The sequence below is a fragment of the Hibiscus syriacus genome, unplaced genomic scaffold (assembly GCF_006381635.1).
Source record: "Hibiscus syriacus cultivar Baekdansim isolate YM2019G1 unplaced genomic scaffold, ASM638163v2 tig00110882_pilon, whole genome shotgun sequence".
Taxonomy (NCBI): domain Eukaryota; kingdom Viridiplantae; phylum Streptophyta; class Magnoliopsida; order Malvales; family Malvaceae; genus Hibiscus; species Hibiscus syriacus.
The window spans coordinates 920,083-981,030 of record NW_024062896.1 but is presented as its reverse complement, the minus strand read 5'-3'; the positions used below and the strand labels follow the sequence as shown (position 1 = coordinate 981,030).

Sequence of the window (60,948 nt, the reverse complement as noted above, 5' to 3'; positions counted from 1 at the left end):
AAACCGGTCATTTGGACCATCCCCACACGCAGTGGCGGCGCGTGGGGCCCCTTTCGGCTGCCTAAAAATCACGAAAAAATTCTTAAAAATTATTTTGAGCGATTCTGAGATACTTACAAAGTTCGGTTCACAATTTTGAACGGCGGAGAGCTCGATTTCAACAAATCGGAAACTTTGACTGCTTCACCTCCTCACGCGTCACCGTCGACGGAGTCCAAGGATGACACCGACAAACTCGGAACGATGCAAGGAACACGATGGTGCGGGAGGTGTCGTAAACGGATCATCGGATCGTCGTGAATCGACGAAAAACCAATTGAAATCGAGTTATTACCGACGATACTTACGACTGAAATTAACGACGAACGACGACGATTCACGACGAAAGGTTGGAGGGGTTTTGTTCCTCGCTCGACAACGAACACGATGGTGGTTTCGGCTCGTCGATCGGTGGTCAAACGGCGAGTAGATCGGAGTTGAAAGTTGTTGACCCGGGAGAGGAATTATGAGTGTATTTCTGAAGAAATACACAGGGAAATAGAGGTTTATATTAACTCCTAAAGAAAAATAATAAAATTATGTGTTTAGCCATTGAATTTCCTGCACTTCTTAAAATGGTCTACCAACTTTGAAATTTTACAATTTAATCCACTCTTAAAATGGTCTGCCAACTTTGAAATTTTACAATTTAATCCACCGTTTCTTTCAAAATACCAATAAAATCCAATACTTTATAATTTCTTAAAATTTAGCCCCTAAATTGGGGTGTTACAAGATCAACTAATTGTTGGTGTTATTTTGTTTTATTTATTACAAGATTGTCGTTTCTTTAGTTCAAAAAATATTAACGATAAGTAACTAAAATAAAAATATAACATACCATCGAGTATAATTTTGATCAATTATTCTATACAAATATCATCTTATACTATTTTAAAAAAAATTATTTTGATCAAATATTTTCTTAAGTATAAGTATTATCATGATCTAGTTTCTCTAAATAGTTTATTACACATATTTTCTTTTTATATTTTCATAATGTGATATAGTAATAAATAATTATGTTTTTTAATTAAGAGTAAACTACATATGTTCACTGAAGTTTGGGTAAAATTTTGTTTTTCCTACTGAACTTTCAAAAGTTACGAACTTGTGATAATATTATCGATTTGTAACAAAATGATCACTCGACGTTAACATATATTATTAAGATAAGGTAATGTTGATGTGGAGGTTTAAATTAGTTGACTTGGCTGTCCAACTATCAAAATAACCGGTCAAACTCATCATCATTTTCTTCTTCTTCTTCTTCTTAACCGATTCACTCATAATGGTCAAAATAGTTTATTTCACCATAATGTCAAAGGATCGTTTTGTTACAAATCATAATATTAGTGACTAATATGAAACTGTTTAAAGTTTAGTAGGGAAAATGAAAACTTACTTAAACTTTAGTGAGCATTCGTGTAGTTTAACCTTTAATTAATCATCATATAATATTATTTTTGATTTCAACGACTGGCAGCGACGCCGTTTCTTTCGCTCATTTATCCTCTCAGACATTTTCCATTGGATTTTCCCCCTCGACTCTCCTTCAGCCAAACCCCTCTTTTCTCTCTGCCTCACCACTGCAGCATTTCCTCTCATTTTGATCTTTCCTTTCCCCCCTTCTCTTACTCTTCGTTATCCATTTTACTCTTGGTATTATTATATATATTTATACTTTCCTTTCAACTCCAGCAAATCCACACCTCTTAGTCCAATCGGTAAGTTTTTTCTCTTCAATTTCCAAGTTAATTTTCAATGACCCAGATTTTATTACTTCCGATATTTCTTAATTGATAGCTTATTGGAATTTATGATCATATAAGGCATATCTTGGAATTATTGAGTGAATATTTTGAGTCCATTGAAGATCATTTTTAATGTTGCTTATCGTTATTTGTTTGTTTGTTTGTTTTTTTTTGCACATATTTTTCATTGTTTAAATTGATTAAATCTTTTATGAATTATGAATTGATCGTGTAAATGGGTCATCAATATCAAGAAGATGGAATTTTAGAGAGGGATGGTTCGATAAGGTCAGTGCTGCTAGACTCTCCTGAATATTCTATTTTGTGTAATGTGAAGTGTTAGTGCTTGCGTCTGTAGATTGGGTATTAAGTGGTTGAGTTCATGCTTGAATTGGGATTTTAATGAAGTTAAATTGTGATTCTTTTTTATATCAATTGACATTTTTCAATAATTTCAATTTCTTTATATCAGGATAACTTTGATGTATTATTTAATTATATATACAGATCTTAGCTTGAAGTATATTGTGTTGGTCAGAAGCAAATGATGTCTGAAGATGCTGGACAGATGTTGGTCATTTATGACGATCCTTCAGATCAACAGTCTTTGTCTTTAGATGAAACAAGTAGCACAGAGGATTCACCTGAAGAAACCCGGCTTTCTCTAGAAACCACTAACAATGCCGTTCCGTATATTGGGCAAAGATTTGCAACTCATGATGCGGCATATGAATTTTATAGTGAATATGCAAAGCAATGTGGCTTTTCGATCCGTCGTCATCGCACAGAAGGAAAGGATGGGGTTGGAAAAGGGCTTACAAGACGTTATTTTGTCTGTCACCGTGCGGGAAATACACCTGTCAAGACCTTAAATGACAGTAAACCACAAAGAAACAGAAAATCATCGCGATGCGGATGTCAAGCTTACTTGCGGATAAGCAAAGTAACAGACTTAGGAGCTGCAGAATGGCGTGTCACAGGTTTTGTGAACTACCACAATCATGAACTTTTGGAACCAAATCAAGTTCGGTTCCTTCCTGCATATCGAACCATATCAGATGCAGATAAGAACCGGATCCTTATGTTTGCCAAAACAGGAATCTCAGTACAGCAAATGTTGAGGCTGATGGAACTTGAGAAGTGTGTGGAGCCAGGATATCTACCCTTCACTGAGAAGGATGTGAGAAATCTGCTTCAGTCATTCAGGAAATCAGATCAAGAAGATGAAAGCATAGATTTATTAAGAATGTGTCGAAAGAATAAGGAAAAGGACCCCAACTTCAAATTTGAGTATACACTTGATTCAAACAACAGGTTAGAAAACATTGCCTGGTCATATGCATCATCAGTCCGGTCATATGATATCTATGGTGATGCTGTGGTGTTTGACACGACTCATCGTTTGACGGTATTTGACATGCCACTTGGGATATGGGTTGGAGTGAATAATTATGGCATGCCTTGCTTTTTTGGGTGTGTGCTTTTACGAGAAGAAAATTTGAGGTCATTTTCATGGGCCTTAAAGGTAATATCATATATTGTTATATAGCTTTTTTCAGTCTATCATATTGCATAGCTTATGGTTGCCAGTTTTCTGCCAGGCAGGAAAAGAGGGAAGGGAAACAATAATTCATTCAAATGAATGATTTAGTGAATGGGATAGATTAACGGAGAGCTGATAGGTTTACACAAGATGAAGACTTTTCATTGTTGTAATTGTAGAGGGTTCCTTGTCAGAAGTGTGGGAAGAAAAAATTTATAGTATAAAAGGATTAGTGAATTCATATGCTTTATCACAAGTGCAAGATGTTAGGCCAATTTGAGCATGAACCTAACTAATTTGTACTTATTCAATTTTCATAAAATTAGGTGTAACCCCCTAGACCCGGCCTATGCGTTTCGACTAAGTCTAGTGGATCACAAAGACATTTTCCAAAACTGGTATCCAATCAATGTAAAACCACATTATACATGACATAAAATTATAATAAATTATACTATTAAAACTCAACTCTTAAATATAAAATCAATCAGTAATAAATTAATTTAAAACATATCTTAAAAATCAAAACCACGATAAACTGAATAATAATTGTAGAAGTGTCACCATTATAATTATCCAATACTTTAAAATAAGGTCCATGTCACCTAAAATAACGTCAACTTGCAAGATAAAAAAACATTACAATCTGATTTACTTCAAGAGATATGTTGATCCTCCAAGTGCTCGAACCGAGGTATCTAACCAACAGTATCTGAAAGGGGAAAACATTTTCGAAAGGTGAGCTAGGCTCAGTGTGTCCCAATATTACCTTAAAATCACAATAGATACATTTAACAAATCATAGTCCAGCAAATCTCATAAATTCATAAAAGAGTTTAACTTTTGAAAGTCATAGTTTAAACCCTTTTCTTATACACCATTAGTAGTTTCCAAAACTATTTTTCCATATAGCTTACTTTAAGCACGCAGCAAAAAGAAAGCCAACCTAAGAATAAGCTTTAGATCTTGTATCCTTAGGCCCACAAGTCCAAGTTCATATAGCTTACCCTAAGCACACAGCAAGGGAAGTCAACCTAATGCATCTTGGGGCCCTCAAGAGTCACATTAGGCCCGTTTATTAGCTTGATCAGAGCTATACTATCGTAATTCAATTCAATCCAAAATCAATAATCATAAACTGGTCATCATAGTCCATAAATCATCACTAGTAAATCGGTGTATCAATAAACAGTAAACCATAGATTTCAATGTACCATATTTCAAAACATATAAAACAATTATGTAGTAAACAGGGAACACACCTCGATAATAGGTTCAGATAGTAGATCTACTGATTGCTGGTTTCACCACGCTCTGTTACAGTTTTCGAACGGGTAAATACTGGCACATGTGGTTTAACTGATCTAGAAGAGTTGAGTCGAGTTGTCGAATGATCCGGAGAGTCTCTTATACCTTCAAATGATAATAATTTATCAGCCACAAATCTTACTTAATTGTTCAAAGCTAGACTTCTTAAGTATATAAGCATTTTTCGGGTTTGACTATCAATTTGGGGTATTTCGAGTCTGAATTTGGCCAAACGGATTGCGGAATCAGAATCAAGACGTCGAAAAACATAAAGTATGACTTTTCGAAAATTCAAATTCTTGGTCAAAGTCAAAGTCAACCACTTTGACCGTCGATTTGGAGGCATTCGGGTTCGAATTTGACGAAACAGACTTCATAAACGGATTCGGGACGTCGAAAACTATCAGAATAAGTATACTCGGAAAAGATTAATGGTCGTTTAATGCTCGATCAAAGCCATTTTAAGTTTTGGTCAAAGGAGGTCAACGGTTACTGTCAACGGTCGGGTCAGGTCGGTCGGGTCGGTCGGGTCAAACCTGTCCAGACCGGTCAATCCGGTTGAAAACCGGTCAAACCGGTTTCCAGCAGTTCACTCTCCCTACGGCGGCGCGTGTGGCCTCCTCCGGGCCTTTAAAAATCCCGGAAAAATTTCAAAAAATTATTTTGAGCAATTTCGAGATACTTACAACGATCGGTTCAAATTTTTGAACGGCGGAGAGCTCGATTTCAACTCGGCCGCGGAGAGCTCGATTTCAACTCGGCCGAATCTTTGACTGCTCCACCTCCTCACGCGCCGCCGTCGACGGCGAACAGGTTGACACGACGACTCGCAACGACAAGGAACACGATGGTGCAGAGGTGTCGTAAACGAGCAACGATCGGCGTGAATTTAAGATTTCCCGGCGATAGAGCTAAAAAAAACGTCGATGCTTTGACTTGAAATTCCAACGTTTGGCAGTGTTTTCGCTTCAATTAGTTTAAGGGATTGTTCCTGACGATAACGAACACGATGGTGGTTTTAAAACGACGATCGGAATGACGGCGTCGGATCGAGGTTGGAAACCGGTAGGGGAAGGGAATTTGGAGCATTTGGGGTGTGGTTTTCTGTTTTGAAACAGAAAACCATGCATATATCATATAACATACCTAATTTTATTGGGTAAATTCAGGGTTTCGTCCCTGAATTTTCTTTAATTCTAAAACAAGCTCAAAGTTTTATTCAGGGTTTCGTCCCTGAATTTTCTTTAATTCTAAAACAACTCAAAGTTTTAAAATCTTTCATTTAGTCCCCATAATTTACCGATTTTCACAATTAAAACCTCCAATTTCAATTTAAAATTTATTTTGTAATATTCGGGTTGTTACATTCTCCCCCTCTACAAGAAATTTTCGTCCTCGAAATTTACCTTATAAGAATAGTTGAGGAAATGAGCCTTCGTGACTCTAATATCTCCCACGTAGCTTCTGAGGGGCCTCGATTACTCCATTGAACTTTGACCATTGGAATACACCTATTCCGAAGAACTCGCTCATCTCTATCTAAGATCTGGATGGGTTCCTCCTCATATGACAAATCAGGTCTCAGTTCTACCTCATCAACTTGAATGATGTGATCTGAATCTGGACGCGCCTTAACATAGACACATGAAAAACATCATGAATACGACTAAGATGGGAAGGCAACTCAAGTTAATAAGCAACAGGTCCAACTTTTTTCAGAATACGTTACGGCCCAATAAATCGCGGACTCAGTTTACCCTTATGTCCAAATCTCAATACTTTCTTCCATGAGATACTTGAGAAAAACCTGATCTTCAATGTCAAACTGTATATCCTTCCTCCTTTGATCTGCATAAGATTTCTGCCTATCAAATGCCTCTTTCAGGATCACGGATCAATCTGACTGTGTCTTCCGTCTCCCGCACTAACTCAGGTCCCAATCTCCTATCACGCAACTCAGTCCAACAAATCGGGGTGCGATACCTACGCCCATAGAGTTTCATAAGGGTGCCATACGAATGCTGGTCTGGTAACTGTTATTATAAGCAATTCAGCCAAAGGCAAAAAGTTTCCCAGCTACCACGAAAATCAATTACACAACCCCGCAACTCCTCCAGAATCTGAATTACTCTCTCAGATTGACCATCATTTGTGGATGAAAGGATGTACTATAATCCAATCTTGTTCCCAAAGTCGTATGTAACGCCTTCCAAAATCTCGAAGTAATCTCGGATCTCGATCAGAATAATAGACAATGGAACACCATGCAATCTGACAATCTCTGAAATATACAATCTTGCTAGCTTGTCCAAGTATAATTTACTCGCACAGAATGAAGTGAGCTGACTTTGTAAGTCTGTCAACAATCACCCAAACTGAATTTTTTTTCGAAGGAGTCATAGGCAAGCCATAACAAAATCCATAGTAATACGCTCCCATTTCCATTCAGGAATCTTGATAGGTTGTAACAAACCTGATGGATGTTGATGTTCTGCCTTAACTTGCTAACAAGTCAAACACCTCGCCACAAAAATTCGAGATGTCCTTCTTCATGCCGACCCCATATCCTCTCTCTCAAATTCCGATACATTTATCTCCACCGGGGTGCATAGCATATGGACTACTATGAGCCTCAGTAAGGATAGTCTGCCTCAGCTCAGCATCATCAGGCACACATACCCTTTGAAGCATAAAACTTCCTCTTGATCAAGGGCGTAATCTGAGCTTGTCCCTTGCTCTACTGCTCAAAGATGGAAACAATGAGCCATCAAGGGCTGCTTAGCTTTGATCTCATCAACCAAGGTCGCTTAACTTGTAATTCCGCTAACAGAGTGCCATCGTCATATAAATTCATCCTGGCCATTAAAGATCTCAACTCTGATACCCGCCTTTCGACTCAAAGCATCCGCTACAATGTTAGCTTTACCAGGTGATAATCAATCACGCAATCATAATTCTTTAAAGCTCTAGCCAGCGTCGCTGTTTCAAATTAAGCTCCTTCTGGGCCAGATACTTTAGCTCTTCTCCGTGAAAATGCAACTTCTTCTCCTAAGTAGGATATTACCTACCTGGTCGCGCTGACGGATGCGTAAGCCCCACCTTACCTTTCTGCATTAGAACACAGCCGAGTCCTGAATGTGAAGCATCACTATACACTGTAAAATCCTTCCCAGACTCTGGTTGAATCAACACTGGTGCTTGAGTCAATACCGCCTTTAATTTCTCAAGCTCTCCTGTTGTGCCTCGCCCAGTCAAACGGCACTTCTTCCTTAACAACTTGTCAAAGGAGAGCAATGATCGAGAAGCCCTCACAAAAACGTCGATAATAACCAGCCAAGCCCAAGAAACGCGGATCTCAGAGATGTTCTTCGTTTCAAAAGTAGCTCTGACTGCTCCCTGTATTAAACTGCAAACTGTCTACTAAAATTCTCATCCAATGCAACTCCAGTAGACTCTGACTCAATATCGGTCGCTCCTATGATCGTGTAGTCATGCCATACCATCGGTAGATGGCATATTCGTTGGGATCGTGGAGCAGGATCACCTATCGGAGGTGGGGGATCTACTCGTATCTCATCAATTGGATCTGCAAATCTAGCCACTCGACCTCGTCCAACGGCTAGTTCGACGACCCGTCTAGCACTCATTTTGGTGGATCTCGAGATTACTACAGAAGATTAACTTAAGGTTAGATAAGCACTTGGAGTCTCGAACATAGTTAAAATCTTAATAACTTTGTGACATAGCCTTAGTAACTCGCTTTGTAAATTATTTCAAAACTGTATTTTCAATGTGGACTCATTCAGTCTGAGGTTTAAAAAAACCAAAAGCTTTGATACCAATAAATGTAACCCCCTAGACCCGCCTATGTGTTTTGACTAAGTCTAGTGGATCACAAAGACATTTTCCAAAACCGTTATCCAATCATGTAAAACACATTATACATGACATGAAATTATAATAAATTATACTATTAAAACTCAACTCTTAAATATAAAACCAATCAGTAATAAATTAATTTAAAACATATCTTAAAAATCAAAACCACGATAACTGAATAATAATTGCAGAAGTGTCACCATTATAATTATCCAACACTTTAAAATAAGGTCCATGTCACCTAAAATAACGTCAACTTGCAAGATAAAAAAACATTAATCTGATTTACTTCAAGAGATATGTTGATCCTCCAAGTGCTCGAACCGAGGTATCTAACCAACAGTATCTGAAAGGGGAAAACATTTTCGAAAGGTGAGCTAGGCTCAGTGTGTCCCAATATTACCTTAAAATCACAATAGGTACATTTAACAAATCATAGTCCAGCAAATCACATAAATTCATAAAAGAGTTTAACTTTTTGAAAGTCATAGTTTAAACCCTTTTCTTGTAACCATTAGTAGTTTCCAAAACTATTTTTCCATATAGCTTACTTTAAGCACACAGCAAAAAGAAAGCCAACCTAAGGATAAGCTTTAGATCTTGTATCCTTAGGCCCACAAGTCCAAGTTCATATAGCTTACCCTAAGCACACAGCAAGGGAAGTCAACCTAATGCATCTTGGGGCCCTCAAGAGTCACATTAGGCCCGTTTATTAGCTTGATCAGAGCTACTATCGTAATTCAATTCATCCAAAATCAATAATCATAAACCGGTCATCATAGTCCATAAATCATCACCAGTAAATCGGTGTATCAATAAACAGTAAATCATAGATTTTCAATGTACCATATTTCAAAACATATAAAACAATTATGTAGTAAACAGGGAACACACCTCGATAATAGGTTCAGATAGTAGATCTACTGATTGCTGGTTTCACCACGCTCTGCTACAGTTTTCGAACGGGTAAATACTGGCACACGTGGTTTAACTGATCTAGAAGAGTTGGGTCGAGTTGTCGAATGATCCGGAGAGTCTCTTATACCTTCAAATAATAATAATTTATCAGCCCCCAAATCTTACTTAATTGTTCAAAGCTAGACTTCTTAAGTATATAAGCATTTTTCGGGTTTGACTATCAATTTGGGGTATTTCGAGTCTGAATTTGGCCAAACGGATTGGGAATCGGATCAGGACGTCGAAAAACATAAAGTATGACTTTTCGAAAATTCAAATTCTTGGTCAAAGTCAAAGTCAACCAGTTTGACCGTCGATTTGGAGGCCTTCAGGTTCGAATTTGACGAAACAGACTTCGTAAACGGATTCGGGACGTCGAAAACTATCAGAATATGTATACTCGGAAAAGATTAATGGTCGTTTAATGCTCGATCAAAGCCATTTTAAGTTTTGGTCAAAGGAGGTCAACGGTCACGGTCACGGTCGGGTCGGGTGGTCGGTCGGGTCGGACCGGTCAAACCTGTCCAGACCGGTCAAACCGGTTTTCCAGCAGTTCACTCTCCCTACGGCGGCGCGTGTGGCCTCCTCCGGGCCTCTAAAAATCCCGGAAAAATTCAAAAAATTTTTTGAGCAATTTCGAGATACTTACAACGATCGGTTCAAATTTTTGAACAGCGGAGAGCTCGATTTCAACTCGGCCGAATCTTTGACTACTCCACCTCATGCGCCGCCGTCGACGGCGAACAAGGTTGACACCGGCGGACTCGCAACGACACAAGGAACACGATGGTGCAGGAGGTCTCGTAAACGGAGCAACGATCGGCGGTGAATTTAAGATTTTCCCGGCGATAGAGCTAAAAAAAAGTCGATGCTTTGACTTGAAATTCCCGACGTTTGGCAGCGTTTCGCTTCAATTAGTTTAAGGGGATTGTTCCTGACTCGATAACGACACGATGGTGGTTTTAAAACGACGATCGAAATTCGGACGACGTCGGGATCGAGGTTGGAAACCGGCATAGGGGAAGAGAATTTGGGAGCATTTGGGGTGTGGTTTTCTGTTTTGAAACAGAAAACCACGCATATATCATATAACATACCTAATTTTTGGGTAAATTCAGGGTTTCGTCCCTGAATTTTCTTTAATTCTAAAACAAACTCCAAGTTTTAAAATCTTTCAATTTAGTCCCCACAATTTACCGATTTTCACAATTAAAACCTCCTATTTCAATTTATATATTATTTTGTAAATATTCGGGTTGTTACAATTCTCCCCCTCTACAAGAAATTTCGTCATCGAAATTTACCTTATAAGAATAGTTGAGGAAACTGAGCCTTCAGTGACTCCAATGTCTCCCACGTAGCTTCTGAGGGGTCTCGATTACTCCATTGAACTTTGACCATTGGAATACACCTATTCCGAAGAACTCGCTCATCTCTATCTAAGATCTGGATGGGCTCCTCCTCATATGACAAATCAGGTCTCAGCTCTACCTCATCAACTTGAATGATGTGATCTGAATCTGGACGATATCGCCTTAACATAGACACATGAAAAACATCATGATACGACTAAGGGGAAAACATTTTCGAAAGGTGAGCTAGGCTCAGTGTGTCCCAATATTACCTTAAAATCACAATAGGTACATTTAACAAATCATAGTCCAGCAAATCTCATAAATTCATAAAAGAGTTTAACTTTTGAAAGTCATAGTTTAAACCATTTTCTTGTACACCATTAGTAGTTTCCAAAACTATTTTTCCATATAGTTTACTTTAAGCACACAGCAAAAAGAAAGCCAACCTAAGGATAAGCTTTAGAGCTTGTATCCTTAGGCCCACAAGTCCAAGTCCATATAGCTTACCCTAAGCACACAGCAAGGGAAGCCAACCTAATGCATCTTGGGGCCTTCAAGAGTCACATTAGGCCCATTTATTAGCTTGATCAGAGCTATACTATCGTAATTCAATTCAATCCAAAATCAATAATCATAAACCGGTCATCATAGTCCATAAATCATCACCAGTAAATCGTGTATCAATAAACAGTAAACCATAGATTTTAATGTACCATATTTCAAAACATATAAAACAATTATGTAGTAAACAGGGAACACACCTCGATAATAGGTTCAGATAGTAGATCTACTGATTGCTGGTTTCACCACGCTCTGCTACAGTTTCGAACGGTAAATACTGGCACACATGGTTTAACTGATCTAGAAGAGTTGGGTCGAGCTGTCGAATGATCCGGAGAGTCTCTTATACCTTCAAATAATAATAATTTATCAGCCCAAATCTTACTTAATTGTTCAAAGCTAGACTTCTTAAGTATATAAGCATTTTTCGGGTTTGACTATCAATTTGGGGTATTTCGAGTCTGAATTTGGCCAAACGGATTGCGGAATCGGAATCAGGACGTCGAAAAACATAAAGTATGACTTTTCGAAAATTCAAATTCTTGGTCAAAGTCAAAGTCAACCACTTTGACCGTCGATTTGGAGGCCTTCGGGTTCGAATTTGACGAAACGGACTTCGTAAACGGATTCGGGACGTCGAAAACTATCAGAATAGTATACTCGGAAAAGATTAATGGTCGTTTAATGCTCGGTCAAAGCCATTTTAAGTTTTGGTCAAAGGAGGTCAACGGTCACGGTCAACGGTCGGGTCGGGTCGGGTCGGGTCGGTCGGGTCAAACCGGTTTCCAGCAGTTCACTCTCCCTACGGCGGCGCGTGTGGCGCGTGAGGCCTCTTCCGGGCCTCTAAAAATCCCGGAAAAATTTCTAAAAATTATTTTGAGCGATTTCGAGATACTTACAACGATCGGTTCAAATTTTTGAACGACGGAGAGCTCGATTTCAACTCGGCCGAATATTTGACTGCTCCACCTCCTCACGCGCCGCCGTCGACGGCGAACAAGGTTGACACCGGCGGACTCGCAACGACACAAGGAACACGATGGTGCAGGAGGTGTCGTAAACGGAGCAACGATCGGCGGTGAATTTAAGATTTTCCCGGCGATAGAGCTAAAAAAAAACGTCGATGCTTTGACTTGAAATTCCCGACGTTTGGCAGCGTTTCGCTTCAATTAATTTAAGGGATTGTTCCTGACTCGATAACGAACACGATGGTGGTTTTAAAACGACGATCGGAATTCGGACGGCGTCGGATCGAGGTTGGAAACCGGCGTAGGGGAAGGGAATTTGGGAGCATTTGGGGTGTGGTTTTCTATTTTGAAACAGAAAACCACACATATATCATATAACATACCTAATTTTCTTGGGTAAATTCAGGGCTTCGTCCCTGAATTTTCTTTAATTCTAAAACAAGCTCCAAGTTTTAAAATCTTTCAATTTAGTCCCCACAATTTACCGATTTTCACAATTAAAACCTCCAATTTCAATTTAAATATTATTTTGTAAATATTCGGGTTGTTACATTAGGATTGGATGCAGGAACTTTATACAGTGACAAAGGGAGGATGGGATGTAGGAACATTATTTTTAACGAAAGTCTTCTTGTATAGAAAATATATACACACATACATAATTTTTATCCTTATATTATCGTGGCTCTCAAATTTCTACTGTTCCTTCTTTGTCTTGATCCCCTCCCCCAATTGTTTTCCCTTTCTTCTTTATGGTTTTTATTAGGGGCTTGCTAAATTGTTGTCTTTCTATTGTTCTCTTATGTGAAAGGCATTCTTAGGTTTCATGAATGGGAAGGCACCACAGACAATATTAACTGACCAAAATATGTGTCTCAAAGAAGCCATAGCCACTGAAATGCCTACAACTAAGCATGCACTCTGTATATGGATGATTGTGGCAAAATTTCCATCCTGGTTTAATGCTATTTTGGGGGAACGTTACAACGAGTGGAAGGCTGAGTTTTATCGACTCTACAATTTAGAGTCAATTGAGGATTTTGAATTGGGCTGGAGGGATATGGTCAACTCTTTTGGGTTACATACTAACAGACATATTGCCAACTTGTTTGCATTACGCTCGCTATGGGCTTTGCCATGCTTGAGAAGTCATTTTTTTGCTGGAATGACTACAACTGGCCACTCGAAGGCAATCAATTCTTTCATTCAAAGGTTTTTAAGTGCACAGACTCGACTTGCACACTTTGTGGAGCAGGTATGCTCTCTTTCCTTCAAACCCAATTGTGAGATTTTGTTGAATCTCGACTTATGATTCTTGAAGCACATGCATCTAGAGTTTTCATTTAGCTGTTCCTCAAGGTATAGGACAGAAATTGATTGTTTTAGGAGATCAGAATATATATGGTAGTAAGTACTTAATTTAGGCTTGTACAAACTCTTTTTTTTTTGTCAAGTTGCCAGCCATTGCTTCTTTCATCAAGGTGTGAAGTTGGAGTTTTTAATGCTTCTCCTCTGCATACCCTGAATCTGATTGACATGTAAAGCTATTGCTCTTTGAAACATGGATAATCTCATCCATTAAACTTAAAGCCATCTTCATTATCACCTTAAGCTGAGTTCTACTCCATTTTATGTCTACCCAGTTTTAACCAAAGAATAAAAATTGTAGTAGAGAATTTCCAAGGTGTAGAAAAGCAATTAAATTTGTAAAAATACTTTTTGGAATTTACATCGGATTTGTTCTTTCTTTATTGTTACAGTTTATCTACGTGATTAAACATTAAGAAGTCTACATTAAGATAATATAGCCTAGATTAGATGCAGTTTGATCAACTTGCCTTATATCTGAACTTATGCCTGATTCAGCAGTTAGGATTAAGATTTCTTTGTACCTAAGCCTGTCAAGTTCATTGAACCATGCCTTTATCAGTTGATGGGGTCGAATCTTCCCGGGCTAATGTTGGGTTTGGAAGATGATCTCTGCTAATTAACGTATAAACCTGAACCTCATGCTGCTAAATTAAATTTGATTATCTTATAATCTCCGCACCACTGTCATAATGGTGGGGTTGGAATTTGGCTTCTATTCAGGATCAGTGTTTATCTTGACACCTATTTTCCTTTTGTTGATTGCGACACTTGTTTTTGCTTGTAATGCATCAAAAGTGTGATTGCAGAGATGATTTGGCAATTCTTCATTCTTTATTTCACCAGCTATCATGTAGCTTGCTTTAGGTTCCCTTTTTTATTTAACTTTATCAATCAGGTTGCTGTTGCTGTGGATTTTAAAGATCAAGCAGCAGAACAACAGACAATGCAGCAGAACCTTCAAAATATTTGCCTAAAAACTGGAGCTCCTATGGAATCTCATGCTGCCTCTATCCTCACTCCGTTCGCCTTCTCGAAGCTTCAAGAACAACTAATTTTAGCTGCTCACTATGCATCATTTCAGATGGATGATGGTTTTCTTGTAAGACATCATACAAAACTCCAGGGAGGCCGAAAAGTGTATTGGGTTCCTCGAGAAGGCATTATAAGTTGCAGCTGCCATCAGTTTGAGTTCTCCGGAATTCTTTGCCGCCATGCCCTTCGAGTTCTCTCCACAGGAAATTGCTTTCAGATTCCAGACCGATATCTTCCTTTACGCTGGAGAAGGATCAACACATCACCCGCAAAGCTTCTACAAGGTTCTTCTGGTGACCATACAGAGCGGATTCAGTTGTTGCAGAGTAAGGTATCAACCCTTGTAGCCGAATCCGTCAAATCGAAGGAGAGGTTGGATATGGCTATGGAACAAGTCTCCATTCTTTTATCTCGCGTTAGAGAGCAGCCGGTTACATCACAAGGTGTGTCTGATATTTCCCCTATTCATAGAAATCTTTAAGAACCATAACTCAGAACAATTAGTGCAGAAGGCAAGATGAGAAATTTTGATTAAAAAGAAAAAAAAAAGTCAGATTGAGGTTAGAAATGCAAGAGTTGATGAAGGGTTCAGCATTTGCAAACTAATTTTGTAGCTATGTAATGCAATCAAGATATAGAAGTTTCACTCCATAGGCATAGTTTGTTGTCTATTCCTTTTAATGTTTTGCTTGCCTATACTTTGGTGGAAGGAAGGGGAGGGAATGTTCTCGCTGTGTAAAATATTTACAAACAAGGAGCTTATCTTGTGTTGTATGAAACTCATGGTAATTTTAGGGGAAATGGGGGAGAAGAAAAGAAAATTGCCCATTTTGCTTTTGCTCTCATTGCATAACAAGAACTTGTTCTAAATGAACTTTAATTCTTTCTTAGGTCAATAATCAAATGTATTGTTTTATTGTGCGCTTAAACACGCATACATTAAGATTCACATACTCCAACTTATGTCAATTAAGATTTGATCGATAAACACACGAGATTCACATTCTTCATATGAATTTAACTTAAACTCATTGGTTTTTGTTATTATCATCATCATAAATAAATATTTTAAGACTATTTCAAGTATTTTATAATCAAAATATGTTTTTAACATATATATTTATTTAAAAAATAAAAAAGGTAAAAAGAGAAACTAACAATGGTAGAGACAAAAGAGAAAATATAGGAACAAAAATGGAAGGGGAAAGGTTCAAAATATTTAAAATACTTTTATAAAATTATTGTAGATAAATAATTTAATTATTTTTTAAAAAGGGCTAATCTTACCGATAAAAAATAAATATACGGCCAAAATTACTTATGTAAAATTTGAAATCAAATCTATACATTAAAAATTAAAAGTTAAATGTTATTTTTTCGTGATTTAATATTTTTAATTCAATAATTAATGTTGTGAATATTTGTGCCAAAAATTACCAATTTGATATATTTACTCTTTTGGCACACTCAATCATATGTTACGTCGTATGAGAATAGCTTAACAATGGAAATAGGAACTTTAAATTAAGAAATAGAGAGAATTAAAATCTTTTATTTACTTTAAGCACGGGGACTAAATATCAAACATTGTTAATGTACAGGGACTGATACTGATCTGTATATGAGAAAACATTTAGAAAAAGAAAAAAATATCCTATAAAACTAAGTCCTAAAAATTTGAAGGAAAAAAAAAGGTTATTGTTGGAGAGACGAGAAAGGAGAGGAGATGGCGACGACGGTGGTGAAGAGCGCTTTGCAGGCGATCCGTGAGAGGGGTCTCCGGACTTTCTTGAGGGACCTTGAGGATGAAGGCTTCACGTTCGTAATCCCACTCTCTTCCTTTTTTATCATTTCGATTTCTTCAAACTTCTCTTAATTCTTCGATTCAAAATATGAGCAACCCCCTGTTTTACATTATTTTTAATTCATCATTTTTACTGATTATTCCTTTTTTCCCTTCAGGAAATGCTTCTTCGATGGAAACCTTCTGTACGTCAGATTCTCTTTCCTTATAATCTCCAGTTCTTTTTTACTTGGGAAATTGTAATTAAAAAAAATCGTTTCATTTGGAAAAAAAGGGGGAATTAGGAGGTTGTTGAAATTGAAATTTTAGTAAATTTCTAAATAGAATATGTTGTTTGCTACCAGAATATGATTTGAATTCGGCATTCCAATTCTTTTGTTTTGTTTTTACGAGATTTGAATAAATAGAAAACCTTAAACTTTAGCAAAACTTGACTGTAAATCCCTTAATTTGGGGGGGTGGGGATGGATCTAGGAATATTATCCAGCTTCAATGAGATGTTTCTGCTTTAATGATTCTAAAATATACAACTTGCAAAGACATTCAGTGGCTACTGGGCAAGGATAAAGGGGCAATGGATTGTGTAATTAGGAACTGATTCACCAATAAACAATGTGAATAATTTTCTTTTAGCTCTTAAGTGTTTAGAAATCTTAGGATTTAAACCCCAGCTTCCTTGGGTCTAATCCATTGTACTGCACATATGATAGGAGTAAAACATTTGGAACATTGACTTGAATTCAAGTTTTGAAAACTTGAGAGCTAAAAGAAAATTGACTCGAATTCAAGATTTAAACCCAGCTTCTTTTGTATTTTTATTGGTTGTGTAGAAATTTGAACATTGACTTGAATTCAAGTTAGGAAACGAGTGATATGTGCAGTTTTTAGTGATCTTTTTTCAATGGCAATATAGAAAATTGCCATGGATTTTGCTGCGTTTTAACTTAGGATAGTTAGCCTGTGCATACCACCCATTGCCTAACTTGAATTCAAGGGTCTGCACTTAAACCTGCATGGAATTTTCGTGACAAAGCTAATAGATTTGTAATTAGTCTCTTTCATTTGCTAGTCTCATACGACATATTAGTTTGCTGCAATGCAAAGTCAAGAAGCATTGCTTGTGAGTTATAGCCAGTGGGGTATGAATGACATGTGCAATTTTTATGATAATTGCTTTCTTTACCTTTATGGTGGCAAATGAATATGACAGTGTATAATTGTGAGGGTAGGCTATCTAGTCTAGATATCTTCTCTTGGTTCCAGGAATTTGTCAAACTGGAGTAGAACAATATTTGCATTTCATTTTTTTTTAAAAAGAAAAGGAAAGGAAGATGCACTTGGCCTTCTGTGAAGATCATATTGTCTTAATATTTTTCTATTTGATAGTTAGCCTGCTGCTAACTGTGTCATTTCTAATTATGAGGACAGGCTATATAGGGGCTTTTGTTTTCTCATATGGTCTTGACACATCTTTCTTATAGATTAGTTGCATTTTTTCACTTTTCCTATTTTTACCATTTTTCTATGTATTTTTTTTTACAATAAAGAATTTTTCATTTTTATCATATTCTTCCAGCTCTTCAAACTTCAGGAGTTCTGTATCACTTTTTTTTACACCTAAATAATGCATGTCGCATGAGTCTGAGTTTAATTTTGGAAATGCTCATCATTTTTATCTATTTCGTCTGTGATAATAATTTGACTGATGATCCAGGCAAACCAAAATCCACAACATAGGAGCAACACTTGTGGGTGTTGATAAATTCGGCAATAAGTATTATGAGAAGCTTGGAGATACGCAAATTGGTTAGATTTCCTATGCCTGAAGGAAAATTGGATGATTTGAAGTGTGCATGCTCGAGCATTTAAGTACTCAAAACGCACAAGATTTTCCCTTCAGCTGTATTCTTTAGATTATTGGTTTTCATATTTCCTTGTCTTACATGCATGCATATGGATGTATTTACTTATAACAAACGATGATGTGCAACAATAAACACTGCCTCTATGAATGTACTATACAAGATGGTAGTGTCTCTGATTTATGTTTATTACCATTCATGGCATATGTAGGAAGACACAGGTGGGTTGAATATGCAAAAAAGGATCGTTACGATGCTTCTCAGGTACCACCGGAATGGCATGGTTGGCTTCACTGCATAACTGATCACACCGGTGATGAGGCAAGTCCCGTTTACACTATGTTGCCTTACTCAATGTAAGACTCTGGGCTTGATCGTTTTTAATATATACATGTATTTGCAGCTTTTGATGCTAAAACCCAAGAGGTATGGGGTTGAGCACAAGGAAAACTTATCTGGCAAAGGTAGTGAGTTTATCTACCATTCGAAAGGGCATACGCTTAACCCGGGTCAGAGAGACTGGACAAGGTACCAATCATGGCAACCAACCAAGACAGAGTAGTCTGAGAAACCAATCTCTTGTGTTTGCAAGTTCTGGGACGTTTGACTCATTTTTTATGAATAATATGTTGTATTTGTCTTAAAGTATAGCTTTTGTGCAGGCAAGAAACTGCAAACTATCAACTTGGTATTTGGATGTTGTCAATAAATTTCAGATCATCATCTGAAATTGTTGAGTTTTAATCTAAATTGATGTTTTAGTTTATGTTCTAGATTGAGGATGGTAAGATTGTAAAAAATCAGACCGGATTGGTCAGTTCAACCATACAAGTTAAACCGGAAAATTTTGAAGTTGATTGGAACCAGTAAAAGCTGCAAGGCAGAAACTTGGAAAATTGTATTATTTATTTATTTTATAAAAAATAGGTTTTTGAAATAATTTTTGGTTTATTCACATTCTCCTTTTTTAATCTAATATTTTATTAATATATTTTATGTTTTTTCGCCTCAATTATTAATTTATTTATACAAGACTATCCAAATATTAATTTTCAAACCCTAAAGTTGAATTCTAGCTTAATATTCAACTCAGATAGGAAGGTTGGGTCCATGAGCCCAAAACAATAAATTTCCCACATTTGGAGTGGGTCTGATATAAAGGTACTACAACCACTTTAAAACAAAAGGTAAACCACACTTTTCATCACTCAACTTTTAATATTTATTTATTTTAGTCACTTAATTTTAAAAGATTTAAATTTCATCATTAAAATTTTGTATTACATCTATTCCAGTCACTCAAACATTACATGTAAAAACAATACGGTGATGAGGTATTTTATTATATATTAATGTGAATGTCATATATTGTCTCTCTTTTTTTTATTTCATCATCTTCCCAACAAAAATGAATCTTTTAAAGTTTCATCTTTATGTCACGTCACTTTTGAAATAATTATTTTTTAATATATTCTTTGACCATTCTAGAAATAGATGAACTCGTGTCATTATCTTCTGTCACTCTATCAGTTTAAATTTTCTCAAAACCTCTTTATAATTCGGTAAATTCAACTCTAAATTAAAAAAAAACTCTAATCTATAATCTTCACTATTCATTCAATGTAAGATCAAGATATATTTTTGGTCTCCTCTTCCATCCTTCTATTGTTGGAATTTGAAAAAAAACTCTCTAGGGTAAGAAAACAACAAAGAATCCAAAAAATAATGTTAAAACTCGTGAGCGCGATCAAAATACGATCAATTAAAAACTTTAATGATGAAATTGAAAATGTTTAATATTAATAATAAAAACAGAAACAAGTTCAAAGTTGAGTGGTAAAAAACTGTGATTTATCTTGAAATAAAATATTAAAACTCTTTGAAAGTTGGAGTAGGAAATATAAACGAGCATTAGGGTTTTAGTAGACAGAAAAAAGAAAATGGCCAAGTGTTTCAACGTAGTTCAGAAGCAGAAGAGAGCACAAAGAGCAACCCATGGCGACCCTTCAACTAAGAAGCTTAAGAACAAATCTCAATCGCTCTCCATCTCTGGCAAGCGTAAACGCAAGCTTCTCAAAAAATGGCGCAGAGTATTATTCATGTTTTCAATGGCTTACCACGGAAAATATTTTTTTCTTCCATATTTAATGCGTTCTTTGTTTTAATGGATTCTTTGAGTTCTCTTTGGAAATAATCATCTGGGTTTTTTTTTCTGGTAATGAATAATAGGATCAAAAAGAAGTATTAGAAAAGGGATTGGTGACTATGGAAGATGTGGAGATGGTGGCTGCTGAAGGTATTTTTATTTTATTTTTCATTTTAGTGTTTGATTTCATGACTGTTCTGTTGTTCAAAAACTGCCATTATTCTTCTAAATTATCATGAATGTAAGTGCTTAGGCTTAAAAGCTATTCTTAAAGCTGTTTGATGTATTTACCTTATAATTACTAATTTACTATGCAATTAAGCCATTCATAATTCTGATCCACAAAAGTATATCACGGATCCTTACATAATTTGGCGTTGTGTTGTGCTTGGATAATTGCTAGCTAAATGCTCCTGGAAATTAGCTTTTACTGTTCTTAAAAAAAAGGCTATCTTAAGGTCAGTTTAATGGATGACCATTACCTCTGGTTTGCATTTTAAATTCCAATCTGTTTCCTAAATACAGGTACGTCTCAAGACGCAGGCACATCCCAAGATGCCACCAACAAGGCACCAACGAAATTCCACATGAAGAAGAATTTGAAGCTCAATCGTGTTAAGCGAAAAGGTTAGATAGATAGCTTATCCTCTGAAATTCAGCATTGTCACCTTGTATGTTACTCGGATTTGGGGTACTTGTTGGATACAGGTTTGTTTCTAAAATGGATATGCTCTATTTATATATAGGGAAATTATCTAAGTGTCCATTGTTCCCTTTATGAATTTTAGTTTTGGGTTGAGTTTCTCGTTCCCTGACAAATATTCATAGAACGTAATTCACTCATTGTAAATACAGGTAAAAAGAAGGGTTCTAAGCCTGCCATTGAAGCTTCAGTGGATTCTATGGTAGAATAAGTTTTGATGAAGGAAACCAACATATCATCAAGCTAATATTTATACTTTGGGGACTTGGTTTTGTACGATGTTGTCTTGGAATCAGCTTGGCAACGATATTTGATGGGCTAATGCTTGTTTTATTTAATATATTTAGTTGTAACATCTGTGTTCTGCACACAATTGTTCTTACCAGTGATAGTAATGAGCAAAAGTTGTTGGATGTTAATCATCGAACTGAAATGTTATTTATTTATTTTATAAAAGAAATATAAACATCACTCAAAAGTATTTTTTATGCAACTCTTAGGGAGTTCATTATAAATTTAGAATGCCAAACTGAAATGCAATTGCAAAAATTATATAGAAAGCTTTAAATTGATGTATAACAAGAGATGTCCAATTATTTTAGACCCACAAGTAACAAAATTGTGAAATTGGGATGGCTTAGTGGATTTGGCATAATTAAATATAATTCCAAACTATGTTTAATTAATAATTATAATTACTTTTCATTTTTTAAGAAAAGAGGGAAAATTAAACTAATTACATGCTATGCAAATAATTAATTATTATAACATCAAATATGAGAATTCGGTTTTTTAAAATTATTGAGCCCCTAAATTGATATAATTTCTTATAATTGAAAGCGGATATAACTACTTGCAATTACTATTATCTATGGTGCGTCCAAGCACACCCTTGATTATGAAAAGGTTAAATTTAATCTTGCAGGATTATTAACTTACAGAGTGATGTTAACTAGTATTTGGTGATTGCTAATGCAGTTGATATTTAGAAAACCTGATGGATTCTTTTTGAAATTATTAAAAAATATTGTACTAAATTCAAAATAACCATAATAAAATAATATTATTCTTTGTAACACCAATGATATCAGATCGATTGATGGACTAATTTAAATTAGACCTTACAAATACTAATCATAAGAACAACACTCTCAATTCGATTTTATTTAATTACAACATCAAGATTTGAAATTCGGACCTTTGTTTGAGGGGTGCATCATCCTGCCTGACCAATTAGTAGTCGTAGTCGGCAAAAAAACATTGGTCTAAACTAAAATTCGCAGTCGCAGATGAAATTAAAATCTGAATCAAAATTGTATACCCACTAAATCATTTTTGTAAATCACTCTCCCTCCACTATATTTCTAGAGTTCAGATATTGAATTCCAACTTAACACTCTACCGTTGCACCACAAATACACTCCCCCTGAAGCTAAATTCAGTAATTTACAGAATATAGCTAAAGGGAATACAATTCTAATATAACCCAAAGTTGTGTTCTTCCACGATAAATTTGTTTTCATTACCTTGTATTATCAATTCAATCAAACATATTGGGAAGGGGTCTCACAGCCATAAATGCATCCACCATCTAGAAGAAAGAAAACAAAAGAGTTCCCCATCAGTTATTGATCTTCAATTTTATGACTGAATTACTTTTCGGATGAGAAGAACCATGATATATATATCAATGGAGTTACTCAAGAGCCTTACCACATCTGTTACTGCTGCTCGAGCCCTTCGATGTCTTTCTACCAGTTCAGTCAAAACTTCAGTGAGTCGCTTTTTCACCTCGCCTGTAAGCATGCGCCCCGCACCGTACTCCTAGCAAATGATGAGAATATGAATACCAAGAAATGACAAGAACCTGACATTTGCAGGCAAAGCGTTGAAACTGATGAAGGCAGCAAGTTTACCTTCTTTATGTGCTCAAGTTCAGCATCGTCCTCGAGGAAAAAGTTAAGATACTTGATTGGTATATCCACCTGAAACACAAACAAATCCGGTTTTTCAGTAGCATGCTAAAGACAAAACAAGGAAAAAAAAGGAACATTAAAAATGAAGGAACCGAAATGCTAATACCAATAGCTTCAACGACAATAAAAGAATAGTGTGTTTATGTGGATGCATGTGCATTTGGATCTGTGTGACTGTCTGCATTTTCAGGCGGCTAATATGCATCTAAATGAGGTCTGGATCCGGTCACCATCCTTGAATGGTAATAACATTATAAAGAGAAACCTCACTGGTAACATGTGATGTGATAGTTGAAAGCTGAAGCACAAACTGGCAAGAAAAAACAACTGATATGTCACAACGGAACAACAAATTCATTACCTCAAGATTTGCCCCATATTGTCTATGTTTTTCAATGGATTCTTGGCCACCAGTGAAAGCATGCTTGTTTACCTAAAGACGAATACAAATCACAGTATGTCCAGAGATCAATAGAAGCGAGTAAATAGTAATTTATTTGATCTTTCAACTTGCTGTAAGCTTTCCTTCCAATGATCAGTTATAAAATATGTGCAACAAGTCACACTATATGGGAGTGCAGAATTTGCAATAATGCAGCTAAACTAAAGCAAGAAACAAGCACAAGAAAAAGCAGATCTAATATAAAGAATCTATAGATACAGTTCCAACATATTAATCTGAAGTACACAAGACCCGAAAGCAATTGGATTGACAGTCCTGTAACTAGTGCTTGAGAATAAGTGAACAGAAATAATAAAATGATTAAAAGTTCCGGCCTCAGTAAAATATTACTAAAACTTCTTTAATGAACCCATGAGGACGTAAAAAGTCTTGTGATATATCCATGAGATTCATGATGCATCTATTTTATTTCAATGAAATTAGGTAAGCTTCCCATCACAAAATATTTGAAAGGTGTACCAGTTACACTAACAAGATGGATAAGGTCAAACATGTAACATTTTCTGTCAACAAAGAAACTAGCAAAGAAGAAAGACGAGAAATTTCATGAACTTACCTTGAGTTTGATGTCCTTTGCAGAATCAGTCACGTAAATAGCAGAATTTGGATCACTAGCTGACATTTTCCCTGTTTCTCCCTGAGATTGCATGTGCAAAAAAAGATGAGGCTATTTTTTAAATTAGAGTAGAATGATTACAAAGTATATGATTCTATAAAGGCAATATAGCACATTTTGGAATGAACATGACATCAAATTCAATATTGACGTGTAAATTCATATTTGGTGTATCCAATTTAAACCATATTTGAAGTCAAACAAATGGAGAACACAAATACTTGATGGTATCATGGTAGTGAGCTGACAAGTATTCCGTGATGAGCCTCCTAGCAAAAAAAAACCCCTCCTACCATATGCATAAAGAACTTGAAACATAAATTTTTTAAAGCAAATAAGGAATCATAATGTAGACTATATGCACTTTTTAAGCTTCCAGCCTCAAATGAAATGTCAAGAAAATAAGTCAAATGAAGAGCTCTGAGTGAAACAAGTCAAGATTGCTTTATGAATAAAATGAAACTATAGTAAATATTTATTTGCTTAAAAGTTAAAATTGTACAATAACTGAACAAAGCATTAAACTTGTATGAAATATCTAAGACAAAGAAGATAAGGAAAAATAAAGCAATTCAAACCAAATAGATGGGTACAACGTCAAACTTTGGCTACACAGATGCAATATAGTTTATTTGCAAAGTTATGGGCTATGATATAATGTGCAAACATTATGTTACAGGAAATAACCTGATTGTCAATAACAGCTCTTTATCAACAAACACAAACTTATGACGAATTCATTACAGTAGTATCCTAATAATGTTTCTATGCCTACAAAGAATACCTGGAGAGCAGGAAAGAACAGTGATTCAATCAATGCAGGCTTATGATACCCTATCCGAGGAGCAACATCTCGTGTCATTCTGAAATATGGGTCCTGAGCAACAGCAACAAATTTTACATAAAAAAATTGAAAAATATAACTGCAAAAAAACAGAGCTAGAGAGAAAAATCCCAAGGGAAAGGATTGGCGGGCTAATCATTTAAAATAACCAAGGTAAACATAAGTTTTTACCAATTGTAAACAAATAATTAATTAATAAATTGACAAATTTCAGAATCAATTTGACTTAATGCTTCCTTTAAGTTGCAAAGCAACAACACCGAAAGACCCAACATCCAAACTTGCACTAGTTATAACCGTTTCACAAATGAAAGGAAACATGAAAGGCCATTGTAGCATATTTTTAAAGTTTGCAAGCTACTGTGAGCAACAATAAGGTGTGTGGAGTAATACATAAAACTAAGGATTAACATTCAAAACCCACAGTTATCACTTACAAAACCATATACTCTTTAGTCTCTTTATTTTATAATCAAGAGTTAATATGCTATCATTATATGATAAAACTAAGCAGAGTCTAAACAAAACGCTGAACCTGGTCAATTGCACATGGAATTAGACAACGTAGATTATCCTTGCCAGAGAATAGATGTGGGAATGATGAGGGAAATGATGGAACAGCCTGCACCAACAGAAATATAAGCACAGTCATCAATAAATGCATATATTTGGCACACAAAAAAGAGACCAAATCAGTAACTAGATTTCCTTTTAGTAGCCAGTAGCCAAAATTTAAAGAATATATAATCATGAACAACACCTAAGCTCACATCAATGCACAAACAGTATAAAAGCATAGAAATTTTATATAACATCACTGCAACTGTAGTAATCGCAAAATCGGAAAATGCTAGGGCAAAGAAGTATACCTGCACAGGTGGAAAACTAACTTTTCCAATATGATCCTCACCTGTGAATCCAAATATGCCAACAACCTAAATATCACCAAAAGGAATATAGTTACTCAAACTATAAGGTCAATGGCTCTTCCACTCACAAAGCAAAGAATAAAAATAGCACCTTGTTGTAAGTAACACACTTAGCAACCTTCACCATATTTTTATAGAAGGCACTGCAAATCAAAACATTAACAAAATTATATTAGCATCCAAATTCCAAAGACTAGTCCCGGAAAATGTTAAAAGGAAATGCTTAATAAATCCTCTGGTGTTTCCTTACCCTCCAACATAATCAAAGTCTGAGAATATGAAGGTCTTTGATATGTCAAAACCACAAGCAATTATATCTTTAGCGTTCTCACGGGCAAGTCTTTGGCTCTCCTCCACGGAAAGATTTTTCCACATGCACTTCTCATCATCAGTTAGTTGTATAACAAGAGGGACTTTGAAGGCATCTTGAAGGTATCTGCAAGAAACATCAAGCATTGACCAAAATGTATAGAATTAAGTGTATGACTATGTCTATGACCAACACTCAAATAAAAAACATTTATTTTCCTTCCAATTCTCTCTTAAGACCACAAAAGCAATTAAACCTCGTGCTTTTAGGAGTAATTACTAGAACCTGTGAGCAAGCTTCCAATAACTTTAACTCCATTTAAGTTAGTAGCTACTATAGAGCTATAAATTCAACACTATTGCTATGTATAGATAATATGAATCATTGTTCTATTGACCGATCAAATCATAAATTATAGCTATTTGCACAAATTTCAGTTCCTTTTTTCATTTATACCAACGAAATAACTAAGAAAAAGGAAAAGGAAGTTACTTAGTGAACATAAAAGGAATCAAATGGCCCAAATGCAAAGCTTCAGAAGAAGGTCCACGGCCAGTATACAAGTAAAACTTCTCCCCTCGCTCATAGGCATCCAAAATGTCATTGAAATCCCGATGCGCAAAGAATACTCCACGGCGGAGGAAGACGTGAGGAGGACGAGAAGTGAGGCGTTGGACGCGGTCGACAAAGGATTGATCCAGCCTTTGGCAACCAAATTTGTCGATGAGCTTATCGTAATCAATCTTGCCGCCTTCTTTGGCCGACACTTCCCACGGATTCACGACTTGTTCCTCTTCTTGTTGCTGGTTCTTATCCTCTATCTTCTCCATTGTGGCTTCGCTACCGTCGTCACCTAGAAGTGAAAGGAATTGATGCTTTTGCTATATACTAGGTTACGGCGACGGCTAAATGAAACTGTCCTTTGTCCAATAGACGGCGTATCGAATCTGAAAGTAAGTTTTTAAACTTCGGGTTTCATCCGATCCGGTTTGCTACGGTTTTATTTTCTTTTTAATTTTAAATGTTTTAATTTTAATTAAAATATATTTAATATTTAAATATATATATTTTTAAAAGCCTCATGAGTAAGGTTGGATCATGTGAACAAAATTTAAAATATTTTAAAATATAAATTTATTAAATATACTTTAATACTAAATAAATAATTTATTTCATGGCTAAAATAATACTTAAGTTTTTCTTTATAATTTTTTATTGATAATATAATTTTCATTCCTGAAATTTTTGTATTTTCGTACCCTCAAAAAAATTAATATAATTTCTTAAATATACACCTTTAACATAAAATTTTGTGTAAATTTCTAAATATACATGAATTTATCAACCAACTTATATAACTAGAATTTAAAAGGTACGAAAATAATTATATTTTTCAATCATAAAATGAGAAATGAGATTATCTTCAATCATAAAATTTTGGATGTTAATCAATTATTTCTCATTCTGAAGTTAAGAGCAGTTTGGTGGTTTAAAGCGCAGTGTCATGATAATTTTGTCACTGTGGATAATTTGGTTGATGATCATTTGAGTGCAGGTCCCAGTTTGACTAAATCTAAGGCGGGTTGTATGATGATTTCTTGGAAGCCGCCTCCGCCCGACTTCTTATCTTTTAGTGTCGATGGGGGCTTGCTCAAGAACTAATGGCATGCGTGGTAGTGGCGGTCTACTTCGGAATGACAGTGGAAAAAGTCTAATGGATTTATCGTGTCTTGTTGGTTCTGGGTTGGCTCTGTTGGCTAAACTTCTGGCGATCCAGTCGGCTAGAGATTTCTACTTATCGTTTGTTTGGCACTCCTCCCATCGCTTGATCATCAAATGTGACTATCAGGTGGTGTGGCGTGGTTTGCGGATCCTTCTAAGACTGCCCCTATGTTCTCTTCTCTTCTTTGGTTAACAGTTTGGTGGAGCGTTTCGATAAAGTTCGCTGGATGATCAGGCATAGTTCCCGTGTTCAAAACGTTAATACTGACCTTTTAGCTAAAGAGGGTATTAGTAGAACTAAGGATTTGGTTCGCTTCTATGATGATTAGGATCCTGGTTGAGTTCTTCTTGGCAGTGGCCTAGTCTTCTTTGTGCTTCTGTTCCGAGAATCAACACTGTTGATGTTGGAAAAATGTGATAAATTGAAAACTTTGAGGCATATTTTTTAAGGTTAAAGATTGAGAATCGAATACTTAATTTACTGATTCATATTTTATTCCATGAGATCTTTACAACGGTATCTCATATGCTTAAAATGGTTGAGTGATGAATAAGAAATTGATGTTGAAAGTAAAGTACATGTGAATTGTGGTGTGAAAAGGAAAAAGAAAAAACTCACATCCCACGTTGGTGGGATAAGAAGCTAGGGAATGGTTTATATACACAAACTCACTTGTTAATTATAAAATGATTTTGGTTGGAAACCTGCCTCGCATGCAAGTGCAAAGGGTGTAAATTGAAACTTGATTAGGGTTGGAGGCATACCTGCATGACGTGGCCGACGAGACCCATAGATATTTTGCTCACTACGAATTAAATCTTTAACATTGGGATAGGATTAATTTTCGATATTATTAATCAGTTCAATAGTTGTTTCCAACTTTGCTCCTATTTGAAATACTATAAATACCATGCAATAGTTTTAAACAATTCAAAATACTCTCATCTCTTGTTTTTTGGTGATATTAACTAGCAAGTAAAAGGTTCGTAATCAATCTCGAGCATCAAGGAGTGACCGAATTTCTGTTTTAAGAAAACTGTGTAATTTTTGTTGCGGAAGACGGCTATCGGATAGAGAAAAATCGCAACTATTGGTATCAGAACCAGATTTGAGTGTGTAATATCTACTTATTGTCTTTGTGGTTGCCACCAAAAGATGGATCCTCAACATAAGAAAGTAAGAAGGTATTACCCATTCTTTGAAGGTTCCAGATACTATTCACGATAGTGAAATAGTGGGAGCTATCCGTAATAGAAGCTATGGCAACGAAATTTGATATTGAAAAATTCAATGGGAGAAATTTCTCATTGTGGAAATTAAAGATGAAGGCCATCCTGAGGAAAGACGGTTGTCTAGCAACTATCAGTGAAAGGCCGGTAGATTTCACAGATGACAATAAATGGATCGAAATGGACGGGAATGTTATGGAAAACTTTCATCTAGCATTAGCAGATGAAGTATTGTCAAGTATCGAGGAGAAGAAGACATCTAAGAAGATATGGGATCATCTCACCAAATTGTACGATGTCACATCGTTGCACAATAAAATTTTCCTTAAGAGGAAATTGTACACTCTCCGGATGCCATAATTACTTCAGTGGCGGAGCACTTAAACACGCTGAACACTTTATTTTCTTAGCTTACATCCCTAAGATGTACAATACAAGAACAAGAACGTGCTAAACTTTTACTTCAAAGTCTACCTGATTCGTATGATCAACTCATAATCAACTTGACAAACAGTAATGTCACCAGTTTAGTCTTTGATGACGTTGTAGCTGCTGTTCTACAAGAAGAAAATTGGCGCAATAACAAGGAAGACAGACAAGTAAATCTGCAACAAGCAGAAGCGTTGACAACGATGAGAGGGAGATCAACATAATGTGGCCAAAATAGCAGTCACAAACATGGTAGATCGAAGTCGAGGAGCAAGAAGAATTTAAAGTGTTACAACTGTGGAAAGAAGGGTCACTTGAAGAATGATTGTTGGAGTCTAAATAAAAACTCCAATCCACAAGGCAATACCGCAAACATTTCAGATGATGGAGATGCTCTATGCTGTGAAGCGTCAACCACCGTGGAAGATAGAAAGAGATATGCAGATATATGGCTCATTGATTCGGGAGCAACATATCACATTATCTTAAGAAGAGAATGGTTCCATCATTATGAACATGTCTCAGGAGGATATGTGTATAGTTGCAATGATCATGCCTTAGAGATCGTTGGCGTGGGAACCATTAAATTGAAGATGTATAACGAAACAATTAAAGTTATTCGAGATGTGCGACACGTGAAAGGCCTGAAGAAAAATTTATTATCCTACGGATTGTTAGATAATAATGCAAGCAAGATTGAAAAATGGAAGGAATCATGAAGGTGTTCCGTGGAGCGGTTGTGGTGATGAAAGGCGAAAAAATAGCAGCAAACTTGTACATGCTGAAGGGAGAGACTTTGCTAGAAGCAGAAGCCTCTGTTGCCTCGTGTAGTTCAGATTTTGCAATGCTATGGCATCAGAAACTTGGACACATGTCAGAACAAGGAGTGAAAGTCTTTGTGGAGCAAAAGCTACTTCCAGACTTAATAAATATATCACTTCATTTGTGTGAGCATTGCATAACAAGTAAGTAGCACTGGTTGAAATTCAATACGTCAAATTCTAGAGGTAAAAGTATTATAGAATTGGTTCACTCTGACGTATGGCAAGCACCAGTTACAACCCTAGGCGGAGTAAAATACTTTGTCTCATTTATTGATGACTACTCCAGGAGATGTTGGGTGTACCCTATTAAGAAGAAGTCAGACGTGTTTTCAACTTTCAAAAACTTCAAAGCGCAGGTAGAACTTGATTATGAAAATAAGATCAAGTGTTTCATAACAAATAATGGATGAGAATACACAAGCGAAGAATTTGATGACTTTTGCAGGAAAGAAGGCATCAAAAGACAGTTCATAGTGACGAACACTCCTCAACAAAATGGAGTGACAGAGCGGATGAACAAAACCTTGTTAGAAATAACAAGAGCAATGTTGAGGAATGCAGGCATAAAAAATCATTCTGGGCAGAAGCAGTCAATACTGCATGTTATTTGGTGAATCGGGCTCCATCAACTGTAATAGAGCTGAAGACACCAATGGAGATGTGGACTGGTAAACCAGCTGATTATTCAAACCTTCATGTATTTTGAAGTATTGTGTACATTATGTACAACTCCCAAGAAATTTCAAAGTTGGATCCAAAATCCAGGAAATGCAAATTCTTGGGGTATACTGATGGTGTAAAGGGGTATCGCTTGTGGGATCCCACTGCCCGCAAAGTGATCATCAACAGGGATGTTATTTTTGTAGAAGATAAACAACAAATAAAAGAAGATGATGATAGTGCTGAAAAGTCAGAGACTACACAGATACATGTGGAAAATGAGGTTGAACAAGAAGATTCTTCTGAAGCAGAACCAGCACATGATGAACAAGAACAAGAGAGTTCTGAAGCTCCAACAACTCGTCAATCAGATCGTGTGAGAAGACGTCCTAATTGACACTCAGATTATGTTATAGAAGGAAATATTGCATACTGCCTTTTAACAGAGGACGGTGAGCCATCAACATACCAGGAGGCAATAAACAGCTCAGGTGTTTCACTGTGGATGATGGCGATGCAAGAAGAAATTGAAGACCTTCATAAAAATAATACATGGGACCTTGTGCCACTACCACAAGGAAGGAAGCCAATCGGTAACAAATGGGTCTTCAAAATCAAGTGAAATGGTGATGATCAAGTGGAGAGGTATCGTGCAAGACTGGTGGTCAAAGGATATGCTCAAAAAGAAGGTATTGATTTCAATGAAATATTTTCTCCTGTGGTTCGACTAACAACAGTTCGAGTAGTTTCGATAATGTGTGCTACATTAAACTTACATCTAGAGCAGCTAGATGTTAAAACAACTTTTCTTCATGGAAATCTTGAAGAAGAGATTTACATGCTCCAGCCTGAAGGTTTTGAAGAAAAAGAAAAGAAGAACTTGGTTTTCAGGTTGAATAAATCTCTGTACAGTCTAAAGCATGCGCCGAGGTGTTGGTATAAGAGATTTGATTCCTTCATTATGTGCCTTGGATACAACAGACTTAATGCAGACCCTTGTGCTTATTTCAAGAGGTCTGGTGATAACGATTTTGTTATATTGATGTTGTATGTGGATGACATGTTGGTTGCATGACCTAACAAAGGTCATATTGAAGAATTGAAGGCACAATTGGCTAGGGAATTTGAAATGAAGGACTTGGGATCAACAAACAAGATTCTAGAGATGCAAATTCACCGAGACAGAAGTAATAGGAAGATTTGACTTTCACAAAAGAATTACTTGAAAAATATATTGTCACGGTTCAGCATGCAATATTGTAAGCTAATTTCTATCCCTCTTCCTATCAACTTCAAATTATCCTCCAGTATGAGTCCTAGCAGTGAAGAAGAGAGGATGGAGATGTCTCGAGTATCATATGCATCGGCAGTGGGAAGTTTAATGTTCGCTATGATATGCACAAGACCAGACATTGCACAAGCAGTGGGAGTGGTTAGTCGATACATGGCGAGTCTAGGCAAAGAGCATTGGGATACAATAAATAGGATTATGAGATACATCAAAGGGACCTCAAATGTTGCATTATGTTACGGAGGATCAAACTTACTAATCAATGGGTATATAGATTCTGACTATGCATGGGATTTGGATAAAAGCAAATCTACTACAGGATATGTGTTCAAAATTGCTGGTGGAGCTGTAAGCTGGGTTTCAAAATTGTAGTCAGTTGTGGCTACATCCACAACAGAGGCAGAATATGTAGCAGCTACACAAGCCAGTAAAGAAGCAATTTGGTTGAAGATGCTATTGGAGGAGCTTGGTCACAATCAAGAGTATGTCTCTCTGTTTTGTGACAGTCAAAACGCCTTGCATCTAGCAAAGAATCCAACATTTCATTCAAGGACAAAGCACATACGAGTTCAATATCATTTCATTCGTGAAAAAGTGGAAGAAGGGACAATATATATGCAGAAAATTCATACCAAAGACAACATAACAAATTTCATGACGAAGGCATTCAATGCTGATAAATTTACCTGGTGTGGATCCTCTTGTGGCCTGTCAAAAACGTAAGCAACATGAAGGTACAAGGTAGAAAGAATGGTGAGAAGATATGATTATTCAAATCAAATCTTCAAGTGGGAGATTGTTAAAAGTCAAACCTACAATTGTTGAAAGTTAAAGAAACTTTCGGTGGCAGCTGCAATTGTTCAACAATTGCTTTTGGTGGCAGCAAAAATTGTTGAATTTTGGTAAAGGTAAATTACCCAATTTAGTCATTGTACTTTAGGGTATTATAAGATTAGTCCTTAGGCTTCAACTATAAATACCCTAGCTCATTTAGCTTTAAAACCATCCCAAATCATTATAGTTTTCTCCTAATACTAGAGAATTTAGAGAGTTTCTTGAGCGTTTTCTCCTTTTTATCAAGAGAGAATTATCATTGTTTTCTCCTTAGTAGATCGAGAGAAGTTGTAATTCCTATTTTTTTTCATAGTGAAATTCTTCTACCGTTGCCCGAGGTTTTTACCCTATATTATTTAGGGGTTTTCCACGTAAATTTTGTGTCTCTTTTATCTTCATTTTTATTTTCTCAAATTATCAGTTGCGTTTTTGCTCTATCCGATAGCCATATTCCGCAACAATTGCATGCCTCAACCACTTTGATTTTGATATTCTGCAAAGTTGGGGTTTTTTTATTTTATGTCTCGGGTTGTTATTTTCTAACATATGATACAATCATGCTGGCTAAAGCAGGAATCTGAATGTGTTTATTTGAGGCAGTGGTGCCATCAGAGTGTCCAGATTACTGTTTAACTCAAGTTTCTTCGTTATGACTGTTGAGGTTGTCACTACTGTCATTGTCTTCTTGGTAGAGTCTGACTGCCCCGAGGGTTGTAATTATGCAAGCAATTTCTCTAGTCAAGGCAGATACTCGTCATTGGTCATAGTCAATGTGGAGTTCAGAGGTTCAACTCTTCCTTTGTCCTTAACTGACCCCCCATAAGTTTTGGTTGAATCCCTCTTGATGACAAGTTTTGGTAGTCGTCTATGCGAGGTTGTTATTTTGGGATTATTGCTCGAGTGTTGCTTCTGTAGCTGCACATTTTCTTGGGTTGTTTTTAGTTCTTTCCCGGAGAACATTTGGTGATTCTGCTGCACTGGTCTTGAAGGGGTTCCTCGCTTCTAGTGTTGTTAGCCATTGATATATTTGGTTGTTGATGCCCTTAGTGTTTGGTAGATTGGTGCGTGGGTCGTTACATGATTGATGTTGTAAAGATGCTCATTAGGGTGGCTGGTGATATATATATCAAAAGATAAAAAATTTGTTTATATTATTAATGTTTAATTTTTTATTATTCTAAATGATTACAGGATAATATTTATAAATAAAATTAAAAAATATATATTTTGGAACAAGTAATGCAATTTTTTTTGACAAAATCTGTTTTTTTTTCAATTGAAGCGAATAATAAAACATTTAATTATTTAGGCACAGTATTGTCCGATACACGCTCTTCCCATACCGTTTGAGGCTTCCTCTAAAGTTCCAATGACGGCATAAAAGGGTGGCCTCTTTGAAGGATCATTACTTGTGCATTCTTGTACAAGTCTACAAATTACAAACTCCAATATGATTAGTAAAATGAATTAATTAACAGGAATTAAGTAAAACTAAGGCTTAATTGATAATTCGACACTTAAAGTATAATCTAATTCCTATTTTGACCCCTGAGGTTTTTATCTAATATGATATTTAAGTTTTATTCAACCAATAGTTTTGGTCTCTACCTTACACTGTTAAAGAAACGATGTGGTCCTTTTAACCAATCAATGAGTGAAACATGAAGGATCAAATTAAGAATAAGTTATAGTTTAAGAATCAAACTATTAATAAATCTAAAAGTAGGCTTACATAAAAAAACCCTTTCAAATCAATCAATGGGGGACAGATGGAGGATCAAATTAAGAATAAGATATAGTTTAAGTGTTAAACTAGGAATAAGCATAAAAATAGGCTTACATAAAAAAAGTAGTCGTCCTCATTTATTTAATCTTAAATTTTCACTATATTTTTAAAAGAATTCTTAAAAATAACAAAAGTAATATTTTTTTATATCCACACTACTAAATTTGACATTAAAATGGTCCTCCACTATAGGGTGTTGCTATGTTGAGTCTCTTGACTATTAAAAATTACAAAATAATCACTTGACTGTTCATATGTTCCAAACTCGCCATTTTCTATTAAAAATTTGATGCTCGTTTGAGCTGGACGTTAACTTGTTGACTAAGATACGATAAAATTATATTTTAATAATGTCTATTGGCACCACCATTGCTTTCAAGATCTTGCTCACGGACATTATGTTTCAAGCACAAACTCAACGACATAATGTAAACAGAGAGTTGATCCACACAATAAAACTAAAACAATTTTGGGATCAGATTTTATCATATCTCAGTCAATAGATTAACGTCAAACTTAGACGGTCGCCAATTTTTTTAATGAAAGATGACGAGTTTGTAACATATGAATGGTTGGGTGACCATTTTATAACTTTTAATAGTAGAGAGACTCAATAAAACAACACCTTATAGTTAGAAGATCATTTTGTAACTTTTAATAGTTGGAGGACTCAACAAAATAATACCCTATAATCGAGAGACTATCTATGTACTTTACCCTATATATTAAGCATAAAAATGTAATTTAAACTTTAAATATTAGTATATGAACTTACTCTTGAATTCTTCTTGGGCATCGACTTATTGGAAACTTAATTTCCAAATCAACAGAATTAATGTTTTTACAAAAGTCGATGTCAAGTAGGACATCTCTTCCTTCTAACATCTGCGCCACACATGTTTTCAAACATTCAGAATTAGACAAAAACAATTATAGTATACTGTCGCTAAAAGATATAATTTCTTGAGTAGTCCTTTTATTTATTTTTTATTTTTAAATATCCTTCCATCATACTTTAAATTCATGATTGAATTAGTGTTTTTTTTGGTTTCACGTGTTAATTATTAACGATAATGATTATTAAGGTAAACAATATTATTTCAACCTTCACATCACATTGTTATAAAGTGTTTAGTGGTCAAATTGAAATGTAAACTAAAGTTTAATGAGTACTAAAATCAATATACGACCTAAATTCAGTGACTATTAAAGTAAATTGTCTTAATTGTTATTATAAATATAATAACTAATTGTCATCACCTAACATAAATTAAGTATGGGTGATCAAACAATTTGTATATAGAAAAGATGTTAAAGAACAAACCTGGTAAAGTATGCACCCAAATGCACGAACATCTTTCTTGGTGTCATAATTTTCATCTATTTGAGCTGTGAAAAGAAAAATAAAATTGAATTAAATTAAATTAATTATATACATATTAATAAATCAACCATGAAATTGAAGATGAAAGTTGAGGGAATGAAACAACATACAACTCCCTTGATTTGGACGTATTTGTTCATACAACATTTGAACCCAATACTCCCCAATTTTCAAGTGCCCACTCTCGTCTTGCAATAGATTTCTAAAAACGTTATCAAGTTAGCTAAATCAAATAGTCAATATATATTTCGATTAACATCGTTACTGTTATATTATATAAAAAACGTGAGGTTAAACATGTTTAAACACTCGTTATTTTTAAATTTATAGGTGAGAATAGATCGGGATAATATAAACATTGTACCCATGAAAAAAAATTCAACATCTTGACCAAATTAGGGATAAAACTTACCTTGGATCCAAATTATTGTGCACTATTGGTTTTGGCTTATGCTGGTGAAGATAATTCATCCCCCTATGGAACATTTAAATCATGCCATTGAAAGCATTGTCTTGGAATTAGAATGTTAAGCTGAATACTAATCCACAGATTTTTAGCATTTTGTATTAGGTTTATAGGTTAAAAACTCAGTTTAGTCCCCTAATTTTATTCGTTTTTCATATCAGTATCAAAATTATTATTTTTACCAATTTAGTACTTAAACTATCATTTTATCTGATTTTATTTAAAAAAAATTAATGATGTTAAAAACGACAATATTAACCAATAAAAATATGGCATGTTACAAATAAAGGCATTGTATCAAAATTAGCCCCCACCATTTATCAAAATATTCATTTTGGCCCTATTCATTTTTTTGAAGCATTTTGGCACCTAATGTTTCATTTTAGGGTAAAAAGGCCCCTAATAATTGACTGAATGGTCAATTTAGTCCTTATTCTTTTTAGAGCATTTTAGCCTCAATGTTTCATTTTAGGATAAAAAACTCATATTTTAGAGCATTAACTAACGTTTTCATCTATGGAGAGACTTTTTTGCCCAAAAATGAAATATTGGGAGGTCAAAATACTTCTAAAAAATGAATAGAACCAAATGACCATTTTAATAAACGTTGAGAGCTAAATTTAACATTATGCATATAAATAAAAGCATCCATAACATGGAAATGCAAATAGTGCCACATAACATGAATAACCAATCTGTCAAACATTATAAATTTAACATCTGAATTTAATACTTTTTTACAATGTGGCACTCATATTCTTTTAAATTAATTTCAAATGTTATCTTTCGAAATATTATATACATAACGAGAAAGAAAGGAAGAGTGAAGGTACCTAGCAATATCAAGTGCATAACGCAAGGCAGTGGGGAAGTCGAGACGACCTTTCTTTTCCAGTATGAGATCCAAGTTATCCTTATTTACCATTTAAAATCAATCAATGTATTAGTTTATGAAGCAAATACTGATGTTAAAGTTGATGAAATTACTTTCGGTAGATATTCAGTAATCAAAATCATTTCCTCTCCTTGCACGATTGAACCCAGGAACTGTAATATGTTGGGATGCCGAAGTTCGTGCAACAACGTGTTATCCTTTGAAGATAATATCCTGACCAAAATAAATCACATTAAATCTCATCAAACTTTCATTTATCGGTAAAAAGTTATTTTTAACATGATTTGTTGTTAAGAATTTGTTGTTATTTCTGGAGATTTTAGATTTAAGTACAACGTATGTCACATGTATGAGCGTTTATTATCAAAGGATTAATAATCTTTAAACATATACTACTTTATATTATCTCAAATTTATCAAAAATAATAATAAATACTCATAACATGATCTTATGTTTATCTGACGTGAATGTTATGTACAATATTTTATTTAAGACACATTAATGTGTCATGTTTAAATTTTTATCTACATCATCTCAACCTAAGACATTCAATGTTTTTATCTATGACACACTTAATATATCGTGTCTAAACTTTCATAACACTCTTAATATATATGTTCAAGTAATGTTATTGTAATCAAGTGGCCGATCTACCCATATATTAGAGTGTACATGTGTCTATCTTGAAATTCAAATTTTCTTTATTTAGTTATATATATTTTTTATTGTGTTCACTGTAAAATTTTATTTGTGCCATTTAATACGAAAATTTTGAATTATAATACATACGTGCCCACCTAAAAGTATTTTCGTATTTGTCACTGACAATGTCTACATAAATAATTAAACTTAGTTAATGATTAAATCCAACTATCTTTAATCAAAATTGATGATTAAATCCAATTATCTTTTGGATCAACGGTCAACCGATATATGTTGTCTCAATGTTTACGTATGACATTTCTAAAAATTATTCATTTTAATGTTTTTTTAGAAAATTTTTTAGTATCTTTAAAAATTATTGAGAATTTAATTAATTTAATTTTATAATTCAAATATTCAATTAAATGTAAAACGAATTAAAGGCTTTAACCTCCTTAAGCCTTAATTTAATCATATATAATACATACATTTTGACAGGGTGTTGAATCTGGCTTTTGATCACTGTTTTAACAACCCATGTTCCACGCCATCTTACCTTCTCGGATTCACCATATACACCCTATATAACACCATCCACTTTCAAATCAATTTCATATTATTTTATGAACACCACATTATTATGTAATAAGATTAAACTAACCTGCGGTTTAATTACCGATGACTTGTTAACATCCAGTTCTGAGATATCAATTACTTCATTTGAATCCGGTTCATGCCGGACCGTCTGCAGCACAGCATGGACAAATTGTTTTGAATTCAAAGAGCATAAAGTTTTTGGAGTATTAGTAAAAATTTGCTATACCACTGGAGCTTGATCATTCATGGTTGGCTGATTATTGATGAATTCTTTATCATCTATATCTTTGCCTCCATTTACTTCTAGGATTCTGCATATATCTCGATGTCCATACAGTCTTGCATCTGTTAAAGGCTTCAAAAAAGGAAAACCAAAGTAATTTATTGGTTGTCGACTAGATTTTCAGCAACTAATTGAATTAAATTGGTGTTTTGTAACATATCGTTGATCGTAACAAGATGATTAAATCAACTTAGGATGTTTCACCCTCTTGACTTAGACGAGTTGTCGATAATTAAACAATGATTGATCGATAATGTTGAGAGAAAATTGTGAGCAGTAATAAAATCTAGAAGTGTGAGCAGTAATAAAATCTAGAAGAAAAAGATTTATTCTTATATGTCATTAGATGTTATATATTAATCTCTTATATATATATATATATATATATATGTTTGTGTCAGACCTAAGATCATTACTATTCGTAGGTCGATAAATTACAGTCGCATGTTAGTAAATTTGACCCTAATAAATCTTTTAAATTTATCAAAAGATTTTATCCAAGATTTATGGTGGATCAGAGACTTCCTTTATGGAAAAACTATATTTTCAGAGAAATTATATCTCCATAGGTATAACATAATGATAATCTTGTGAACATGAAGAAAGCAAACATTAACGCAAAGAAAGTGATGAAATCGGTGCATACAGTACGGTTCCATCGATCAATGAGGTTGACGTTGGCCTTGTAAAGCAGAAGCAGCTCGACAATAGGGGCATGGCCTTCACTGGCGGCGAGATGCAAAGCGGTTCTCCGATCGTAGTCTTGAACGTCCGGCGAAATACCGTCTCTCAACATCTGGTTCAGTCCGACCCTATCTCCCCTCGAAGCAAAGCTCAGAAAGTTGCCGATCAATTGCATGTCAAATCCACTTGAAACATTGTGATGATCATCGTTCTGCCTTTGACCCATCTTTTTATCTTAATTACTGGAATCTGGTGGAGTGGCTTAGTTGAAGAAAGGGACGATGTAGGTGTAAGAAAATAGCCCGAATTAATGGGGAAATAGGGCGATTATGTCTAGGACTAGGACAAAAAGAGGGTTTGGTTTTAACGTCAACTTGTATGACTTGGTTACTGTAAAAGTTTGTAAAAAAACTAGATTTTAGGGTACAAAAAGACAAATAGTTCATTGCAAATCTCAACGGATACGTGTGTTTATGCCATTGAAATTATAAGCGGCTCGGGAAACACTTTGACCTTTTGTATTTGTACTTCGCTACCTCATCGACCAACTTGAAAGCTGTATTTTTTTTCTTCTACAATGATAAATTAAATTTTTAATATTTATTAAATGCTGACATTTTTAATGCTGACGTGGATATTTCATTTACTGCTTTTCCATCTACCCACATTACCTCTCTTATTTAATACCTTCTCCACCCCTAGCTCTAGCTGAACTCTCCTTTCTCTGTCTTCGTTAAACTTGAAGCTCGACAATGGTGTTGGAGAACTTGTTGACGTATTGCATCATTGTTTGCCTGAGTACGACGTTGAGCAATGTGGCTTTAGGGGACGGACCAAACCCCTTTTTGTTTCTTTGCCGGTAAAATCAACGAGATAATGCATTGAATTTTTTTTTACGAGATAGTGTTCTCGACAGATTAATTGCTCATGGGGTGATCTCTATAGTCCCCATGTAGGTCGTCAGGTGCTCCGGTGGTGAGATGGGTAGGCCGCCATGCACGCCACGATCTACCAGTCGCCATGCAGTCCCAAAGGTCGCCATGCAGTCCTCAAATGGCATTATGAAACACATGGATGAGTTACTTCCTCCCACATGCTCGAGTGATTTGATCGCAGACCAAAGAGACATCATTCCAATGTAAACAGAGGACACATACATCATCACAAATTACTACTGCTCATTAATAGATGGAAAGGAAAATACTCGAAGGTACTAATTGCTTGAGGCCTAATGCATTTTTAGTTCCTATATGCATTTTTAGTTCCTATAAGCACTTCAGATATTTGTTTTATAATGCCATTTGGGGACTGCATGGCGACCTGGTAGGTCGTTGGGCGTGCATGGCGACCTACCCCATCTCACACAGGGACGTCGCCCGGAGATTCTGGCGAACTACATGGGGACTGTAGAGATCACCCTATATGAGCAATTAATCTGACGAGAACACTATCTCGAGAAAAAAAAATTCAACACATTATCTCGTTGATTTTATTTTTGCCTGATGATAGGAACCGAAGGAAATGGTGCCTACAATGTTCATATTTGGAGATTCTCTCATCCACAATGACAACAACAATGACCTTCTTTTGCAAAGGCCAACTATTTCCCTTATGGGATCGACTTCAATGGTGGTTATTTAATCTTTTATCCTGTCAAATTTATCGATTACTTTTAAAATAATTTTATCATTTCTCTTATTATTATTATTGAAACTCTTATTTTATATAATTTGACATTTAATTAAATTTATTTATTAAAACTATATGCATTATCAACATGAAACATCATTAATGGAATATATGTAGCTCGGAATTAAATTTTTAAAATAATAATAATATAGTTTATACAAAGTGGTTTACTCAATTTGATTTTATAATAATCGAATTAAATTTTAAAATTTCGAGCCAAAAGGGTAAAGCTGCATAGTTATCATCCCTAATCTTCACCCTCACTTATCTAATAATTTACATTCTGCCCTGCATGCCTCTGTATTTCTCTCCTCAAAAAACACTCCTCCCACCTTCCTCTATCAGAGCAATGGCATCCCACATCGTCGGTTATCCTCGGATAGGTCCAAAGAGGGAGTTAAAGTTCGCGTTAGAATCCTTCTGGGATGGCAAAATCAGTGCCCATGAATTACACGCGACGGCGGCGGATTCAGGTCTTACATCTGGAATCAGATGGCTGCTGCCGGAACCAAGTTTATCCCCAGCAACACATTTTCATATTACGATCAAGTGTTGGACACCACGGCGATGGTTGGCGCAGTCCCTCCTAGATACGGCTGGAACGGTGGCGAGATCGGTTTCGATGTTTATTTCTCGATGGCTAGGGGTAATGCCTCCGCGCCGGCTATGGAAATGACTAAGTGGTTTGACACTAACTAGTAAGTCACAAAAGTACTTTCTATGGAGTTTTTCAGCTGATTTTTTCTTTCTTAATTTTGAAATTGACATTAATGGATATTTATATCGTTTTTTAAAGTCACTACATTGTCCCTGAATTGGGGCCGGATGTCAAGTTCTCATATGCATTTCACAAGGCTGTTGATGAATACAAGGAGGCCAAAGCTGTAAGTTCGCTGCATTCTCATTCTTTGTGTGTGTGTGTGTGATATTTGCTTTAGTTAACGTAACTATAATTTAATTAATTCGGATTCGGATAGTATCATTCGGATTTCATATGGATAATAAACAAATTCGGATATAAATTACTCTTCGCTCTATTGAATTTCTTACTAAGAGTGTAAATGAATCGGACTTGAATGAATATAATTTTGTACATGTTCATTTTTTATTGGTGTTCGTGTTCATTTCGTTTAGGCTTCATAGTTTGAACTCCAAAGTTCACTTTGTGTTCAATTTAATTTCTACTTTTACCAATATTTAAAATGTAAACGAAAAGGAAAAAGAGAGTCGGGTAAATAAGCTTATAAACGAGTCAAAAAATGAGCTTATAAACGAGCTTTTAAATGAGTTTGTTCATAAACATAAAAAAATCGAACACACCTATATTCTTGTTCTTTCGTTTATAAAATGAACATAATTTTTTTTATCTATACTCGTTTATTTAATTAGTAAACTAACTAGTTATAAACTAACTTTATCACTGCAGCTCGGAGTCGACACCATCCCTGTCCTTGTAGGACCTGTGTCTTATTTGTTGCTATCAAAACTAGCAAAGGGTGTGGATAAACCATTCTCTCTTCTTTCTCTACTAGGCAAGATCCTGCCAATTTACAAGTAAGGCTCTAAAATTCTTGCTTGGCCTCGGTAAAACTGCAAATATGTGCAGCCATAATGTCTCAAGTGCTTTCTAATATTTGTTACATGACAGGGAAGTTATTGATGAACTAAAGGCAGCAGGTGCAACATGGATTCAGTTCGATGAGCCGACCCTTGTGTTGGACCTTGAATCCCATCAATTGCAAGCGTTCACTCATGCTTACTCAGAGTTAGGATCATCTTTATCCGGATTCAATGTTCTTGTTGAAACTTATTTTGCTGATGTTCCTGTTGATACATACAAGACACTTACTTCGTTGAAAGGTGTTACTGCCTTTGGATTTGATTTAGTTCGCGGAACGAGAACTCTCAACTTAATAAAGAGTGGATTTCCTTCTGATAAATACTTGTTTGCTGGAGTGGTTGATGGAAGAAACATTTGGGCAAACGATCTTGCTTCTTCACTTGATACCCTACAGGCTCTTGAGAGTATTGTTGGCAAAGGTGTTTAGACATGACTACATTCATTTCTCCTTGGAATTTTTGTAAGTTATTTACTGAAAGCTAAGAACAGTTTTTCGTTTTGTTGTCCTACAGGCAGAGTTGTGGTCTCTACATCATGCTCTCTTCTCCATACTGTGGTGGACCTTGTGAATGAAACTAAGTTGGACAAAGAGCTCAAGTCCTGGCTCGCGTTTGCAGCACAAAAAATAGTCGAAGTAAATGCCTTGGCAAAGGCATTGGTCGGGGAAAAGGACGAGGTATTTCTTTCTTACTGGTATTGGCAGGTTAATGCTATAGACTATAGGCTGTTGCTAATTTTACTTATAAGTGGTGTTGATCAGCAATTATTGAACTCTATAGAAGCGAAGCTTGCACATTTCTCTACCTCTCTTTTTTTCTTGATGGTCAGTCAATCTACTAGGCTGAGAACCTATCTATAACTTTGAATAATCTGTTTATGATCTAAGTAATTATGTGGACTGCTATGTGTATCTTATTATTATTTTATCCTTTTCCCCCTCTTGCAGGCATTTTTTGCTTCGAATGCCGTGGCTCATGCTTCACGAAAATTCTCTCCTAGAGTGAGAAATGAGGCTGTGCAGAAGGCTGTATGTAGTTTTTAATAGAACCTTTATTTTTTTTTTCTTTTTCCGAAATGGTGGTGTACGTGACCTTTTTGCTTAAATTATGGTCTGTTCATAGGCTGCTGGCTTGAGGGGCTCCAATCACCGTCGAGCCACGGATGTGAGTGCTAGACTGGATGCTCAGCAGAAGAAGTTGAACCTACCGATTCTTCCTACAACCACCTGTGGATCATACCCCCAAACCACGGAACTTAGACGAGTGCGCTGTGAGTACAAGGCTAAAAAGTGAGATTAGGTGCTTTTAATTCTCTTGCTATTCGAATCTTTGTTTTCCGTTGCATAAGGAGCATCAGTTCTGTCCATATATTTGTAGGATATCTGAAAACGATTATGTCAGTACCATCAAAGAGGAAATCAAAAAAGTTGTCAACCTCCAGGAAGAGCTTGATCTCGATGTTTTGGTGCATGGAGAGCCAGAGGTGAGGTTTTAACTTCTTATGGCAATAACAAGGATTTTAATTTATCGTTGTTTTCTGCAACCGTGCTTTGTTAATGCTGAGAAACGATATGGTCGAGTACTTTGGCGAGCAATTATCTGGCTTTGCCTTTACTGTGAACGGGTGGGTTCAGTCATACGGATCCCGTTGTGTCAAGCCACCTATTATCTACGGTGATGTGAGCCGTCCCAAGGCCATGACTGTTTTTTGGTCTTCAATGGCTCAGAATATGACTAAGAGGCCTATGAAAGGAATGCTTACAGGCCCCGTTACAATTCTCAACTGGTCATTTGTTAGAAACGACCAGCCAAGGTGACTAAATGCAAAAGTAGGTATATAATGCACTGAATGTTATCCTATTCTTTATCCCGGTATCTGTGTTTTCAGGCACGAAACGTCCTACCAGATAGCATTGGCCATTAAAGACGAGGTCGAGGATCTCGAAAAAGCCGGCATTACTATTATCCAGATCGATGAAGCTGCTTTAAGAGAGGGTTTACCTCTTAGGAAATCTGAGCAGTCTTTCTACCTGGAATGGGCTGTTCACTCCTTCAGGATTACTAACTGTGGGGTCAAAGACACTACTCAGGTTTCTAATTCCTATCCTCCTTTCATTAACTGATATAAACTACTTGATTTTTGGATCTAGGTTCTTTCGTGAAAAAATAAGAGTCGAAGTAACATAGATATGAATTTGATGTACATAGAGAAAATGCTTGGATCCGTTGTGCTGAAGATGATAATGCAAATATATATATGTTACAGATTCATACCCATATGTGCTACTCAAATGTAAACGACATTATTCACTCGATCATAGACATGGACGCGGATGTGATCACTGTTGAAAACTCGAGATTGGATGAAAAGCTTCTCTCCGTGTTCCACGAGGGTGTCAAATACGGAGCTGGAATCGGTCCCGGTGTATATGACATTCACTCTCCGAGGATCCCATTGACCAAAGAAGTTGCGGACCGTATTAGGAAGATGCTTGAGGTGCATGAGAGGAAGTTTTTGTGGGTAAATCCAGATTGTGGTCTGAAGACACGAAAATACTCCGAAGTCCAGCCAGCTCTTACCAACATGGTTGCTGCTGCCAAGCTCATTCGTACCAAGTTGGCATGCTCTAAGTAAGTCTACTGACTGCCGCGACGATAATTTCAGTTTGATCGATTAATTCGATTAAAATCGAACAATGAACACCCTTAATTTTAACAGTATAGATATTGAAAGAAAAAAAACTGACGAACCAATAAAAAGTAGTAAAAAACTAATAAACCGAATCTTTGGTTCTTTTTAATGAATTTTTAAACATTTTTAAGAAAAAAAAAATATCAAATTTTGTGGATGAAATTACAAGCTTCACGAGAGGGACAATAATGCCAGTGCTCCAGCTACATTTCCAACTTCTAATCTGATGCCTACCAAAATTCCACTTTTAATAGATGAATATATTCTGAGCACTAAGCACTACGCTAACTCTAGAAACTAATTGTAACACCCCTAACCCGAATACGAGTACGATGTGTCACATTGACCGTTTAAAATTTTTACTTTGACAAAATTCAATGAAATTCAGTTAGACATTTCCACTAAAACCCAAATAATTTTTATTATATAAAAACATATGATTTTACAAATTGATCAGAACGTTTCCAGTACAAATCTTTTATCTTACATGCCAACTACATTTCATATGAAAAAATACATAATTTAAACCTATATCCGATCTGAATTGTGAAAAGGAGAATTTGACCTGTTTTGCTCCTCTAAACTTCTCTTTTTGCTTTCCAGAACCTACGTGTGAAACACTCAAACACCAAGTCTATGACTTAGTGAGGCATAACACATTAAAATAATTCTAACTACTTAATCATGCATGAACATATCATATCATGCTATCACACAAAATAATATATCATTTCACTTAATCAAATGTACACATCATTCATCATATCAATCATATAATACAATTCATATTACAAAAGCATATACCTTACAAGTAATATATTTTTATTGTTATCTCTTTGTTAGCCCATGTACATCTGTGAGAACTATAGATATGTGAGTCTATTGAGGTTGTGCACTATGCTGTCACCACAGCTCGTATGGGGTCCCACTAGGGGTTATGAATTTTGTCCCGAAGGACCTATGTACTGTATTTGTCACGAAGGACCACTCTTTAAGAACCATATACATATTTCAATGGATCACATATGTGTCTCACAAGACCATGTAAATGTTCCAAAGAATACATATATGTCCCGAAAGACCACGTAGAACCCTCGACTCTTGGCATGCCAACTATACCTCTAGTTCTCTTTACACATAACATGGGCATTTTCACTTATATCATTTCACATATACATTTTCATATCACCTGTTCATATAGCTCATAGCTTCTTTCACATATACATGTAGACATATAGCTTCTTTTCATGTAATTCATATCACTTTTCATATAATTCACATGTTCACATATAACACCTATGACTATATTCATGCATGAATAATAATCATATCACCTATATTAATATTCATAAAATCTTGTAATCAAATGTTGAAAGTAGACTCATCGCGAGTCTTTTCCACACATATCATATACTAATGCATATGCACTCACCTTGGCCTCACTAAGTTTCCATCCACTTTTATGCTTTCATCTCTTTCGATCAAATCTTAACTTGATAATCGTTCTGGAACTTGTTCGTGCTCGATATCTATATAAACATACATTGATACATATCAGTATTCAATTGATATACGATAATCTATCATTTCTTAGACCAAAAGAAAGGTTTATTTCAATTTCCCCTTGAAGTGCATCGATGCATTCTTTAACATGTGCATCGATGCATTCTTTAACATGTGCATCGATACACAAATTACCTTCGATGTTTTCATTTTAAGGGGATGCATCGATGCACCAATTGCATTCGATGTTTCTTCTTTAAAGAGTGCATTGATGCACCTTGAATGTGCATCGATACACCTTGCCCAGAATTTGCATTTTAAGCCCGAAAAATCATCAATTCTTCATTCAATTCTTCTATTTAAGCCCCTATTATGTCATTAAATTCCACTACCATTACTTGAACCAACTTATATTCATGTAAACCATCTTTATCTTCCATATCTCATCATGATTCTTAAAATTTAAGAATCTTACTAAACTTTCAACTTTGTTATTAATCCTTTCTAACTTATATCTCTTATTCTTAGTGATGACAAGTCAAATTCCTTCTCAAATTTCACTTATTAACTCCCTATTATGTCATTAAATTCCACTACCATTACTTGAACCAACTTATATCCATGTAACCATCTTTATCTTCCATATCTCATCATGATTCTTAAAATTTAAGAATCTTACTAAACTTTCAACTTTGTATTAATCCTTTCTAACTTCATATATCTTATTCTTAGTGATGACAAGTCAAATTCCTTCTCAAATTTCACTTAATAACTCTTTTCCAAAAATTTATCTAAAAACTCATTTTCTTTAATCTCTTCTATATCTTTCATCTTGTTGTTTTAGAACAAATTAAGTTTTCCTTAAGCTTAATTATCATCTAATGATCATAACCCAACCTTAAAATCATATTAATCAACAAACAAGAAACTCACCTTTGAGTCAAGCCTTCACGTATGAAAAGAAGAAGAGAAGAGAAGAGAACTCGGAACCTTTTCTCTCTTTCCCACGTGATTTTCTTATCTTATAAGGAAAATAAAAATCTTCCTTGTCAAATGACTTTACCCTTCAATTCATATTAATTACTAGCACTTTTATGATTTATTTCCAACTAAATCATTGAATTAATCCATGGTTCTACTCTAGTCACCAAATTCTGAAACTTTACAATTTGATCACTAACTCGGTATTGAGGATGTTACAAATCTCCCATCTTTTAAAGAAAATTCGTCCTCGAATTTTCACTGAACATATCAATAAGAACATATCTTCTAATGTTCTCATGCTATTTCCTTTACTTAATTTTTCCTTCATTTTGTTCTTCAATTATCGATTTCCTTTATACATTTATCTACTGTCACTTATCATATACACAGTAACCAATAACCTCAATCCATTTATGCCTTTTATCTCCTTCGATTCTGCATTTTCCTTTGACATTTCTAAAATCTATATAACGTCACTCACTATATAGACAGTATCGTTCATTTTTATCACTCAACATCATAAATCTATCTCTAACCACCTTATAATAACCAAATTCATTTTCCATCATCATTTAACCAATAACACGACCTTAAATCTTCTTTAAATACGATTCAACATACACTTTAAAGAATCTTTTCACATCACCTTGCACACTTTTCTTACTTCTATATCAAAATTATTATCTACACTTCCATATAACCTTTATCGTATCTGATCCTTTAATTCAACCCTTTCATTTCTTTATTCCATTATTCCTTTATTTATTCCTTATACACAAGTCATATCTTTCCTTTCATGTTCACATACTCTTGTCTTATCATCTATAATCATCTCTATGTATCAATCTTCATTACATCCTCATAACTTTGATAACCCATTTCTTATACAGAACTTCATTCTTTATCATTTACTATACCTGTATTTTCCTTCCTTTAGGTTCCATGCAAATACTTATCTCCTTTTTTACATCATAGTTATCTGATCAGAATACACAACTATATTCAGATTCACATCATAATCAATTAACTTAACTTTATCTTTTCCTTCAATCTTATAACTCTATTACCTTTACTCTGTTAACTAGTCAATAATATCTGTTCAATCTAGGGCACAAGCCCTAGTCAACCAATCATATACATCCTGTAATTTTCGTTGCTCAAACTCAACATTCTGACTTCCTTTGTCTTATAATCTAATCATCGATATACTCATTCTTAAACTCTTCTTATCAATCCTCAGCTTTACTCAATTATACAAATCCTTACTTCCTTTTCCTTTATTATACCACATCACTATGATCCAAATACACAACTGTATCCAGATCCATTTCATATTTGGTTATCATAACCTGACAATATCTTACAATCTTATACTTCCAGTACATTCCCATTACATATTCTTGTTAACCAACGCTAATTTTTTTCATCTTAACTACAAACCCTTATCATAAACATACTCTTGTTTATGCTCCATACTATCACTTCGTTTCAAACTCATAAGCTCGGACTTTATACATCTTATACGCTTGTCACTGATACACTTATTCTTGAACTCTTCTACCAATTCTCATGATCCTTTAATCTTTTAACGCTCTTATGGTGACATTTATTCACCATATTCTATCTTATCCACTAAATAACAAAACGAATCCATATCACCTTTCTAATTCAAAATAATGAAAATTTTCTATTACTATCTAATATGATTTCAACTTTCTGAGATCAACCTTTAATCTTATAAGACATTTCTGAGATTTCCAATCTTCATCCTGTCTGGCCAGGGCAGTGAATGCTATTCATCAGATTTGTCAGCTATCGATTTACTTTACTTTGACAATTCCTTAATTCATTCCTACTATTCTTACAAATCTTATTCTATTAGCAATACAACATACTCCTTACACTATCAGATCAGAATTTTTCACTTTTAGATGGCATGTACACATTTTTAAACCTCATTTAATTTCGGTTTAAGCCTAGAATCGGCTAAACCTTAGCTTGATACCAAATGTAACACCCCCCAACCCGAATACGAGTCTGAGATGTCACATTGACCGTTCAAAACGTTTACTTTGACAAAATTCAATGAAATTCAGTTAGACATTTCCACTAAAACCCAAATAATTTCTATTATAAAAACATATGATTTTACAAATTGATCAGAGCGTTTCCAGTACAAATCTTTTATCTTACATGCCAACTACATTCATATGACAAAATACATAATTTAAACCTATATCTGATCTGAATGTGGAAAGGAGAATTTGACCTGTTTCGCTCCTCTAAACTTCTCTTCTTGTTTTCCAGAACTACGTGTGAAACAGCAAGCTAAGTCTATAGGATTAAAAATTAATACTATTCATGCTTATCATGCAACAAATAATATATCATTTCACTTAATCAAATGACACATCATTCATCATATCAATCATATAATACAATTCATATCACAAAAGAATATAATTTACAAGTAATATATTTTAATTGTTATCTCTTTGTTAGCCTATGTACATCTGTGAGAACTATAGATATGTGAGTCTATTGAGGTTGTGCACTATGCTGTCACCACAGCTCGTATGGGGTCCCACTAGGGGCTATGAATTTTGTCCCGAAGAACCTATGTACTGTATTTGTCCCGAAGGACCACTCCTTAAGAACCATAAAATTTCAATGGATCACATATGTGTCTCACAAGACCCTGTAAATTCCAAAGAATACATATATATCCCGAAGGACCATAGAACCATCGACTCTTGGCATGCCAACTATACCTCTAGCTCTCTTTACACACATGGGCATTTCACTTATATCATTTCACATATACATTTTCATCACCTGTTCATATAAGCTCATAGCTTCTTTCATATAATGTAGACATATAGCTTTTTTTTCATGTAATTCATATCACTTTTCATAAATTTCACATGTTCACATATAACACCTATGACTATATTCATGCATGAATAATAATCATATCACCCATATTAATATTCATAAAATCTTGTAATCAAATGTTGGAAGTAGACTCATCGTGAGTCTTTTTCCACACACATCATATACTAATGCATATGCACTCACCTTGGCCTCACTAAGTTTCCATCCACTTTTATGCTTTCATCTCTTTCGATCGAATCTTAACTTGATAATCGTTTTGGAACTTGTTCGTGCTCGATATCTATATAATCATACATTGATATATATCATTATTCAATTGATATACGATAATCTATCATTTCTTAGACCAAAAGAAAGGTTTATTTTAATTTCCCCTTGAAGTGCATCGATGCATTCTACAGTGCATCGATGCATTCTTTAACATGTGCATCGATGCACTACCCATGCATCGATACACAAATTACCTTCGATGTTTTCATTTTAAGGGGATGCATCGATGTAATCCTTATGCATCGATGCACCAATTGCATTCGATGTTTCTTCTTTAAAGAGTGCATCGATGCACCTTGAATGTGCATCGATACACCTTGCCCAGAATTTGCATTTTAAGCCCGAAAATCATCAATTCTTCATTCAATTCTTCTATTTAAGCCCCTATTATGTCATTAAATTCCACTACCATTACTTAAACCAACTTATATCCATGTAAACCATATTTATCTTCCATATCTCATCATGATTCTTAAAATTTAAGTATCTTACTAAACTTTCAACTTTGTTATTAATCCTTTCTAACTTCATATATCTCTTATTCTTAGTGATGACAAGTCAAATTCCTTCTCAAATTTCACTTATTAACTCTTTTCCAAAAATTCATCTAAAAACTCATTTTCTTTAATCTCTTCTATATCTTTCATCTTGTTGTTTTAGAACAAATTAAGCTTTCCTTAAGCTTAATTATCATCTAATGATCATAACCCAACCTTAAAATCAATAATTAATCAACAAACAAAGAAACTCACCTTTGAGTCAAGCCTTCACGTATGAAAAAAGAAGAAGAGAAGAGAACTCTGGAACCTTTTCTCTCTTCCCACGTGATTTTCTTATCTTATAAGGAAAAAGAAAAATCTTCATTGTCAAATGACCCTTTTACCCTTCAATTCATCTTATAATTACTAGCAACTTTTATGATTTATTTCCAACTAAATCATTGAATTAATCCTTGGTTCTACTATAGTCACCAAATTCTGAAACTTTACAATTTGATCACTAACCTGGTATTGAGGATGTTACACTCCTCCTCTATTAATTAGCTTTGGGGGTCTCAAATAAGATATCAAGGGCACCATGCTTTATTTTTCATTTAAATTATTGAACCTATTTTATTTATTTATTTTCATTTTTAAAATTCCGTCCTACATTAATAACAGATTGTACGAATAATGTTTACAAATATTAATGTATCAATATATTCAAATATGTTGTACACTCCATCATTGTGGAGAGATTCCACTTTAAGATAGGTCATACGTCTGTTTAAGTATTGAGATGAATTACTAAAGACAACGTTATAAATTCTTTTAAAATGGATTGAAATTGAAGTATTGCAAGCGGTGATTTTGAAATTAGTAGTTATTGTACAAATCAAAATGGATAAATTATGTTATTTTCCTAAAGAAGAACCATTTATTTTAGTCTCATATCTTTGTTTGAGTTACTAAGATGCGAAAGGATCCTAATCATTAAATTAGTGTTAATAACACTAATAAGTGGCTCTAGATAAGATATTCCACTCGTGCAAGATGAAGAGATTTAATGAAGAGTCACAGAGAACGCAGAGAATTTTAAGATGGATCAGAAAATAAATCATATGATGGAACAAGATTGAAAGACACACCATGAACCGATACATTCTTCATTGTACAGCTTCCTTTGTTTTGACCATACTGGATCTTCATCTCCAGCCATGGATTCTTGTGGCACTCCACCAAATGCTTTCATGATCTATCTTTTCAAGTAATTCTGTCTTCCCCTCTTTCAATGTTCTTAATTATCCTATCACAGTCTGTAGTATAATAGAACTCAATAATTATTGCAGCACTGAAACCTTGTTCAGAACCAATCTAGGGAAACAATTACCGATTACGAGCCTTGATTGAAACCTTTCCAGACAAGGAAAAAGTTCATCTCTTTTAATGAACTAATGAAGATAAAGAGGAACATGAGGTTCACATTCATTAACCTAAAAAAGAGTGATTTGAATTTTTTTTGATCCAACGGTCATCATCGACATGGCTGATGATAAGTGACAGTAACTGTTGATAATAGTAAACAATGATCGACAATAGAAAATTTTGATGAAGTTAATTTGATATTTTATCTACATTTCAAGGGTCAAATCAATATTATATAAAGTTTAAAAACCATGTTAATATTTTATCCAAAGTTTAGAGATCAAATTAAAATTTAACCTTTTACTAACAAGTCATGTTATCCGACTAACCGATAATTAAAACTCTATAAATTGATAACATAAAAAATTAAAATATTATTATTTTTAATTTAATGATTAAAAGTGAATAGCTGATAAATGAAAGTGACTATTTCGATGGTTTTTCTTTTTTGTTCTTTTTCTACAAAAGAATTTAAACCCCATCAAATTTGGTTTTGCCCAAACATTGGGTCGATATCGGATTTTGCCCACTTCCCCATTAAGCGATCTTATCCCTCCACCATGAGAAATTCGAAATTAACGCCGACAGCTACAAGCCTACAACCACCACTCCTCTAATGTTTTGGTTATTTTTATCGTTACCATTGTCTAGTTCTCCAGCCATCGGCTAAATTTTCAACTTGAAAAGATTCTATTTAAAAATAATAAAATAATGATTTTGAACTCAACTCTCATTCAGTTAAGGGTTCATCCAGTGGCTTCTCTTTAAAAGGACTCTGTATGAATAGTAAACAACTCGTGTTTATGGAATCTTAAATGACTCGTTGTCTAAGTCTGCAGTGATTTGATCGCTCAAATTTCCTCAAAATTTAGTAAACCGTTAAGAAAACATAGAATGTTCCAGATTGCTCTAGGTTCCCGGCACCAAGAGTTCGAATGAGAACAGCACAAAAATATTAACCCTAAAACAGCACTACTGAACAAAAAACAGAGCAAACAAGCAGAATACTAAGATCCGGTCCGCAAAATAATGCAAACATAAAACAGAGAACCATCCAACAAAAGACAATAACATTACTAAAAAAACATAGGCGTCCTATTCATAAACAGAAATCTTAGCAAAACTCAATTGCACTGTTCCAATTTTTCCCCATATTTTGGATCCTGGTGAGAGGCCCTTTACTTGGCCATCATCACTTTGACAAACTCCTCGTAGTTGATCTGTCCATCACCGTCAACATCAGCTTCACGGATCATCTCGTCAACTTCCTCATCTGTAAGCTTTTCACCAAGGTTTGTCATGACATGGCGAAGCTCAGCAGCGGATATAAAACCATTCTGATCCTTGTCAAACACCCTGAATGCCTCTTTAAGCTCCTCCTCTGAGTCGGTATCTTTCATCTTCCTGGCCATCAGGTTAAGGAATTCAGGAAAATCGATGGTCCCGTTTCCATCAGCATCAACTTCATTGATCATATCTTGGAGTTCCGCCTCAGTGGGGTTCTGACCAAGTGATCGCATCACAGTCCCCAACTCCTTGGTAGTAATGCAACCTGCAGCAATGATAAAAATAAATAAATAAATACAATAAAATCAGACTACAATATTGGTTATGAAACAATCAACATGACTAAAAATTCATTCAGCCAAGAAGCAGCAAAGAATTATTGTAATACCTAAAAGGGAGAGAGGAAAAGAGGCACAGTGATAATTTAAGTTTAAAAAGATAGTTTATGATTTTCACGCTTTTCTAATGCCAAAATATTTCTCTCGGCATACACCATGAAGACAAACAGATAACCAAACAAGAACTGGGGAGGATACGAAACATATTTCCTCTGCGCCAAGAATACAGAAAATATGTATTCTATCTAACTTCTTGTTCTACAACAATCAAATACATCACGAAGTTTGCTCATGGATCAGCTAATAATTGCAGAACATGTGATTGCAGAAAAACAATAGTGTATGTCTGCCGGTCAAACTAATTCGATAACCTTCAAAGTTATGATCACAAACAAAATACTTTACTGTTTACTGTTTAGGATTACAAATCACCAAATTAATTGATTGAATTATCCATAGAAGGTCCTGAATTCTCATGACTTGCCAAAACCATCCACATTGTCATCCTAGATTCTTAACAATCAAGCATACTAAGTACAACCATAAAAGCTAATTTGCAGGGTGAAAGAGTGACTCAATGCTTTGCAGCAACAAGCATGTAAACTAATAATGATATAATATTTCATTATAAGTTGAAAATGCAGGATCAATCAAAGGGAATCACATCCAAAATCCAAGGAAGCTTTGCTAATCAGATTAAAAAACTTACACAAAGGGAATGAAATATTTAATCATGATTAAATAACAATTAAATTCAAATAAGCAAACCCCAAGCATAAATAACGCAATACTCACCACATATAAAGCCAATCTAGCCAGGTTATGTTTGCATCTAAAAGATCTAACACTACAAGTCATACAATAAATTCAAAGAGAAGACCGAGAAAGGTCAACAGTAATGAAAATGAAAAAAGACCATAAAAATATAATCCAACGCCATTAAAATTAAAGAAATGAAATATCAATAGACGATCGAGGTCGACTATGAATTCATAAATAGGCGTCCTAGATCCGTCATATCATTAAAATAACAAAAGAAAACGATCGTAAATTAATAAAATTAAGAAAAAATTAAGAATCAGAACGAAAACGAAGCTTAGATATGCGAATCCGAGCTGAATCGAATGAAGAAAATTATTAAACCGCGAGTAATAATTACAACAAAAGAATAAGAAGAAAATAAAAGCGAGATGAGAGAGGACCATCTCCGTCCTTGTCGAACAGGCTAAAGGCCTCCTTGAATTCAGAGATCTGATCGTCCGTAAGCTGATCGGCCATTTTCTTATTCTCTTGAGCTTGTTCTTTTTTTTTCTCGGGAAGATCGGTTTGGATTGAGAGAAAGTAGCGGAGAAAAATGATGAGTGTGTGGAAAATATAGAAGGGGATGCCAGTGCTATATATAGGGCCCATAGTTGGGCCCAACACAAATTAAGGAATCTGATTTTCTCTCCTCCGCTAGCACTTTGCTCGCCTTTTTTTTATTAAAAAATAATATTAATAAACAATTGTACTTTTCTTTTTCTTTAAATGTACATCTTTGAATACTTTTTTCTTTTGCTCCCTCTCCCGTTGAAGAGTTGATGCATTCCTCAACCTCCAATGAAATCAATTTAGGGTTAACTGTATAAGAAGTCCTAAAAGAATTTAGGTTTTTATTTTATTTTTAAAAGTTAAATCCTTTATTTAAACATTTAGCTATTCAAAGATAAATATAATTTTTAAAATACAATTCATAAACTATATAGGTAAATTACAACATCAATCACTGATTTATTGTCTATTTTCTTTGTTGCCAAATTATTTTTTTACTACAAATAAGATAAAATTGACAAGAGAACAGTAATAAAATAAGTACAGTTATTTCAACATCAGAATTTAGATTGAATATTTTATTAAAATGAAATCATTCTTAAATTTTTCATAAAGATTTGATTCTCTTAATTTTATTTATAAAAATAACACAAAAACGTTCATCAGGGTTTTATAATATCACCTAAAATAATATTCGTTAGTATCTGAATATTATTTCATAATTAAATTGAAAGATATTAATGTTCTAAATAACTTTTAAATTTATCAAAAAAAAACTTTTGAAACTTATTATTTTAATAAAAAGCCTCTATTATAATTACCGGACTCATAATCTTATATAAAAGGGTAAACTACATTTTTAGTGCCTAAACTATTACTTTTGTTCTATTTTAGTACTTATTTTATTTTTCCAAAATTATGTCTAACATTTCGTTTAACTTAGGTTTCATTTTGGTATCCCGCCGTTAAAACTTAACAATGATGTTGATATGTCGCCGTAAGAAAATACCACGTCCTCATTTAAAAAATCTAAGAAAAATGACACATCAACACTTCTACTAAGTTTTTAACGGCGATGCATCAAAATAAAACCAAAACCAATTATTAAGTATGGTTTTGAAAAAAAAATAAAATTTAGGTACTAATATGAAATAAAAGTAACAGTTTAAGTATGAAGCATATAATTTTCCCTATATAAAATGTGTAAAATTTATAATTTTTTAAATACCATTTGAGTCGAAAAAAATGAAGTCTTTAAATGAAAATGTGGTGATAGCGTGTGTATGCTGCGTATGCATTGTTGTTGACGCGTAGCGGACTAAGGATGGGACCCTACAAAAGCGCGTGGGTCAAAAGGTGGAAGAAAAAGAAGCAGTTTTAGATTTTTTTAATTTTGTGATTTGTCTCACTTCGAATTTCACTATCCTCTATTCCAAACAAAGATATTTTCTGGGTAACATCAATGTCAAGTGATTAAATCATTTTTAAGTTTTATATAAAAATAAAAATAAATGTGTAATTACATATTTTCGAAAGAGTAATTAAAGATATTATAAAGTGAAATTCAATATTTAATCTATTAATAAAATAACAAAAACATAATTTTATAGCCAAGTAATAAATAATTAAAAATGATAAAATAGATACCTAATTAGAAGAAATAACATAGAGAAATATATTATTGTAATTATCTTATATATGTACAGTATAGTTATATTATTTTTCGGATTAAATTATGTCAATACTTTTTATCATAAATCCAAAAAAAACCGATTTAAATTTCTAATTTTCTTTTAAATCTCAACCTAATAAAATTGGATGAAACCAAAACCCGTCAAATTAGAGACCAGTGTACATCCCTACTTTTGTGCGATATAAATTGGGCCACGTTCTCAAAGTTTTCCACAGCTTATTGTGCATGGAGTAATGTTGACATAAATGAAACCATCGAATGAGCTTGTTCATGGTTTGTTCGGCTCAACAATAAATAAATAATATAATTTAGAGATAATATCATAATCGGTACCAATACTTTAACCAACTATCTAATGCTATAGTTGTATTTTTAAAATGTTTAATATAGTACTTATCTTTTAATCAAATGTTTAATATGGTACTTGTGCTTTGATAAAACGTGTACTGTAATAAATATATTATTGACGTCTACTGTAATAAATATATTATTGAAATAGTTTGATATTTATACTTTGTCAAAATATTCAATATCATACATGAATTATCATTTTGTGTTTTATTGTCATACATAGATTAACACTGTTAATAATGTCGTAACTGAATCATCATTTCGTGCGTATTATGATATTTGAGTTAAAATTGTTGGTAGATGTTAAATCAATTAATGAAAAATCGAAAGTACTATAATGATACACATAATAATAATTCAAGAACAACAATAAATATAAACAAGATATTGTTTTTATTAAATATCACATAATAATAATTCAAGAACAACAACAAATATAAATAAGATAATAAAAAAATCAAATATTTCATAATAAATGTTAAGAGTGAAAAGAATTAATAAATCAAATTTGAGTGGTGAAAAATTAAAATCAAAATTTTGTTGTAAATTTGTCAGAGATTGTGACTTAAATTTCATTAGTTTAGTTCGAAAAATTTATGATACAACCCGTTTGGTGAATAATTTTTTTAGAAAAAAAAAATGTAACGAATACAAAAGCTCACGGTAAAATTTTATGATGACAAACTTTTTTTTTTTGGCTTCTCGGTTCTGGAGTTTTATCTTGATTGACCTGTGTCGCGCATCTGGTTTTGGAGGGTCTCCCAGCAGAATTTTTCTGCATACACAATGACTCAAATTCGAGACTTTACTTAAGCGATATTAAGCTGCTTACCACTTGAACTAACCATGTTGGTATGATGACAAACTCTTTATTTGCATTAATAAAAAATATTTTTGATATAATTTCTTATTTAAAATAAAACTGATATAATTATATAGTTTATTATATTTAATATTTTTAGAATTTAAATTTCGTTATTCTACAAAAACTTTAGTGTGGTTAACAATGAATTTCATATTAAATTATAGGGTAAATTATATATTTAGTCACCTAATTATTTTTGTGGTTCATTTTGATCACTCAACTATTTTTTTCCAAAAGCATACTTAAAGTTACGTTTTGGTAACCCACTATTAAAAAACTAGTGGTGATGTTGACGTGTCACCATAAGTAATGACATGTCATCATTAAAAGAATAAAAAATATCATGTCAATAATTCTGTGTAATTTTTAATGACTGATGATCGAACAAAATAAAAATGTAACTTTATGTATGCTTTTGAAAAACAAATAGTTATATGACTAAAACATAACCGCGAGAATAGTTGAATAACTAAATACATAGTTTGCCCTAAATTATAATAGTTAATGCCAAATGATTTTCATTTTCAAGTTAGCCCAATATAATCAAACTTTTCTCTTGTTGGAACATTAACCAATGAATAAGATAAGAGATAAGAGCACTTATTACTTGTAAAGACATTCCTGATTTGAATTTGAGTTGTATAACGATTTTCGGAACAGAACCTTTATATGCCGATGAGCTTACCGAAGGCATTGGTCAGCGGATTGCCTTTGTGGTAACTTCATGGTTATCGTTATATAAGTTTCTGTCATGCCCGTGGCTCCCAAGTCTTCAGAACTTGATTATGGCAATTACGATTTCAGGTTGCAGATTCACAGAAAAATGCAACATCGCAGCCAATCTTGCAGTGGTTGAATATGACAATGAAAATCTAGAGCCACCAATATTATCTGTTGAAGAGGCAGTTGAGAGATGCAGCTTTTATAAGGTCCCTCCTCCCTTTTATCCTTAACAGGTCGGCGATTTTTCAAAAGGAATGGCTGAAGGTGATCACCAAATTCTTGATGCTCAGACATGTTCCTATTTTATTCGTTTGCTGTTCGAGTGACGACCTCGGAAATCTATATTTATTTAGCATTCTTTGTATAAATTTAACCATACTACACTTCCTATTGAGTCATTACTTACCAGGGAACTAATGATAAACTTTTATCATGGAAAACCTGTTGATGTTCGGTTAAATTGTTCCATCTAGATCAAACTTGGGTCACAATACTACTTTTATATGGAGACTCAAACCTCTCTTGCCATCCCGGACGAGGACGATTGCATGATTGTATACAGTTCTACTCAGTGCCCCAAGTTCGCTAACAATACAAAAGCTGCATGCCTCGGTGTTTCCGGCCATAATGTTTGAGTAAAAACTAGAAGGCTCGGAGGAGGATTCGGTGGAAAGT

The 60,948-nt window shown here is 34.6% G+C and overlaps 6 protein-coding genes and 2 pseudogenes across 6 annotated transcripts; 5 read left to right on the top strand and 3 right to left on the bottom strand.

Annotated features, from left to right (window-relative positions):
* Nucleotides 1-1,552: 1,552 nt before the first annotated feature.
* On the top strand, nt 1,553-15,445 carry LOC120144186 (protein FAR1-RELATED SEQUENCE 11-like). The gene is made up of 4 exons (XM_039158315.1): nt 1,553-1,766; nt 2,301-3,318; nt 13,176-13,619; nt 14,631-15,445. Exons 2-4 carry the CDS (start codon nt 2,338-2,340, stop codon nt 15,246-15,248), a joined length of 2,043 nt encoding a protein of 680 aa, XP_039014246.1. The 5' UTR covers nt 1,553-1,766; nt 2,301-2,337; the 3' UTR covers nt 15,249-15,445.
* A 986-nt stretch (nt 15,446-16,431) lies between these two features.
* On the top strand, nt 16,432-19,203 carry LOC120144167 (probable NADH dehydrogenase [ubiquinone] 1 alpha subcomplex subunit 12). The gene is made up of 6 exons (XM_039158302.1): nt 16,432-16,585; nt 16,730-16,756; nt 18,286-18,377; nt 18,645-18,754; nt 18,837-19,015; nt 19,051-19,203. Exons 1-5 carry the CDS (start codon nt 16,494-16,496, stop codon nt 18,993-18,995), a joined length of 480 nt encoding a protein of 159 aa, XP_039014233.1. The 5' UTR covers nt 16,432-16,493; the 3' UTR covers nt 18,996-19,015; nt 19,051-19,203.
* A 1,140-nt stretch (nt 19,204-20,343) lies between these two features.
* LOC120144168 lies at nt 20,344-21,699 on the top strand. Its single transcript, XM_039158303.1, has 4 exons — nt 20,344-20,523; nt 20,663-20,729; nt 21,123-21,206; nt 21,435-21,699. Exons 1-4 carry the CDS (start codon nt 20,374-20,376, stop codon nt 21,491-21,493), a joined length of 360 nt encoding a protein of 119 aa, XP_039014234.1. The 5' UTR covers nt 20,344-20,373; the 3' UTR covers nt 21,494-21,699.
* Nucleotides 21,700-22,614: 915 nt separating this feature from the next.
* LOC120144166 (tryptophan--tRNA ligase, cytoplasmic-like) lies at nt 22,615-27,328 on the bottom strand. Its single transcript, XM_039158301.1, has 12 exons — nt 26,913-27,328; nt 26,361-26,546; nt 26,202-26,253; nt 26,051-26,116; nt 25,717-25,803; nt 25,122-25,214; nt 24,278-24,358; nt 23,620-23,691; nt 23,199-23,267; nt 22,996-23,106; nt 22,800-22,873; nt 22,615-22,763 (listed from the first exon to the last, which is right to left on the bottom strand). The coding sequence occupies exons 1-11, from the start codon at nt 27,248-27,250 to the stop codon at nt 22,823-22,825; spliced, it is 1,206 nt and encodes a 401-aa protein (XP_039014232.1). The 5' UTR covers nt 27,251-27,328; the 3' UTR covers nt 22,615-22,763; nt 22,800-22,822.
* Nucleotides 27,329-34,715: 7,387 nt separating this feature from the next.
* Nucleotides 34,716-40,385, bottom strand: LOC120144120 (integrin-linked protein kinase 1-like). The gene is made up of 11 exons (XM_039158265.1): nt 40,111-40,385; nt 39,408-39,536; nt 39,246-39,329; nt 39,073-39,164; nt 38,034-38,154; nt 37,880-37,959; nt 36,993-37,055; nt 36,691-36,782; nt 36,521-36,585; nt 35,972-36,081; nt 34,716-34,839 (listed from the first exon to the last, which is right to left on the bottom strand). Exons 1-11 carry the CDS (start codon nt 40,372-40,374, stop codon nt 34,716-34,718), a joined length of 1,224 nt encoding a protein of 407 aa, XP_039014196.1. The 5' UTR covers nt 40,375-40,385.
* Nucleotides 40,386-42,118: 1,733 nt separating this feature from the next.
* Nucleotides 42,119-46,115, top strand: LOC120144123 (annotated as a pseudogene).
* An 8,443-nt stretch (nt 46,116-54,558) lies between these two features.
* On the bottom strand, nt 54,559-56,695 carry LOC120144189 (calmodulin-7). Its single transcript, XM_039158318.1, has 2 exons — nt 56,533-56,695; nt 54,559-55,257 (listed from the first exon to the last, which is right to left on the bottom strand). Exons 1-2 carry the CDS (start codon nt 56,606-56,608, stop codon nt 54,884-54,886), a joined length of 450 nt encoding a protein of 149 aa, XP_039014249.1. The 5' UTR covers nt 56,609-56,695; the 3' UTR covers nt 54,559-54,883.
* A 1,884-nt stretch (nt 56,696-58,579) lies between these two features.
* The window catches only part of LOC120144119, a 9,995-nt pseudogene continuing 7,626 nt past the window's right edge, over nt 58,580-60,948 (top strand).

Coding starts and splice junctions, on each gene's coding strand:
- LOC120144186 (XM_039158315.1), top strand. CDS start 2,338: ATGATGTCTGAAGATGCTGGACAGATGTTGGTCATTTATGACGATCCT. Junction 3,319..13,175: donor CATTTTCATGGGCCTTAAAG/GTAATATCATAT, acceptor CTTATGTGAAAG/GCATTCTTAGGTTTCATGAA. Junction 13,620..14,630: donor TTGCACACTTTGTGGAGCAG/GTATGCTCTCTT, acceptor TTTATCAATCAG/GTTGCTGTTGCTGTGGATTT.
- LOC120144167 (XM_039158302.1), top strand. CDS start 16,494: ATGGCGACGACGGTGGTGAAGAGCGCTTTGCAGGCGATCCGTGAGAGG. Junction 16,757..18,285: donor TTCTTCGATGGAAACCTTCT/GTACGTCAGATT, acceptor CTGATGATCCAG/GCAAACCAAAATCCACAACA. Junction 18,378..18,644: donor GCTTGGAGATACGCAAATTG/GTTAGATTTCCT, acceptor TGGCATATGTAG/GAAGACACAGGTGGGTTGAA.
- LOC120144168 (XM_039158303.1), top strand. CDS start 20,374: ATGGCCAAGTGTTTCAACGTAGTTCAGAAGCAGAAGAGAGCACAAAGA. Junction 20,524..20,662: donor TTCTCAAAAAATGGCGCAGA/GTATTATTCATG, acceptor AATGAATAATAG/GATCAAAAAGAAGTATTAGA. Junction 21,207..21,434: donor CAATCGTGTTAAGCGAAAAG/GTTAGATAGATA, acceptor TTGTAAATACAG/GTAAAAAGAAGGGTTCTAAG.
- LOC120144166 (XM_039158301.1), bottom strand. CDS start 27,250: ATGGAGAAGATAGAGGATAAGAACCAGCAACAAGAAGAGGAACAAGTC. Junction 25,215..25,716: donor TTCCATGTGCAATTGACCAG/GTTCAGCGTTTT, acceptor GCTGTTGCTCAG/GACCCATATTTCAGAATGAC. Junction 23,268..23,619: donor AATATGGGGCAAATCTTGAG/GTAATGAATTTG, acceptor TTTGTGTTTCAG/GTGGATATACCAATCAAGTA.
- LOC120144120 (XM_039158265.1), bottom strand. CDS start 40,374: ATGGGTCAAAGGCAGAACGATGATCATCACAATGTTTCAAGTGGATTT. Junction 38,155..39,072: donor ATTCAACACCCTGTCAAAAT/GTATGTATTATA, acceptor TATTTTGGTCAG/GATATTATCTTCAAAGGATA. Junction 36,082..36,520: donor TTGGGTGCATACTTTACCAG/GTTTGTTCTTTA, acceptor TGTGTGGCGCAG/ATGTTAGAAGGAAGAGATGT.
- LOC120144189 (XM_039158318.1), bottom strand. CDS start 56,608: ATGGCCGATCAGCTTACGGACGATCAGATCTCTGAATTCAAGGAGGCC. Junction 55,258..56,532: donor GTTCGACAAGGACGGAGATG/GTCCTCTCTCAT, acceptor TCATTGCTGCAG/GTTGCATTACTACCAAGGAG.